The sequence below is a fragment of the Ursus americanus genome, chromosome 21 (genome assembly GCF_024610735.1).
Source record: "Ursus americanus isolate L20-20 chromosome 21, mUrsAme1.1.p, whole genome shotgun sequence".
NCBI lineage: Eukaryota > Metazoa > Chordata > Mammalia > Carnivora > Ursidae > Ursus > Ursus americanus.
In genome coordinates, this window is record NC_142147.1 from 12,727,683 (window position 1) to 12,799,215 (window position 71,533).

The following is a 71,533-nucleotide window of genomic DNA, read 5'->3' on the forward strand; positions in this document are numbered from 1 at the left end:
ACAACACTCCTAAGGAACACAAACACAGAAATTCTTAAGAAAATGTTAGCAATTGAATCCAGCAATAAATAAAAAGGGATAAGACAATATGACCAAGTAGAGCTTATCCCAAAAATGCAAAATTGGTTTCACATTTGAAAATCACTGTAATTCAGCATATTAACAGAATAAAGGAAAACATCATATGTTCACTTCAATGGATTCAGAGAACACATTTGAGGAGATTTAGTACCCATTCGTAATAAAAACTCTCCTCAAACTAAGAATAGAAGGAAACTTTTTAAGGGCATCTATGAAAAAACCTACGGCTAAGATTATACTTAGTGGCAAAAAACTAAACATGTTTCCTGCAAGATCAGGAAGCAAATTCTCACTTTTGTTCAACATCGTCTTGGAGGTTCTAACCTGTGTACTAGGACAAGAAAACAAAATAAAACATGTACGTGCTGGAGAGGAAGAAGTAAAATCATCTTGATTCAGAGCTCTCTTCTGCCACAGAGGGCTAGAAAGCCTCTTCATTAAAAGAAGCCACTTAATTCTCTGTACCCCAGCCTCCTGTCCAGCTAGACCACAGGCACGTTGCTAGAAAGAGCACCTGGCAGCTTTAGACTGACTTTGCACCTGTGGGTTAATAATAGCTGAAGCCGTAAGGCAGATACGGGGGGATTTGTGATATCAGTTCTCTACGTCCATGTTTTTGTGAAGTATTTCCTCATAAATCGACTATTTTTTTTTAAGATTTTATTTATTTATTCGACAGAGATAGAGACAGCCGGCGAGAGAGGGAACACAAGCGGGGGGAGTGGGAGAGGAAGAAGCAGGCTCATAGCAGAAGAGCCTGATGTGGGGCTCGATCCCAGATCGCCGGGATCACGCCCTGAGCCGAAGGCAGACGCTCAACCGCTCTGCCACCCAGGTGCCCCATAAATCGACTATTTTTAACTTGACATCTCTTGATTTCTATTTGGGTGACAACGCATTAGCCTCAAGTGAACACTGGAGGGGTCAGCTGAATTTAAGAGCTAGCCAAACTATTAATTTGCTGTGTGACCTCAGGCAAGTGCATTCCCCTCTCTGGGCTTCAGCATCCCGAGTTAAAATGAGAGGGTGGACCAGATCGCTGGTTTAAAATTTTCAGGTGGAACCTTTTGCTCCCATGAGGCTGTTTTGCAGGCTCTGCTAGTGCAGGTTAAGGAGGGGGTAGGGATCAGACTGGAAGCATGAAAATGCCCCCCCACAAAAACTCCGTGTTTTTTTGCTTTGTCCACTGCATTGGTGCCTCTCAAACTATTGTGTTTTGTTTGTTTTTGCTTGATTTCCTTCTGTCAGATCCTTCACATGGACCACTTTTCATTCCCCCAGTTAATACTAAAGCAGAAAAAGATCCCTGGCGTGGGGGTACATTTTTTCTGCTCTAAAGACTAAGGAAGGGGTGAAGGAAGGAAGGGAGAAACCAGAGGGTGACTCAGATGGAAGAAGAAGTTGTTCACAGAGCAGCAGCCTCCAGAGTGGGAGATGAGGGTCCTTCTGACCGTAGACTGAGAGCAGGGAGAAAGACACTCAGCCCACAGCTACTCTCCAGTATAGACAGCAACTCCCCAGTGTAGACACTCCCTCCCCTAATATGCCCAATATCTGCCAGCCGTGCAGTGTCCTGAACTGAGTGTGGAGAACTCAGAAAGCCACTGTGGACACAGGGACATGAAGTGAAAGCCTCACCCCATACCCAAGTGGCCCATATCTGAACCAGTTGGAGATTTGCCCATGAGCTTGGGCAGAAGTCAAATATGAGTATGATTTAATTTTGAAAGGGTTCCCTGTACCAGATGATCTTGGTATTCTGGGAGATGATCAAATCGAATCCTTAAATGAACTTACCCTTGACAAAGAGGATGTAAAAACAGAGGCATGAGATTCCGTTTCTGACATTTTGATTTGTCAGATTGCACAATTCTTTTTCTCCTCCCCTGTACAACGGTGCGCAAGACAACGTGCAGTTTTTCCTGAAGTGGTTTTCTCTGCATGTTTTTCCTACAGAACAGTCGCCTTATTATACAGGTCTCTGTTCTCACATGTGAACATTTAAGTAAACATTAAATAACCTCAAAAGTTCTTCCCAGCTCTGAAGTTTTGCAAACTCTGAGAATGCTATTACTTTGTCACTTTACTAGAATAGATCTCTAAATTTTAGAATTTATGGATAGATGAGCAGCACGGATGAAATAAAAAAGAAAAATGAAAAACTGAGGAAAACTGGCGGACAGATTAATGCCCTTAATATGTAAAGAGCACCTGCAAATAAATGGGAAAAATACGAACATAATTTAAAAACATTGTCGAAAGACATGAATAGGTGACTAACAAAAGAAGCATGCAAACGGTTTACAGATATGGAAAAATGTTTAGCTTCACTACACATCACAGAAATAATTTTTTTAAGATTTATTTATTTATTTATTTATTTGAAAGAGAGAGAGAGCACAAGTGGGAGGGGCAGAGGGAGAGGAAGAGAGAATCTCAAGCAGACTCCGCACTGAGCGTGGAGCCCTACACAGGGCTCGTCCTCACGACCCTGAGATCACCACCCAAGGCAAAAACCAAGAGTTGGACACTCAACAGACTGCACCACCCAGGCGCCCCAAGAAATAGTGGTTTTTTTAATAATATATTTTTAGCTACTAAAAGGCAGCATATTAGGTGAGTTAAGAGTATAGAATCAGACAAGCCTGGGTTCAAATCAGTGTGCGACTTCAGACATATAATTTAACCTGCATTTTGGTTTTGGTTTCTTTTTAAAATAGACCCAATAATTAAATGTACTTCATCTAGTTGTTAGCTCTTAGTAGTGCCTGACAGTACCAGAAAAATTATAGCTCAAAGAGAAGGATTTTAAAATAATAGTGATAATTCTCAGTATTTGCAAAGGTACTGGGAAATTTGTCAATTTCAAATATCGCGAGGCCACAGAGAAACTTCCCACTGTTCAAAAGCCTGAGGAATGTACACAAACTTTATACCTAACAACGTCATTTGCGAATATGAATCCTAAAATATAACCAGCGATATGAACGAGTCTTACGACATGGATCTCAGTTACAACAGTATTTGTAATGCAGACAATTTGGAAGCAAACTAGATATCCAAACACTATGAAGTTGGTTATGTAAATCATAGTCTCTCCATAACACAAATTTTCTGTGCGACCATTAAAAATCACAGCAAAGAATGTTTCATCCCATGGGAAAATGTTCATAACGTACTAAGTGATAAAGGCAGATTATATATCAGTAAGCCCCGTGTGATCTCGATTTTGTTAAGAAAAAAAGTTGAAAGAGAGAGAGAGAGGGAGGGAGGGAGGGAGGGAGGAAGGAAGGAAGAGGAGAAGGGGGGAGGGGGGAAGGGAGGAAGGGGGGAGGGAAGGAAGGAAGAAGAGAAGGGGGAGGGGGGAAGGGAGGAAGGGGGGAGGGAAGGAAGGAAGGAAGGAAGGAAGGAAGGAAGGAAGGAAGGAAGGAAAGAGGGAGGCAGGGAGGAAGGAAAAGAGCAAAGTACATCCAGAATGTGCCATGCAGGTAAATTTTGGTTATCTGCATGGCATACTTCCCCGGAATTTAATGACTTTAAACAGCATCCAAGTTACGATTGAATGTGGTTTTATTATTGAACGGGGAGATGTTTCTGTTCCATGTGCCATCAGCTGGGGTCCCTCTGCGGCATTCAGCCGGTAGCTGGTGCCCTGGTACAGCCAGACCTGCCCCTCTACGTGTGGTCTCAGGGTTTCTCCACCTATTCTGTCCCCAGCGGGCCAGTCGGACTTTCCACAAAGCAGCTCAAGACTCCGAGAAGGAGGTCGCGCCCGCCGCCAGCCCGCTTGAAGCCTGCACCCAGAGCCGGCCTGGCGTCACCTGCCCTGCGCACCGACGGTCAGTGTCTTCCAGACCAACCCGCGCTCAGCGTGAGGGGAGATGGACCCATCTCTGATGGGCAGAGGAGCCCACACTTTCCAGCCATGCTGAGCGCACCGCGACTGCACGTTCAAACAGCAAAGAAGAGACCGCAGCTGGCGTTCTCCTTGGAGAACGAATCTAGGCTGAGGCTTCCCGCTCCACCTCTTCACCTCGCAGCCGATCGCCACATAAGCTGGTGCTCATCTGGCAGCCGGGGTCTGGTATCGCTATGAAAGGGCTTCCCCGCACGCCTCAGAAGGAGCCCTTGTGTTACACAGCCCCGCGCACCCCTCACGAGGCAGCATGTCCCCAGAGGTCAATGCCAAGTAAGTCTCTGGGTGCGGAGGCCCACCATCCATCCAGCTTTCAGGGGTCGCTTTGATCATACAGAAGAGGTTGCGAACCGCAGTTCTAGCATTTCTAGCGGCCCTCGGGCAGGCTTCCTGGGGCACCGCCCCCCCATCCCCTGAAAGACCCCCAGGTCCTGCCTGGGCCCACCGCATTCCTGCCTGGCAGCGGCTGACCCGGGCTGAGTAATGGTTGTGCTCTGATGTGGAGACGGGGCCTCCCGCCTCCCCCAGAATGTATGCGTGTCCTAAAACCTGGCCCACTCGGCTCACAGCCCTTGACCGCCCCGGGCATTTTCACTTCAGACACCTGATACATGACAGGCCGGCATCGTTCATGAATCACAAGGAAGGAGCGAAGCCCGCTCTCTACTGGATCACTGTTGCTTTCAGCGTTTGCTCCTGATGGTGGATCCATTGTGCCCCGCGACCTAGGATTTGTCTGCCCAATGTGGTGACTTGGGAGCCCAGGCTCTCGTGGAATCCAGCAGAAAATGCAGAAAAGGTGAGGGGGAAAGGCCAGCCACCACCAGGGCTAGCAGCCCTTGAAATCTGGGAACCCTGTAGCGACAGACCAGGCTCCAAGAAAGCCACCCCCACTGAGAGGCTCCTGGGAGGGGTGTGGGATTCTTGGACACCGCCCCGGCCTGTGATTCTCTCCACAAACCTGGAATTGTATGTCTTCATCTGAAAAGCTTGAGATTTTCCCTCCCAGATGTTACACATGAGATGGCAGCGCTGATAGAAACAGACACAGCACGACTTTGATTTTTGCATGTGCCCTGATGCTCTGCTAGAGGGGGTCCTTGGGGATGTGGGTCCTTAAAGAGATATTCACGAGCCCCCCCCCCACCCTCCCAAAAAGAGCCCATGCCCTCCCAACAAACCAGCACGCACAACTGTTCTTAATTCCAGTGAATTGTTTTCTTTTATTATTCGTTTTGGCAGTAAAAAAATACCCCTTGGATATCAAAGAAGGCAGGCCTACTAGAAATTATTATTAGATTAGTAATCATGGTGGTAATAAATTGGACCGAACAAGAGTTGATGGAATGGACCCTCCTGGCCCCAAGCACAGGGCTGTCAGTTCTGCTTAACTCTGTCTTCGTTCTGCCCTGGGTTATAAGTCCTTGTGTGTCTGTCTCTCTCTCTGCTGGAGTTGTCAGCACCTGGAAGGCACAGGCCTCGTCTTGTTCGCTGGTTACTCCCAGCCCTGCACGGCACAAAGCACAGAGAGTGCTTAATCAATGCATCGAGTAAGATATTCAGGAAAGCTTCAATTAGCTAGAAACCTCATTGAACTGAATTTTATAAATTACCCTCTACTCAAAGGAGGACAAGGCGAATGGGAGGAGAAAGCTCAAGGATTAGATGTTTTCTGCTCTGTTCTGGCTTTTGTCTTGAAAGCATCTGTAAGGACTGCCTTCAGATCGGCTCTGGTTCGACTCAGTGTCTACACCCTGTATTTCCCCTCCCCAGGCCTGGAGAGGAAGTCTGAAGAAGGCCTGATCGAAACAAGTCCCTCTTTGTCCCTGAACCATGATGGGGCGGAGACAGGGAAATAGTTTCAGACATTGAACAAATGTTGTCCTGGGGCCCAAACATTCATTCATTCACTCATTCATTCCTTCAACAAGCGGTCTACCATGCGCACTGCTCCAGGCGGTGGGACGTAACCCGGAGCCCCCTGTCCCAGTGAGGGAGCCAAGCAGGCAATAAACAAGGGAACTCAAAACAGGGGTGCTATGTCAAGTGACTCCAAGTGCTGCAAAGAAAAATAAAACAGCTTCAGGGCACAGGGTGGGGAGAGGCATTCCTCAAAGGAAGGAGCTAAGGAAGGCGTTTCTGGGAGGGGGTGCAAGCCACAGATGACAGGAAGAGAGCTCCGGGCCGAGGGGACGGCCAGTGCACCTTGGGGGAGCGCCTGGGACTTTGAAGGAGACCCGTGTGTTAGCCAGGCTGCCCTAAGGACTTGGGATTTTACCCTGGATGAGATGGGTTTTGTGCAGAGACATAATGTGATCTGATTTGCATCTAAAAGCCCGATTCTGGATTCTGCCTGGGTGCTGGACCAAGAGGGCCGGAGTGAGGAGGGAAAAAGGGAAAAGCAGGTAGGAATGCCAGTGCAGGATCCCGGCCGCGTGTGATGGTGAGCTGGAGTCTTGGGGGGGGGGGGGGGGTCATCAGCTTCCAGACAGACTTCCCTGGTACAGCAAGCAGGATTTGTTGGGGTGTGTGTGTGTGTCCGCACATGTGCGTGTGTGCAGGGGGAGAGACAGAGGCGAGGATGATGGCAAAGTTGGAGCCCAAGCACCTGGAGAACCAGTGTGGGACCTGGAGGGGTGGGGTGGGACAGGTGAGTTCACCTGTGAATCGAGGCTCCTTCCCTTATAAAATAATGAGGCTATTTCTGACCTCGAGGGGCTGCCGTGTTGAATCAAGAGCATGGGTGGAGGCAGATTTAAAACCTAGCAGGGCTCTGTAAAGGTATCTTTACCCCTCCTCGAGAATCGGCGGCACATTCTTTCGGGATTTCTTACCTGGTGGACGTTCAGAATCATCGTTTCTCTCAAGAGCACAATCAGAATTACAAGAGGAGCGTTTTCATCACACAGATGCTAGGGTGAGCCTGCACCTGTGAGGGGGTCCTGTGCCGGGGGGGCGGTCGGGCGCAGGTCACAGAGCTCTCCAGATAGGTCTCAGGTGTGCTCCGATGGAGACCTGGAGGTTTGGAGGAACACGGGCAGACATGGGAGGATAAGGGACACATAGGAGAAGCAGCGCCCTGTCTTACAAGGATCTCTGACCTTGGGGGTTGAGACCTGAGCTTAAAGAAATAGAATTAGGTTTATTATTATTAGCATAATATATTAAGATTCACCCTAATTCTCCCTAGAAGAAAATTTGAAGGGAAATGAAGAAATTGAGTCATTGAGTACTTTTATGGTTTCTATATTAAAAGTGATATTAAAGTGATTTTACAAGGCAAAGAATATTGTTTTATAAGTTCACTGTTTTGTATTTTATTATTATAAATACAGTAGACTGTGTATTTGAATCAAGTAGAAAATCGTGATTTCTGGATATTCAGTAATGGTCGGCTAACTCTTCCAAGAGTATAAAATGACACAGTTGTAAAAATCACATGTGTTGGGGCGCCTGGCTGGCTCGGTCAGTAGAGAATATAACTCATGATCTCAGGGCTGTAAGTTCAAACCCCACATTGGGTGCAGAAACAACTTAAAAATAAAATCACTTTGGGGCGCCTGGGTGGCACAGCGGTTAAGCGTCTGCCTTCGGCTCAGGGCGTGATCCCGGCGTTATGGGATCGAGCCCCACGTCAGGCTCCTCCGCTGTGAGCCTGCTTCTTCCTCTCCTACTCCCCCTGCTTGTGTTTGCTCTCTCGCTGGCTGTCTCTATCTCTGTCAAATAAATAAATAAAATCTTTAAAAAAATAAAAAATAAATAAAAATAAATAAATAAAAATAAAATCTCTTTTAAAATTACATGTATGTATATATGTATATACGCACATACACATATGTATTATACATAAATATGTGTGTACATGTATACAGATATCACATGTATATAAGATACATACATACACACAGACATGTAATATACGCAGACACACATCTATCAGTGAATCTGAAAAATAGAAATAATTCAAACTCTAATCAGTCACATGGTCTGTGGTGGGTTTTTTCTTGTTGTTGTTTTGTTTTGTTTTTCATTTATAAAGTAAAAATTTACTGACCACTGACTGTCAAAAGGCAAAGTTACTCTTATCTTTGCTGTGAAGCTCTGAATTACCTAACTCTACCACTAGGGGGTAGCATCTTCCATTACTTTCTTCAACTGTCATTTCCACCTGGATTATGGGTACATTGGACATAGTTTTAAGAGTGTTGAGGAAAGAGGGGGAGATGTGTCTTATATGGCAGTAAGTTCAGTGTGTCTCTTTATCATCCTCACTTGAAAGATGGGGAAACTGATGCTCAGAGAGGTTAAGTGATTTACGGAGGCCACACAGCTGGAACCATGCAGAGCCAATGCTGAAATTCAGTTCTAACTGCAGGAACCAATTTCCTAACCACAATGCTGAATACCTCTCTGTGTCCCACGAAATTATTTCAATCTACTGTCAAAAGAATCCTAAGGGATCGGTGGTCCAACTACTTATGTGATTCTTGAAAAGGTTTTGAAAACTACAAAGTGCTATACAGATATAAGGAGTTTTATTGGTAATAAAATTGTATCCTGTCTGATTCAAATTGCCCTACAACATGACAAACTCCTTGAGAATGGGAAGCCCTGCTTCTTTTTTTTGGGCCCCGCTGCTGGTGCCCAGCACCCACTGGGCGCCCCACACATGCTCACTGAAGTGTTCATCTGCATTTGTCTGCTCTGTGAAATCGGAGAAGGCACAATTAATTTGGCTGCACTCTGTATTATTAATGTTGCTGAGATTGATATCAGTGCTGAATGCCAGAGAAGCATTCCAGCTGCCTGTCTTCTTGAATCGGCACAGCAAGAAAGATGAAACAGTTTCAAGTTTCCCCAGCGAGGCCCTACCTAGCACTGATTCATGACTTCTGTGCGGACTCCATACCAGCGCGTGCAGCCCACGCCAGGCGCCGCTTCTCACCCGTAGCATCTATGGCAACGGCTGACGCTGTGGGGTGTCTCCCGGATGCCAGGCACCATGCTAAGCCTTTGTCGTGCATGGCCTTACTTCGCCTTGCCCACCACCCTATGACACAGGAACTACCAAGTACGATCCTTATGTGATGACTGAGGTTCAGAGAGTTTAGTAACTTGCCCATGGTCAAACGGTTGTATGGCATTAGAGCTGTGTTTCAAAGCCTAAATTATTAATCAGGACACTTACGGACCTCTGAACATCAAAGAGGAGTCCATACGCAATACCTGACCAGTTCGCCAAACTCTGGACACGTGACGAGAAGCCCACGATCCAGAGAAATATATAATCCCTTACAAAAGCCAAGGGAGGGAAAACGGATGCCACAATCAATCAATCTCTCATTCTCTCCATCAGGACACAGACATTTCTTTTGTATGTGGACAATTTGATACATGGAGTCCGGAGCATTCTGCACGTACACCAGGACAGCGAAACGGAAAGGCAGGAAATCACTCCGACTTCAACAAATAACAGATTAAAAAACAAGGGGCGTCATTGGAGTTACTGAGGTTCCAAAGTAACTCAGAACGCGTTTACCGTGGAGCCAGGCCTCCGCACTCTGGGGAAACAATGCCCAGGTAATTATTTTAAATGAGCATTAATTATGTCATTATTAGAAATGGGGAGAAAATGCAATTTCCTTCTGTCACTTCTTGATATCTTAACTAGAAGAATATTTGCCATGCTATTATAACAAGCCACTGTTCGCATAATGGTGCCCTGGCAATAATACAGAGACATGCACATTTTCATATGACTATATCATGCCTAACTAATGAGATTGCTCATTTCATAACTTCAGTTCCATTTTTATTATTTCATAAAACTGGAAGTCCTTATCCATTTTATGAAAAACACCAAACCTTTGTGAAATTCATTAAATAAGCATAAAAAATTCATTAAACAAGTGAATTGCATTCAGGGCTGCTTTGATGCAAATGCCCTTTAAGCAATGTAAAACTCCATATTGATTTAACCTTTCATGTTCTGATATTTCCATGTGGATATAAAAAAAATTCTTTATTCAGGGAATGAAATTAAGTGCTGATCCCTTGATCTCCAGCTGGGCAAGATAGATTGGTCAATTTAAGTAGAGCTGCTGATCAGCAAACAACTGAATTTAAAAGTATTAAGGCATGTCGATATTTTAAGTATTGTCACCTGCACATCAAGCAATGGGGAAAAAAATTATTATTCCAGCGCAATTAAGTTTGTGTTTGCTGTCGAGCTGACCTTGAAAGGCTAGCCCATTGGGCCACGGCTTCGTGCCCTTGGAAGTCGACAAGGGCAACAGTGGCGAGGTGTAAGACACCAACAATAGCCTGAAGAGTTTGAATGGTGTGGTCAGAGCAACCACAAAATAATTAGCCTGGAGGCGAAGTCCCCTTGGGTTGTGTCCCCTCATTAGTGCGGGACAGCCGGTAGAGCAAACATGAGTTCAGAGGAGGAGGAAGGGGTTTGCCCTTCACCCAAGAAATGCTTCTGGGAGCCCTCATTAGGCAAAGAGCGCAACACAGGCTTTAAAGGACTTGAAGGCTCCATGGGCTCCTGGAATGCATCGAGCCACTCATTCATGTATTCACTCAGTCAGTCATTCAAACGATATATATCAGATGTCTACTTTTTGTCAGGTAGATGCTTGGGGCTGGGAGTATAAATTGTGAATGACAGCTGTGGCTCACGGACCGTGAGAGGGGTTTTGCAGTGAAGAAGCTACTCTCGGGGGCGCCTGAGTGGCTCTGTCAGTAAAGCGCCTAACTCTTGATTTCAGCTCAGGTCATGATCTCGGGGTTGTGCGATCGAGTCCCACGTGGGGCTCTGCGTGCCGTGCGGAGTCTGCTTGGGATTCTCCCCCTGTCTCTTCCCTCGCTCATGTTCGCTCTCTCTCTCTCAAAATAAAAATAAATATATCTTAAAAGAAGAAAAAAAAGAAACTGTTCTCTTAAAAAAAAAAAAATCTGGTCCATAGCGTTAGAGGCCTGAATCAAATCTCTGCTCTGTTATTTACCAATCACGTTGTGTGGCTTTGAGCAAGTGATTTGGTCTCTCTGGGCATCAGCTGCCTTGTGTTACTGCTGTTGGACCAACTAAATGGGATATTGCGTATAAAACCCCTCAGCAGAGTGGGTGGCAAGCAGAAGGTGCCTGAGAAGGGGCGCTCATCTTCTTCATCATCACTGTTATTTCAATCTGAACTTCTCATGTTGCAGATCACGTAACCGGGATTTGGAGAACAGGGCTCAACGAAGACTGGGTAGCAGACTGGGACTCAGAGGAGGTTTTCCCATGCCAACAGTGGCCCCGGCAGCCTCCTGAGCTAGAAGCTCCGTAATCAAATGGACTCCTGACTGAAAGTGGCTTTTGCGACTGTACAATCCAGGGCTGGACCTGCTGAGGCTTCAGGTGAGGCATGATCCAGGAGCCCAGGCTTGTCGCCAGGATCCAGCTTCTTTTTCTTGACTTCCCTGCTCCATTTGCTTGGTGAGGACTCCAACCCCAGGAAAGCATTTCCTCTCCCAGTCCCAAGATGGCTTTCAGGAGCTTGGACAGCTTCCTGCTTGTTCATGCCCCCGAGGAGAAGAAAAGAATCTTTGTCTCAGCACTGCCAGGCGAAACCTGAAAACCAGTATGATCAGACCAGCTGAAGCCACACAGTCATTCCCACATGAATACCTGGAGCCAGTCAATGGAAAGGGCCGATTGGCTTAGCCTGGTCTCGCTCACATTCCACCTTGGGCTAGGGGTGCCAACAGCCTGCCTGGAATCAGAAATCAGGGGCCAATGGGAATGTGGGAGGACGGTAGGAAAATGCTGGAGATATCACCACAAACATCCTCACACAAACCCAAAGGCCGCACGCCACTGCAGGGTGAGGGTTCTACCGTATCTAACTAGTATTCATAAAAACAGTGACGTGAGAAAGAGTGAAGGCTGCATTCTTACCCACACACTGGAGTGTGAGCTTCAGGATGGCGGAGATCACATCGCCAGCCTGTCTCCCCAAGGCATGGCACTGTGCGTGGGGGGCCCTTGAGTCACGGTCATGAGCATCAGATGACTTGGCAGGAGTCCGAAGCCCAGCCCTACCACTTACATATGTGAACGCTCATGTGAGAGGGGAAGAAGTCAGGATCTATCCACAGAGTGTTATGAGCATCGGTGCAGGAGTATCTGTAAGGCACGTAAAAGAAATCTGGATAGGAAGCCTTAGAATAATCTTATGTATTATTATTATTATTATTATTATTATTATTATTATTATTACTAGATACTGCCAGGCCCCCATCTGTACCTTCAGTGGCGTTTGACATTGCATGCGCTCATACAAGGTCACCGCGCCCAGCGTACCCTGCACCTGTCCTGACCCACACCTCTGTCGCTGCTGTACCTCTTTTCCTTGAGACCTACAGCAAAGCCACCTTCTCTGTGGACCGTTTCCTAACCCCCCTCCGCTTTACATTCCCCCAGATCCTTCTCTCCCCTCTGTTTAGGAGCCCTTGACCCACTGTGTTGCTGTTTGCCTCTTACTTTGCTAGAGGCACTCAGAGAACGTTTGGGACCGTGAGCTCCGTAGATTAGCCCAACTGCGGTACTTCGGTCAAACACGTGGGGCAGTGGGGAGGGGACTCAGGGCTGGAATCAGGGCGCCAATGTATCTAAATGTGTCGGGCTCCCTTGGTGGCAAAGGTTAACACCCCAGCTCGAACTCGTTAGCAGTGTACAGAAAGAAAACATTAATGGTATGGTGGTCACAATGGGAGGCTCAAGTTCTTGATGGAAAGACGCTCCCAGATTCAGAGACTATTAAGATTTTGTAATACCAGGGGGCGCCTGGGTGGCACAGCGGTTAAGCGTCTCCCTTTGGCTCAGGGCGTGATCCCGGCGTTATGGGATCGAGCCCCACATCAGGCTTCTCCGTTGTGAGCCTGCTTCTTCCTCTCCCACTCCCCTGCTTGTGTTCCCTCTCTCGCTGGCTGTCTCTGTCTCTGTCAAATAAATAAATAAAATCTTAAAAAAAAAAAAGATTTTGTAATACCAAAGGACTCGGGAATGTATAGCCGAGCTATGCCAAGCAGAAGAGAACACGGCATGCGCTCCCTGGCGCCCCCATGGTCCCCGGCCGTGCAGGAAACCACCGGCACAGAGGGAGGGCCGACCAGGTGTAGGGAGCTCCGTTTGCCATTTCCACAAGGAGTGAACTGGGGTCAAGGTGAGTCCGCTTCTGGTCCTCACCGCCCCTGACCCTTCTGCAGCCTCTTGCCCGTTCCCTGCTAACTCACAGCATCACATTCCTGAATTGAGACACAGAGTGAAAGGAAGGCTGATTTCCCAGGCCCAGGTCCTAGAACTGGGCTCTTCCCAAGCGCTTACTGAAATAGCTCTCGGAGACAGGAACTGTTACCTTCTATATTCGATCGATGAAGGAACTAAGCCATAAAGAGCAATGAAGTGACTTGTTCTAGGTCAAGAGTTAGTGACCCTGCTTACAGGATTCCGGACCCCAAGCCCTCCACCTCCAACCGACGGTGCCCAGGTAAGGTTGCCCGCAATTGAAGGAAGGGTAAAAGAGCTGGACACGCCAGGGACGGGGTTATAGCAGGACCTCGTGCGCAGCCAGGCAAGGCTGAACAACGGGATCCAGGGGTTCACTCTGCCCTCAGACTTACCTCCAGCAGGTAGAATTCACTCTGTCACGGCAAAGAGAATCCCCCTGGGGACGGACTGTGGCTGAGTCACAGCTTCTGCATTTCGCATCAGTGGTGTCCAGTGCCGGTACCCCGAGGGCAGAGGGGTGGCGCTCCGAAAGAACTGCGCTGCTTGGGCCACGTGGCTGAAGTGGGTGGAAGAGCTCTGGGGAGGCCCTGAGCCGATAGGACTATAGATGACCAAACCGTAGCCGAGGTCCCGGTTCCTCTAAACGCACAGTAAGCTGAAAGATGAAATAGACATGGCGAGCATCCAATGCTTAAAAAAAAAAAATGATGAGGTGCAAATAGTCACCAAGGCCATTTGTCATCTTTAAATCTGCTTAACAATAAGTATTCCTGCTCACTGCCAGGAAGAATAAAGCAAGAGATGGGAAAGACAGAACCGCATGGATATATATATATATATATATATGAGATATATATGATATATGATATATACGATATATATGCATATGTATATGTGATATATATGCATAGCTTCTGCAGCTGGGAAAACATGTTGCAGGCAAGGCAAGGCCAAGGAAGCAGGTTGTCTGCTTGGAATCTTGGTAACTATAGCACGCAAAGCCCCTGCTGGCATTACTCGTCCCTCTCTGCCCTGAGTGAGCTGTGTGGCTTTGGACAAGTCGCTCCCCCTCTCTGAGCCTTCACTTCTTCCTCTGTGACTGGGGGCAAGGGCAGCTAATAAGCAGTGGTTTTTAAATGATGTTCTGCTGAGCCCTTAGGCACCCTTCAGACGCCCTTGTAGGAGGAGGGTAGGGCGCTCAGTGGGTGGGATCCCGAGCCACCCTCCCCCAACCCGATCCCCACCTTAACCAGAGCATTCTGCTTTTATCTCTTTCATAATCAGAGTTCTACATAATATGTTGAGGGAAGAAACAGCTCTGAGACTAAAAGGAAAATGAAAACCACTCTGCCGACCGAGCTCGGAGGCCTTCCAGCTCTCACATCCCAGCAGCCCAGGGAGATAATTGTGTCGGTTTCCAAGACCTTCGGCCTCTTGCAAATGATTTGGGCACCAAAGGGAAACCACACCCAGACACCCGTCTGCATGCTGCCTGCTGGGGGTACCAGATGGCTGGCCCCTCCACGTCCCCCCGCCCCCGCCATGACGACAAAAGCTCCCCCTCCAGAGTGTGAAACCCATCACAAAGGGCTTTCTTCCTGGGTAGGATCTCCCCCGACACTGCCTCCTTCCTGCCCTTACTGCTCACGGTCCCCTGAGAGTGGGGAGCCTTGCTGGTAAGACGGGGAGTCCTCCCTCTTGGCTAAATGGTTTCATGGGTAGTCTCTTGGTGTCATGAAATTGAAACAGAGCTTGTAGAGGCCTGGGTAAAACTCTATTCATTTGAGCTCCTAACAACTGCTGAAAAACACTATCTTTTCCATTCTGCTGATAAATTATGCCTTTCGTTTCGGACATCTGATTGTAAAGGCCCTTGGCAGGACTTGAAGGCATTTCACTTAAAACCATTATTAGATTTTCGTTTAGCTCTCCCTTGACGCCCCCCCCTCCAAAAAAAAGGCCTTCAGGTACCTCTGAGATATTTAAGTACACGTTTTCTTAAGAGACCACCCATACCAAAGGCAAATACTTTAAAAGTTGCTTTGTAATATTAAAAATGAGAGAGAGAGAGAGAGGGAGAACGCGCGTGAGAGAGAACCGGGTAGGTTTTCCATGATTACTAATTTAGCAGACTCTCTGTTATGTTTTATTGATAGTTCTAAACATAAATTTGCCTTTGGTATACTTTGCTGCTGATGCCTAAAATAAGACATGTAAGAACACATAATCCTATGCCTACGGCTTTTCAGAAAAATGTACAAAGGCTCTTTGTGGCAACCCAAGCAAGAGACATTTAAATGGAGAGGTGTAGGGCTTAGACGGCACTTCACATTTGGGCAGAAAGAGAAGTCGCTGGTTCCTCCCGGGTGTGTCTCTCGAAATCCCAGCATTCATGCAGTTTTAAAGACAACATTTCTTCTGGTTTATTCTCGAATTAGGAATCCTGATCTCGCTCCCATGTTATGTGCAATTGAAGAATCGTGTACATGTGAGGCCCCAAGTTCACGGGAGAAAAGGAATACATATGGCACCCCTTAAGGGGGGGGGGTATTTATGGCTCCAGCCTGCCAAGGATAGCAGCATCATGTGTACGATGGGACGCCTTTACACGCTCAGAGAAACACAAAACTGTGTGCACAAAGCCCATAAAAAGCAATCCCTTTAAAGGATTTGCTGTCAGGTGGGTTTTTCCCCCCTCCCTTCCTCTTTAAAACATGAGGTGCCAAGGGATAATCAAATGTATATATTTTAGCTTCCAAATACTAATGGGCTTGAACAAAGGGTGAAAGACGGGAGAGCCGAAGCACAGGGAGGGTCGTGATGTCATCGGAGGCACTATTTATAAATAAGGGATCTCGATAAAATAGTTTATCCATGAGGAAGGCCACTGTGAGCGACTTGACAGCATCTGTAACCAGAGATGTCGACACCACAGCCCCGTTCTCATGCTGGGGGGTAACACTGTGTTTTCACGAGTGACGTGGTCACGTTCAAACCGGTGGGTTTTCTGCGGCTTGTCAATTGCTGGAGAGCCAGGCAGTCGGGACGGCCTCAGTCTGTGGTCCGTCGGGGCCCTTCCGAAGGGCAAATGGCCTATTCCCCTGACCCCGTTCTGCAGGCGCAAGACAGGGCACGAGCAGACAGAGCCAAAGCCATCTCTCAGTCTTATTTTAAAGGAGACAAACTATGTAATCGCGCGCTCTAGGCAAACACGCTCTCAGAGACAGATCAGCTTCACTCCCTGGTATCCTGGAGCACAAAGCATTTTAATAAAAAAAAGATTTTGGCTGCTGCACGGGTCTGAATCACGGGCCTCTTGCATGGTTCTATGTCCTCAAAGAGAGGCAGCCAGTAGCATAGCTGAGGTTCAGTGGAGCTCCCGGGCCTCTCCTCCAAGCTTCCCCCCCCCACACCCCCCACCTCCAAAACTCTACCTCAGGCCCTAGGAGGCCAACTGGAGAGCCAAGAGGAGGCCTCCTTTCTGTTTCCCTTGCAGCCATGCCTTGCCTTCCCCAGGCAGGCGAGCCCTGGAGCTTCCCCCCTAAATGGCTGGCCCAGGCTCTAGCCGCAGCCTGGTCCAGCCCCCCACCCCAACATGTGGGCAGCAGGCTCCTATTTCCAGCACTAGGCTTTTCTGCGCTGGGAGTTGTGAGCTCTTGTCAGCACCTTTTCTCGGAGCTTCTTTAAGCGGCTCGCAGGCTGAGAGGGAGGGCCGGAGTTCCAAGGGCACTGCTCATTGCAATCAGTGCATGCAAGGTGTGGGTCCCAGGACGACGGTGAGATCAGACCACGAGGTCCAAAGGGAGAAGACAAAGAGAGTCCACACATAGGTCCCTTGGTTCCTTCACTTGTTTATAAAAGTACCTCTATGTGTCACACCGCATCCTACACGATGGGGTGTCATAACATCGAATGAACGTGATTCCTAGTTTCGTGGGAAACACCTAATGCAACCAGAACATAATAAACTAACAATCGAGCTAGGAGATAAAGAGGGGCTTTGGGATTTTTTTTTTTTTTTTTTTTTTTTTAGGTGGACCGTTCTTGTGGTGCAAATCGACCCAGTGCTCTTTGCAAGGAAATCTGGATAAGTCACAGGAATGCAGGGGGTCCCTCTGAGAAAGGTCAAGGAAAAAATGTGGAAAATGATACATTGAAGAGTAAGTCCTTCGGGGGCGCCTGGCTGGCTCCATCGGAAGAGCATGTGACTTGTTGATGTCGGGGTCGTGAGTTCAAGCCCCACGTTGGGTGTAGAGATCACTACAAATAAATAAATAAATATATGAACTGGGAAAAAAAAAAAAAGAATAAGTTCTTTTAACCGAAGGGCCCTTTGTTTGCTGGACACTGTGATGATTTGGAAGTTTGGGGCTACCTAGTTCATTCCACCGGTCAGGACATTAAGAAGGAGGGAGGGGGAGGAAGGAAGACAGAACAAGAAGATAGGCTGGAGTCTGGTCACTTCTGAGACCCATGAATACATTATGTGAGTTCATAATGTTAACAATTAGTAACATTTTTGCTGATCCTTGCAATCACCTTGGAAGCAGACCCAGGACGAGGGTGAGCAGAGCGAGGTCGCTAGGGGGCCACATGTAAGGAGGTGCTCACTCTCAGGGTCCTGCAAGGGCAGTCAGCGCCTGATGGTGGGTTCCCCCTTAAATTCTGTGCAAAAGGCAGCTCATTCACCTTACCCTAGTCCCAGCCCTGCCAGGGAGCTTTTAAAAATACTGATTCCCGGGCCTCACCCAAAAGGTTCTGATTTCAATTGGTCTAGCGATGGGCCTTGGCACTGAGATATTTTAAAGCGCCCCAAATGATTATAACATGCAGCCAGTTTTGAGACCCGCTGATATTAGGAGTGAGTCGGACAGTTAGGTAGTCAGGGCCAGGGTCCCCAACAAGAGAACATGGAGTCAGGACAGCTAGAATAAAACAGCACTGACATCCTGTTTTGCAGCTTAGACAGGACCGCCCTGACATCACAGCCTTTGCAGAAATAACTTCTGCAAAACGTCCTAAAATAAGGCAGTTAACCACAACGCATTTGTCACTATCACGGGCAAGGGGCGGTTAAGACATAAGCCCCCAGATGTCAGCAAAAACAAAGACCATCAGCACGTGGACATGAACTTAGTAGGTAGACAGATACAGGACCAAAGCCCAGAGGGGCACAACTCTGCCCACCCTGATGGCTTAAGATAGTTCTGCAACAGAGCTCATAAAACCCCCTAAACTTAGAAACTCTGGGGCAACCCTCTCGGGCCCCCCTCCCTCTCCGAGAGCTTTGCACTTTTGCTCAATAGCCTTTGCTTTGCTGCCACCACCCCACTCTTCGCCTGGTCTACCTCGTCATTCTTTGAACAGCGTGACCAAGAACCGTGGGCACTAAGGGGACAAAAACCCTGTAAGAGCAGTTCTCCCCACGCAGGGCACCGTGAGCAGAACTGTTAGTGATCAAATATTAACACTTCAGCCAGCCATCGATGGTCAGATTCTCTGAATATGCTTGGCTCTGTCCTGGGCAGCTGTGCCAACTTCAGATTTCCCTCTTCTGCTGATGCAGGGCCGCTCCTGATCAGAATGGCCATTGCGAGGACTCGCAGACCCTAGCTCACTGAATCCTGGGGACAACCCTGAAAAGGAGGTATTACCACCTTCATTTTATGAAGAGGAAACCAAGGCCCAGGGAGGTTAAGCCCCTTGTCCGAGATGCACGCAGAAAGGAAGTAGGGTGTAGTATTTCACCCTGAGTTTGCCTTTTTTCAAAGCACGTGCTCTTCACCTCCCACCAAACTATACAGACTCTCTCCTAGGCGAGTGGCCACCTGTAATCAATGACAAACATGGCTCTGTATCCGTGATCTGGGAGTGATTTTACTTACAAAGTTCCCTTGTCCTTGACCTAGGAGAAAATCAAGCCACTGTCTGGCTTTTTACCTCTAGTCATTGGAATTAGCAGGTGTCCAGTTCTATAGTCCAAGTCTGACTAAGGTTGGATTTCCAGCTTGCTTCTGGCTCCAGGACGGGGTCCCGTGTGTCCCTGCCCAGGCCTCCAGCTGATGGCAAGTAAGGCAAGTGGGGTGCTAGGTCCATGTTAATTCTCCACGCTCCAAAGCACTCAGCCAACGGCAGCTGCCATGCAGAAACACGTAAGTCACTACTTACACGAGTCCTTGGAATGACAGGCCCCTTGGACTAACGGTCACAGGACATGCTGGGGAGGTGCCCTGAAAGGCTAATGCTTGGTTTCCTGAAAGGCACAGAGAATGAAGGGGCTGGAGCAAAGGCAACCCCAGATAGGGTGTCTTTCAAAGTCAACACCATCACAGAAAGAGCAGCACCCCAAGACCTCAGTACACTTGAGTTGAAAATGGGATGGACTGAGGTTGGAATCGTCACAGTTTGTATTCTGCACAGTGTCGGCACGTAGCCACGGAAATATCCATTCCTTCTGTCTCTGCGGGCAGCATCGCTCTTGTGCTCGAGATCTTTATTGGGCCCCCCACTGTCTACTAAGCCAAGTAAAGTTCAGGTCCTTCACTTACGGGCTACATGAACTTGGGCAAGGCTTCCACGTCCTGTAACCACCGCTTCATCGTTGATAATATGGGGCTAATAATCATAGCAAGTACTTGTGGCGGATGGATTACAATGTGATTTTGCAGGGGCTTCCTTTTAGAGATGAAACCTATTTCCCCACCCCTTGAATCTGGGCCAGCCAAATAAAATAGCGACTGTGTCCCAACTCCAAACCTAAGCCTCAGAGGATTTGCATTCTCCTGTTGGTACCTCAGCTCCTGCCACTTGCATGGGAACGAGCCCAAACTAGCCTGCTGAAGGGATAGGAAAGCATTCAACAGAACCTGTCCAGCTTAGGCCTTCTTACATCAGATCTGCGAACCTCTCTAGACCCCTGGTGAAAAATAAATGATTGTTATTTTAAGCGACCACGTTTTGGAATAGTTTGTTACACAGTGATAACTAACTGATACACTATCTCATCAAATTTTTATGGTTATTAAGTGAGAGAACGTATCCAAAGTGTTTAGAACAGTGTAAGTGCTCAATAAATACCAATTAGTATTAGTAATCATACTAACCGTAGTAGCACCAGCTGAAGAAAATACTCTAAACTCTCGCAATGCTCAGTGTATCCTGTTTATCTTACAGTACGCTATACCTGAATTTGAGTCCTACACTGACATATGCTCCATACATACTTTGCACATCTCACAACCTTAATTTCATTATACCCTTCCCCTTACCTAGAATGTTCTTTAGTGTATTTATACCCCAAAATCATCTCTGGCCTTGAATCCTTAGCTGAAACTTCTACTTCTCCAAAAAAACCTTTGACGATGACCATTGATAGAACCGATTTCTCATGCTTTAGTGTATCCTTAGCACCTTGATGATGTATCATGAGATCATACTTTGCCTTGTTTCAGAGTTATGTCTGTCTGTCCTGCATGACTTTCAGGTTTCTGGAAGCAAACCTGGGGACATGTTCACCTCTGCTCTTCCCCAGTGGACCTAAATCAGGAACAGTGACAATAAAAATGTGGGGTGCCAGTTGGCTCTAACCAGTTGGTAGTCTTCAGGGAGCGCTAAGTTGAAAATTGTGTCCACCTCAATCAGGTCTTTACCTACAAGAAGTGGGAAAGGGGCAACATCGGAACAGGCACTCAGATGTTTGCTAATTATGTTCAGTTTTAAAACTCCCTAGCTGAGGGAAGGAAAAATAAAAGAAGATGAAATCAGAGACGGAGATAAACTATAAGAGACTCTTAATCATAGGGAACAAACTGAGGGTTGCTGGAGGGGTGGGGGCTGGGGGGTGGGCATGAAGGAGGGCACGTGATGTGATGAGCACTGGGTGTTACATACAACCAATGAATGAGTGAACTCTACCTCTGAAACTAATAATACACTATATGTTAATTAATTTAATTTAAATAAAATAAAATAAAATTTTTTAAAATTTTAAGAAAAAAAAGTCTGTATTTGAAACAAACAAAAATGATACCACACTACATTCCTCTCGTATGTCTAATCGTTAGCTCGTCCGACTCTCAGGACAACCCGGTTTTATTATTCTCTGCTTTACAGCAGAGGTTAAACGGCTCGGCTGAAGTCACTCAGCCAGAGGCAGAACCTGAACTCGAATGTGGATCGCCTGCCTTTTCACACAGGCTTTTACTGTGGGATACGAATCGTCCTAACTGACATCATAGCCCCGAGTTTATATTTTCACGCACCACGGAAATTCACTTCAATTATGTAAATTGGAATATTTATTTAAAATACGGAAAAGTACAACATAGCCACATGCACGCATGCACACGTGTGTGCATGCACACAACAGAGGGACATAAAAAAATCAAAGAACTTGCTTTTAGTTCTTTCCTCCCATAATTTCCTGCCATAATTCTCCATGTGGGCAAGGGGGCGTGGGCCATTGCTGTTGCTGTAATGGCATCAGAAGGCCACAATTTAGTGACGGATTTACTCAGTGCAAAATGAAGATCATATTTCTCATAGAGCAGTCTTGGCTGGGGAATAAAGGTGTCCTGGTAAATCCAATTTTCTGGTTAATAAAAAGTGACTACCTGGAATATTATACAGTCGTGAGGAGCAATGCATTAGAAGTACTTACAAGAACATCAACAGGTCACCAAAACAGAATGCTTCATGAGAAAAGAAGGGAAGAAGACCAAACCTTCAGTACAGTCCAACTCACGTAAATTAAACACACATACTCAGAACCACATTAGACCATGGACGGAGAGCACCCATGTGCTTATCAGGGGAAGGGGAGTGGAAATGGAAATCAACAAAAAAGAAGGAATGGGGTGCCTGGGTGGCTCAGTGGGTTGAGCATCGGATTCTGGGTTTTGGCTCAGGTCATGATCTCAGGGTCCTGGGATCGAGCCCCGCATCGGGCTCCCTGCTCAGTGGGGAGCCTGCTTCTCCCTCTTCCTCTGTGCTCTCACTCTCTCTCTCACACTCACTCTCTCTCAAGTAAATACATAAAATCTTTAAAAATAAATAAATAAGTAAAAAGAAGGGGCTTCACTCAAACAGTGATGATAATTGGCTAAGAATTGAAAACTGTGAGTAGCATAAATCCACGACAGAGGTCCAAAATTTATGAATTAAAAACAAATTAATTAAATTAAAATTTCTGTATAAACTAAAAGTGGATTTAAAATACACAAGTACCTTAACTGCCCTCATAAGTATTTCCCCCAAATGTACTTTATTGTGGAAAATCATTTTCTCTTCCTGCCATTCCAAAAATATATACAGGGGTGCCTGGGTGGCGCAGTCGTTAAGTGGCTGCCTTCGGCTCAGGGCGCAATCCCGGTGTTCTGGGATCAAGCCCCACATCAGGCTCCTCTGCTATGAGCCTGCTTCTTCCTCTCCCACTCCCCCTGCTTGTGTTCCCTCTTTCGCTGGCTGTCTCTCTCTGTCAAATAAATAAATAAAATCCTTAAAAATATATATATACAAAACATGTTTTGTGGTCAAGGTGTTGGGAATACAGAATAATGTACTCAAGGAATTGCTAATATTTCTTGTACTCAAGGAATTGCTGATATTTATTGAACACCTATTAAATGCTAAGCTCTGCCCAAGATGTGTTATATATAATATTATTAATTCTCGTAACATAATAGCAATTATGTTCCCCTTTTTAAAGATAAGGAAGCTAAGGCTCACAGGTCAAGAATTGTACCCAAAAGCATGGCTAGGAAGTGACAGCGCTGGAATCCAGACTCATCCCTTTGTCCTCAAAGCCCAAGCTCTTTCCATGGTATCACGCTACGTAGCTGGTATTGGGGCAAAGTAAGGGTAGAGATATAAGACATCCCTTCTTGTCTCCCAGTAGCTCAGTATAATTACGATCAACACAATATGGGCTGTGAGCTCCTTGAGGGCACACATCTCTTCTCCTTCACCCCTACAGTGGCAGTGTTCAGCCCCATGCCAGACTTCACATTCTTGTCAGATGAGAAAAGTAACTAACAGCACTAAGAATAGAAGTGTGCTTTGCTGGCTGTACTCTCTACTGAATCACTTTCCAAAGAAAGCACATTTTATTGTATTTATCCTTTTACATATAGACCAGGAAGTTGTATAGATAACCATAGATACAACCACTTAATTGGTATCTTATAATACGAGTAACCACGTGCCGGCATGGGCCAGAGAAGGTTCTTACCCACTGCCCAGAGTTGGAGATTGTGTGGGTTCTTCTACTGAAACAGAAGGATTTGAATCCAGTTACCACATCCAGCTTGCGAATCGCCATCCTCGCCCCATCACCATCATACCATGACATCATCATCCTCATCATCAAACATAGTCCGTGTGCCAAAGCCTGAGCTAGCATTTCACGTGAGTCCTCTCACGGAACAAACTTCTAAGTTAATGCTAATATTCATCCTATTTTATAGATGAACATTAAGATCCAGAGAAGTTACTTGCCCAAGATCGCATAGATAGCAAGCAACAGAATAGTATGTTAGTCGGGATAGGTTAGAATGTGCTTCGATGACAAACATCTCCCAAATCTCAACGGCCAAACTTTCACGAAGTTTGCTACAGGGCTGAGAATCCCAAAACCAACCAACCTTCATGCAGGGACTCCAGCATCCAGTGGCTTTCCCAGGTCAGTGTGAGTTCTGCACATTTGCAGAGGCAAGGGGAGAGAAAAAGGAGCATCTCCGTACAGAGACTTCTCATTGCCTCAGCTCACAAACGACTCACAGCACTCATCTTTCTGCAGCCCGAACTAGTAACATGGCCCTGTCCGACTGCAAGGAGGCTTGGAAGTGTTCTTTCTGGCCGGCATGCCCAGGAAGGAAAGGAGAAGTGTATACAGGTGAGCACTGGAACCATCTACCACGGATAGGGACTCTAAAGGCCTCTCAGTCCCTGGGTAGACCTGAATCTACCACGGACGTTATTTTGGCTTCTTGAAGACTTCTGTGGGAGGAAGGGGCAATCATCATGCACCGTGCCCTGACCCAGTGCTCAGATCCTTACGAGACCACTCGCATGCATTATCTTTTACCTCGCATAATAACACCACGAGATCGGCATTATCTCCATTTTATAGATGAGGTCACTAAGACTCAGAGGCTACGTGACTTTCCCAAGCCAGAGCTGGGAACCACAGCAATGGTTTTCTACCTCCCAAACCAAACTCCATCCGGCCACATCACCAGACCGTTGCGTTCACTCATCTGTTACTTTACAAAATCCGTTCAAACGTGTTCTGGATTTTGCATTCACGATATCCTCTGAGGTTGGTGAGGAACCCCTCCATTTCACAGGTGAGGATGCTGGAACTCAGCAAGTCTACGTACATCCTTCAAAAGGTCATGGAGCCAAGTCCATCCAGGGGCAGAGAGGAAACACCCTCTAGACGAAGAGTTCCAAGCCTAGGGAGAAACGAAAGGTAGAAGGCCCCCCAATCTCATCTTGGCAGCCCAATCCCGGGAGGGAGAGAAGGCAGGAGAAATTCCAACCCCTGCAGAGTTCATGCTCTTAAACACTTATAAAAGCTTTAAGATCCAGACAAAATCCAGACCTAAGTGCAAAGGTTACCGGAGTTAGGATTTTATTGCCAGATGTAAATCCATCTTCTCTAAGACCTGCTCCAGGTCCCTTGTGCCTCACTTGAAATATTTCATGTGTGCTGAATGGATTTGTTGGCTCCCTGTTGCCTTCGTAAATTATGAAGTCCAAGTTTCTTAGGGCCTGGATCCAGCAGGGGTGGCTCTAACTGCCCCACTCCAAGCACTGAATGGAGGACGGCTTTGCTTCATTCGTGGGGGTTGCCCTGATTTACTCTTTGATCCACCATTTTGGACTGAAGGGGGGAGAGGTACTACTTGGCTCACAATAGGTCCCCCCAACCCAGAGCTGACCGGTCCAGCCACAGAGATACTGGACCAGAAACGGACTGGACCAATTAGATTCTCTCTCTCTCTCTCCTTTTCTTTCATTATAAGAATATGACACTTATTAAAAAGAGCATAGATGTTGGAGGCCAAGACTCCTTAATGGCAGCCCCCTGGAGAGAAATTTCCACAAGTCCTCTTGCTCTTAATCTCTAGATGTGACTCCCCAAGGTTGGATGTCTGAGCCACCCTTATATCCTACTGTTCTTTTACCTTTTGTCCCCCCAACTGAGCCAGGGTCCATCTGTTGCAGCAACCAGAAGAATTTGGTGAATACGTTTTAACCCACCCACCCTCAAGACAGAGACACATCATCTTCAGCCTTCCCGTCACCCACGACCTACTGTTCTGTATTTCTTTCCAAAACTCAGCAATTTCACCTACTTTCTTTTGGAGCTCCCATGGAATGGTACAGGTGGGTGGGGAAGGCAGAGAAGCTGAGAGTACATGCCTGGGCGAGAGAGTTCTAGAAGACTCGACATCCATCAGCATCACTACTCAGGACAGCACTAGAACCCAGAGTCACCAACCATAGAATCAGTGAGACCTAACCTCCTTCCCAACCTGCCCCTTGACCACCATCTCTGATGCCGTCCCATTCATTCTTCCCTTCCATCCTACTATTATGATCCCCAAATAGCTCCCTGCATGGCTCCACCTACGCCATTTCCTCTCTCACCTGGAACCCCCCCTTCTTTCATTAGAAACCCAGCTTGTCTGTCACAGCTTGATCTTCTGCACACACAGCTATAAGGCAATTAGTTAAGATTAGTTACCCCCGTTGCCCATGATGCTTATGCTCCCTCATTGCACTTAACAGGTGTTGTATTATTATTATTTGATTTAGTTCATATCTGTGCCCCCCATTGGATTACTTGTTATTTAAATACCTCCTCCCACATAGGACTAATGCTGCCAAATTAGCCCTCAGGCGCCTCTGTACAAAGCAGACTTTGGGGTTTGTTTCCTTTTTTTTTTTTTTTTTTTTTTTTTTTGAAGTCCTTCCTGAAGACATGCAGCCTCACGGGAGAAAAGTCTACAAAGATCGAGTTCTTAAATGTTGAAGTAGAATGTATCATAAATGCTGCCCCGTGGGCTTGCGTGAGCCTGCACAGAACTGAAGGGGAAAGTGGACAGTCGGGGGAGGGGGCAGGTGAGTGAGCAGGAGACAGCGAGCTGTGTAAAGCGAAAGCTAGCAGAGAAGAAAAGAAGGCCAATCTCAGCAGAGTCTCCTTTGCTGTTAGCCAGCTCTGTGTGCTCGCAGATCTTTTTAGAACACGGTCCTCTGCCAAGAGTGCTCGTCAAAATGTCCCCTGGATATTCAGAGGAAAAAAATACTGATCTCCTCCTCATGGAGAAATCCTACCCAGGTGTCAAAAAAGGAGGAATATCTATGGGCATGTTGGAAAGATGTACAGTAGATCAGGAAGTGAACACATGATATCATTCATCGTCTAGAAGGTACCTAACACTTCTGGGTGGTTACAACGTACCAGGGTTTACATAGCAATGTCTTAAGTCATCCGAGGTCTATGTGGCAGGCTTCTTTTTTTTTTTTTTTAAAGATTTTTATTTATTCATTTGACAGAGAGAGAGACAGCCAGCGAGAGAGGGAACACAAGCAGGGGGAGTGGGAGAGGAAGAAGCAGGCTCATAGCGGAGAAGCCTGATGTGGGGCTCGATCCCAGAACTCCAGGATCACACCCTGAGCCGAAGGCAGACGCTTAACCGCTGTGCCACCCAGGCGCCCCATATGTGGCAGGCTTCTTATCCCCATTTTACTGATGGGGAAATTGAAACACAGGAACTAAGAAACTTGTTCAAGATATCATGGCTGGCAAGGGGTGGAGCCACTCTGGGGCAGCCTATAGATCTCTCTATCTATCTATATAGATTAGATAGATAGATAGATAGATAGATAGATAGATAGATAGATAGATAGATATCTTGCTATACTACCTGGTCTGCTAACATCCGTGCTCTCAACCACCATGCTATCTTGTCATTAATTACGTGTGTATGTTTGTGAAAGAGAGAGACTTTTTATATAGCTTATGCTTATATGGCTTGTATTAACATAGAACATTCTGGAAGGCAGCCAAGAAACTGTTAGGAGTCCACGCCTCTGGAGAGTGGGAATGAAATAATCAGATGACTTATGTGTCTCTTGCAACACCCCCCCACACACACACTGTCTTAGGAATTCATTCAGCTGTAAGTAATAGAAAACTCAATTAACGGAGACCCAAACAAAACCAGTTTATTTGTCTGACATAAACTAGGAGTCCAACTGGTGGTTTATTGGCTCCCCGATACCAGAGCTATTTTGTGCGATTATCTTGGCTTCACGCTCGTGGAAACTGCTCTTCCTTGCTTTATCTATTTATTTACTTACTTACTCGTATCTTCACCACACATTTCGGTATTTTAGCTGCATCCCTTGTTCATTGTCTGTCTTCTGCTCTAGGATATCAGCTCTATGAGGATGGGGATTTTGTTTGGTTTACAGCTGTATCCCAGCACTTTAGAATCCTACCTGATACAGAGTAAATACTCAATAAACACATGTTGAACCAATGAATGGATGAATATTGCTGCTTCAACCATCACGTCCATGTTCACAGACTCAAAAGATGGGGAGGGGGGGACACCACTGCCTCTGACCTCTTTTATCACGAAAATAAATGCTTTCCCAGAATCCTCCATGCAGATTTCCTCTACGCCTTATTAGCCAGAATTGGCTTGCATGGCATGCTCCTCTCCCCCAGCAAGATGCTCTAAAGCCAGGAGCAAGTGGCCATGTCTCCAGATGGCGACCCCAGACCACACCAGGATGTGCTTAGCCAGGAAGAAGCAACGAGTGGCTATCAGACAATCATTTCACCCACAGGGAGTTTGGCTTTTTCCCAGGTGCATGTTTTACTTTTATTTTATATTTTTTTCTTGAATACAAATGTCCAGGCCCCACTGCAGGCTTGCTCAGAATCTCAGGGGGTGAGGCTGGACATGTGTACCTGGACAGGTGCCCAAAAGACTTTGATGTGCCATTGTGATAAAAACAAAAACAAACAAACAAACAAACAAACAAACCTTTCCAGAGAGGTATAAGGTAACAGGGAGATTTTAGAGTCCTGGAAAAGGAAGTGTGACCTGATTCCCATAAGATGTAAGCCTGAGAGTCCTTTATAGTTCACTGAGCTCAAGATTTCCATTTTTCAGATGAGTAAACTGAGGCTTCCAGAGGCAGAAAGACTGGTCCAGAGCCTCCCGGAGAATCAGTGGGAGTTCCAGGCCGGGTGCCAGCATCATCTCTCAAACCAGTGTCTTGCTCTCTTCAGCTCTTGGCCATCTTATTCTCCATATCAGGTATTTAAACCCAGGGGCAGGACCCTCCCATTACTCATGTTTAACTTTTACAGAGAAACAACCAAGTATCAATTTTGCCTTCCTCCGTTAACTGTGTAATCTAGAGTAATAAATTAGTCCCAAAGCAAAAAGATGTCCTTAATCCCCAGGCTGCTTTTCCATTCCCTGTGGTGTTTATAATGTAAAAGGAGTTTTAGTGGCTAACATCCACTCTCAGCCTTCCCCTTTCTATATGTATAAATTTATATTTCATAATTATAGTTGCAGGTTTCCCCTTTGCTCTGCCCCTGCCCTTGAGCTGGAGAGTGGCACAGGAAATGGTTTACGTTCTCTGGTCTACCCTGACAGTCTAATCCTGCTCGTGTATTTCATGCTGTCTCCGTCAAGTCCATTTTCTCTCCACCACAACACAGACACTGTGTCTAAGGCCCCCATCTCCACAGACTCAAAGCAGTGTGGGCCCGGAGCAGACCAAGGCGTCCCTCTGAAAGATCTTACAAGCCAGCTTGGGGACAGACAGTTTCTCAAATGCAGGCGAGGAGACCCACACCAAGGTCCTGTTGATGGATTTATTATCGAATCCAATCACAAAACCAAAATGAAAGAGCAATGTGTGACCATCCCAGAGACAGGAATACCTGCTGGCTACACCTCTCAGAGCCTGTACGGAACTCCAAGGTCAGACTCGGGGCTTTCTTGCCAAAGGTGCTGGAGCCCATAAGCGGACCACGCAGCAGTCCAAAGACCCCGGGGTTCCTGGGTTGCCTCAAATGCTAATCAGTTATGTCACCTGAGCCAATGGCTTAATCCCTCTGAAACCCAGTTGCTCATCTGTGGGAAGAGGGTAAGAAAACATACCTATTCCACCCCCCAGAGTGTCTGAGAAAATGGGAGAGAGCAAGTTATGACCGTACACTGCATTAGCCAGTAATGTGGGTAGATTTGAAGCAACTGAATCACGGATTCCTAAAGTTGCAGCCAGCTGTATTCCATTCCATTTCCATCAACCAATATTTATAAGATGCATTTTCCCAATCGTTCAGACATTCTATATGGCTCCAGTCATCAGTCAAAGGCAAAGGTGAAAAATATCAGCTGAGAATTCTAGGTGTTCATGTCCAAAAGACCAAAACGTCTATCTGGCTGCCCTGATTTTTTTTTTTTCATTTCTATCCAGATATGTGGTATTGTGTAGACATCAGAGAGTAAGAGCAGCAAACCACATGTGAGACAAGAGCCACGGCAGCTCAGATCAATGACATGTTAGATGAGGTGGTTATTTCTTGAAACTGCATCCCGACAATTAAGCATCTACTCTCAGACTCACTGTTCGCCCATGACTTTGCCCCCAGCAGCCTGAGTCCAGACCCCAGATTTTCAATACTAGCTCTCTGACACCAGGCAAGGGAAGCTCTCTTAGGCTTCGACGTCTATAAAATGCAACAAATAATATCTAATTTCAGACAGACATGATAGCTAAACTGTCAGTCCCACGGGGTCAGAGATTTTCCTTGCCTTGCTGACCACTAAATCCACATTTCTCTAGCAATGCATCATGTCCGGATGTCTTGAAAATACTTAACTCCTTAGAAAGTCACCTGCATGAAGGCAGGAAAATCTTTTGTTCAGTGCCAACCTGGTCTCCTAGAACTATGCCCAGCATTTAGTAGCCACTCGATACATAGCTGTTTAAGAAATGGTATGTGTTGTTCTTCCTAGATGGAACAGAGTCGTGCTAATTGAACAGAAGGGCCAGCAGCCTCGGATTTTCTTCTGTCCTCACTGGCACCTTGTACTGTGTGTGCACAGAAGAGTTCCACAGGCCACTGAGATGATTCTCTTATTTTGGGGTCAAGGCTATTTGCGTCGCCCCCCCCCCATACTACATGAGGACCGTGGATGATCAGGGGTCTCCAGACGGCTTAGAGACACCACAGTCTGTCAATAACAACTCATGCAATGGCGGAGGGGGGGACGCAAATAGCCTGGACCCCAAAACAAGAGAATCATCTCAGTGGCCTGTGGAGCTCTTCCTGCAGACAGAATTTCAACAGAACATTGCAATAGAGAAAATTCACTGCAAAATTCCACAACTTCTGTCACTATGAAAAATGTCATGGAAGGAGATTTTTCTTAGAAAACAGCAACATGCAGAAGTAATCAGGGCTGGAAGCCTTGAAGATGGATGAAGAAAACAAGAGGAACGGATCCAATAGCTCTGGTTTTATGAATAGACTATTCCGCCCCCTCCCCACTCATTTGTAAGACCCTCGTGAGATCTTTTTTTTACAGCAGGTTATGAATCATCTTCATGATATCTTTAAATGGATGATCAATACTATATTTTCCCATAAAATGTTTGGTTTGAAATCCGATTTTAAGTGCATTAGAGTTTTTGTGCCCCGAATCGGTGAACGCCATAATAAATTGTCATCAAATATGAAAGAAATACAGCATAGATTAATTGCCGTATTTATTTATGAGTCTATAAAATACCTTGTGAGAGTCCTGGCACATTTTTGGGATACCAATTTGAACCTTCAGGAAAGTTAAAAGCATTAAAAGAGACTGCAAGGAGATTTATGATCAGAATGTTTTTAATTGCAGACCCAAGCAGACAGGCAGGTATTAGAATGGCTATGCCCTTAATGGGCATGTCTCGTGTGTTCCTCTTTTTTTTTCCCCTTTAAAAATGATATACTTCCCATATTTTTATTGATTTGTGAAGATCTGCCATAAATCACCATGGCCAGCACGTGACATCACAAATGGTCCCAGCTTCCCTAAAGTAGTGGGCCCCAGGTGGCACAAAAAAAGGCGGCTCCTGGCCAGTTCTAATGCTCGGCTTGAAAAGTAGGAGAAACCACAGGGAAAGAGGAAACGGGAACGTACTCACAGGACAAACATGTAGATGGCTCGAAGCTGCATATACTTTCACTGAAGCCTCCACGTCGACAGCAATGCAATCCTTCCCGGGGAGGAATAACAAAGTATCATCCTTATACACTGCCCGTTAAGAATGTTCGAGTCAGAGAGCTGTATGCAAGACTTCACAGTCCCTGGCTGTCCTCAGGGCCAGCATCCCGGCAGCTACCTTCCCCGTTTGTCCAAGCCATGCGTCTGTCCCCTCACTGTTCACTCAAGGCCACCCCTAGGCCCTGTCACAGAGAGGGACAGGACATAGCATCTTATTCTAGCAGATCCTTGCAGGTTGTCCTTTTTTTCTATGTGCATTTGTTTCTTCCACCCTAGACTTTGTCTTCAAAAGCTGTTCTCTGGTTTTCAAATCCATACATCTGTTGTTTACTTTCCATTTTAATTCCATGAAAACAGGAGATGCCTTAAGCTTATCATTAGAAAGATGTTACCCTCCACGGGATAAAAATAATCAAGACTTTCTATATACAAAAACCGCTTCGCAAGCAAGAACTTAATGCACCAAACACCCAGTCTACTGACACAACAACAAAGCTTTAAAAAAAAATAGATCTCTACTGACAATAGTCACTAACTAAATTCCGTTCCTTGTTTTTTTAAACCAGTGTAGATAGATAGCCTTAAACTTGGCTGGAGTTTTTAGGGGTTTTTTTTTTTTTTCTTGTTCTTGTTGCTATTTTTGTTTCGTGTGTGTGTGTGTGTGTGTTTTATATGTATACTTCTCAGTCACAGCTGGGTCTGCTTGCTGATTTCTATTTTAATGGATGATCCACATCAAATTGCTAAAACCCCCAAATTATTATGTAAGTGCTTTCATAATACAGGCTGATAGAAAAGCATGTCATAGAGGTCCGGAACTGGGGCGCTTCCAGCGGCACCTCTTTAGACATTTTCTCTGCTAAACGTTTTCACTGTGTCATCGCAGGGCACTACGTGTGAATTCTCCGAGTCCAGCTGAGTTAACCACATCTCCTGGCCGGGTCTGGCTTGATGTGTGTTTGAAATACTCTTGCGGAAAGACCCAACGTCCAGCGGTCCAGATTCTGGTCCCTCCTCTGTCAGCTACTGGGTGATGTGATCTTGGATTCGCTTCTCACGTCTCCAACTTCCTTATCTTGAGCCTTAAAACAGATAAAGCAGAGGTGTTTCGGATAGCTCCCCGAGCACACTAGGAACGCAAAGGAATTTTATTATTGACAAGCTATGATTTTTAATGCTACGCTCAGGTTTGTACCTGCTTTGCCGAGACACCAAGACCTCCGCATTAGATCTCGTTGTTTTACCTTGTTCAGAAATTCACTCTATTTGCCACCTTCCTGACAAATGACACTGACACCCTCAGCTGGGAATGATTGCCTTTTTATTTTTTGCTCCTGATGCCCAGCCTGCTGTTGCCAGTATGCACTCAGGCCAGGCAGGGACTCACTGCCTTTCACAATCAGAGGCCACGCACACTACTTCCGTCAGAACAATTAGTGTTCATTTCGGCTTTACTCGGGGAGACCTGCAGTGACTGATCAGTATAAATTATAAATGCGTCTGTCCAGATGCACTTGTCCATTCACGCATAGATTTGAGGAAATTTCATTCTTCCCAGTTCAAAAACAGCCACTAAGAAAAAAAAAATCCATACTTAAAAAAATATAATTTAGCGCGTTTTCATCTATGTTACCATGCCCATAGACTCGCACATTCCATCTGTGGTTTGAGGCAATGGAACTTGATTTGGGGCGTTTCTGGGTTGTTATTCACCCCTGCCCCCTGTAAAATCTGCTGTCTTTATAAAACATCAGGAAATGAGGGTTATTTAACCCAAAATAATACAATAGGATTCCTGTGTGTGTGTGTGTGTGTGCTGGATCCAAGTTTATTGTCAGAGACACATCCTTTTTTTTTTTTTTAAGTTTTTATTTTAATTCCAATGAGTTCACATACAGTGTGCTATTAGTTTCAGGTGTACGGTCTAGAGAGTTCGCCCTTCCATACATCACCAGTGCTCAACACCCCGTCACCTATTCCCCCCGCCCACCCACCCCCTCTGGTAACCAGCAGTTTGTTCTCTATCATTCAGAGTCTCTTTCTTGCTCAAAGACACATCCTTTACTCTGCCTGCTCAAGACCTTCAGTGAATTAAATTGAGGCGACATGAACTTCAAATACACAATGCGGATAAGTACCCTCCATGCTCCAAATAGGCTTCTGACTATTTACTTTATTCATAATTGTTTTCATGAAACATCAAGGCACGCGCATAATGCAACAAGAGATCTGTACCATTCGTATGAGACACTTTGGGTGGAATGACTCCCTCAAATATAACTGGGAGGGTCTGCACGTCCTAAGTCTGTCTCCTCACTTCAGTACAACTGCAGGCGGATACACACACAATTGGGCATTTTTCCCAAAACTAAATTAATCAAGGCTAAACAAAGCAATGAAAAGCCAGAGCACTCAGCTGCCAAAGTGAGTGCCTGTCCACAGCCAGGAGGATGAGAACAGATGCCATGGCCCCTTCCTCGAACCAGACTTTCCAAGAAAGACTTGTCTTTACCTGAGGTCTCTGGCAGACAAAGGTCCATATTGGTTTAACTCACTGGCTCCATTTTGTGACGAGGCTCTGAAAATAATGAGAAGAGGACACACTTCATTCTAACTGTTTTTAGGGAACCCCATTTCACGCTCCAGGTGGTCACAATCAAACCCCAGGGGCACCAGCTAAGTTTGCTAGAGTCTCCCCGAGAAAGAAAGAAGAAATCAAGGTCTCCCACGCCTGGAAGTTGCAGCCTTCCTCCCCAAGACACTCTGATACTGGAAAGTAACTTTGAAGACAATAGAAAGCTGCCTTCACATGAAACCTGCTCTTTCATTTGTTTTCCTTTTCTACATAAGAAGAAAAACACCCAGGAACCATCATAGCCCTTCCCAATTTACTTCTCTACTGCTTCTCCTCTCTCTCTCTTTTTGTTTTCCCTCTTGAAAAATCTTGTTGCTTTTTCTCTAATCCTAGAGAGCAAAGACAAGAGGTAGGCCTGGAGGCCCTGCACACAGCATTGATACCGCGGAGGTCTTATAAATCAGCAAAAAATCAATACATTTTATATGGTAGCTTCTCCTTTGCAACCAGATCGCCAGGGGACATAACTAATGCTTTTTTCTTCACCACCATCCCATTTTTCTGTCATAAAAAAAAAAATCTGCTTAGGAACGAATGGGCAATCAAAGTTGCTGAGTAAGTATTTCAACTATCTAATTTTATTACTTTACAATTGACATACCTTCCCTGTGGAAATGTTTGCAATTAATTAATTAGCAGTAATCTTCCCCAAGGGACTAATTTAATGAATTCTCTCCAATTCTTACTTAAAAAAAAAAAATAGCTTAGATGTATCCAAGCTGTAAATGTGTGGATGTCTCCAAAGTGCATTTTGAAAAATCAAGGGATCTATCTATTAAGGGGCCTTTTTATCACTAAATCAATCCGGCGATAACGATAATTCTTTTTCTAACTGGGAGTTTCCCGGGTTGAAGGCAAGGTTTCTCCAAGGTAAGGACACTCAGCAGCAGCAGCCAGGAAACCTCGCTGGGTTCGTTAGTATTTGGAATGAAGCTTGTCCTCCTATCGATAATCTCAGGCTGAGGATGCTGTTTGCAACGTCTGCAGAGCCTGGCGCGTTCTGCAACGTTGGTACTGGGGTGGGGCGGGGGTAGCCAACGTTTTTCCAAAAGAGGTAGTTGGCTTCGGGGCCTCTGCAAGGTTCCAGAAGAAAACTCAAGGCCAGGAATCCTGGGCCAGGGCCCTAGACTGTGCCTGGTCGCTGGGCTTCCTCCTCGCCTCGCCAAAACTCAGGGCCGAGACCCCGGTCGTTCCTGACCTCTGGGCCACACGCTCTCGCGCTTCAGCTAGAAAATACAACAACGGGGCCCTTGAACCAATCCCCCCAGATTCCTGCGGGAAGGTGCAGCGAGGACCTGGGAGCGCGTTTTGTAAATTCTAAAGTGCCCTGACCCTGTGAGTGAAAGGGGAGACTTTCTGAGGTTTCTGGCCTGCCAACCCTAAAGCCTGAGTTCCACTCGGATATCGGCAGCAACCCCCGAAGACCTCCTCCCATTAGACTGGACGCCCCCTTTCACCACCCCCAAGCCCCCGACCCCAACATCGCGGGTTTGCGGCCCTTGAGGCTCGGGGCCTGGGGAATCGAGCCTTCGGGTGCGCAGAATTTACAAGGCTCACAAACTAGCCGCCGGGGGTCCGGGACCAGGCCTAGAGGACGCAGCCCCCCTCCCGGCACAGACGAGCTCCTCCGCCCCTCAGGGCCCCTTTGAGGACCCCTGGGATGGAGGGGGGTGGTCAGATCGCCGGGCCCGACCCCGCGGCGTGGCGGCGGAGCGCGGGGCAGGGGACGCGGTCCCCGCGCGCTGAAGCGCGGCTCGCCAGCGCCACCCCCAGCGGAGCACAGAGGCTGCAGCTCGGCCCCGGCGCCTTCCTGTGGCTCCCCGGCTCGCGCGTGGACACAGCGGTCGGTGCGCAGGAAGCGGCCAAGCCTCGCCTACGGAGGAGAGGCCTAGGGGTGTTCGTCTGGCGCCTGCAGATGCCAAGGGTCAGACTGAGCGCGTTTCCAGGCGGAGTCCGAGGGGAACTGAACCTTGGCCTCGAGGGGGCGCTATTCGGCCTGTTCGAGGGCCAGAAGGCTGCCGAGAAGCCCCAGCGTCGAGGCCCTGGCAAAGACCCGGGCTCGGAGAGCCTGGATCTAGCTAGAGTCCTGGGGAGGCTGGGGTGGAGAACCAGATTTCGGAGGACAAAGACGGGCGGGCCAGTGGGACCCACCGACGCTGCCCGGGCTCGGCCCCAACGAGTGCGGGGCCTGTAGCGAGAGCAAACTTTTCCGCAGCGGAGGGGCGGGGGAGCCGGGCTGGAAGCTTCTCCCCGGAGTCACTGCTCTCCTCCACCTGCCCGTGTTCAACCTCCGCCCAGCCTGCGCCCACCCCTGTTCCCTCCCCTCCCCCTTGCGCCTCTGTTCACTTAGACTCCTCATCTCTCTCCTCTCCCCTCCTCCTTCTCCCTCTTGCCTTTCTCCCCCACTTTTCTCCTCTTTTTTCTCTTATCTCCTTTTGTATTCTCTCCCCCCCTCGCGGCCCGGCTCGCTTCTCTCCTCCTTCCGGCCGCAGGGGAGGAGGTAAACGAGCTGCGCCCGGGGCCTGCGCGGCACAGAGGGAGGCGTTTCTCCTACTTCTCCCGGGTAATTTGGAGAGACTGTATGTGCGCGCGCGCGCGTGAGCTTAAAGCGAAAAGGGGTAGGATCCAGCGCCCAGCAGAGAGGGTCGGGGTCTTTGACGTTCCTCACCAGCTGCACAAACCTCCCGGAACAAGTGTGAGTGTGGGTGAGAGTGCGCGCGCGCGCACGGGCTGGCTTCGCTTGGCACGCTTGGTGGCCCGGGGCCCCAGGGCCCGGGGGCCCGCCTGGCGGCCCGGGATTACCGTGACGTCACATTGAGCCTCTGGCCACCTTGGACTGGGACACCTCGGGAGCCGCACAGCCCCGCGCCGCGCCTCACCTTCCCTCGCCACCGCGCGTCTTGGGCAACCCATATCCTCTCCCTTTCCTTGCCCATCCATGGGCCCTTCTGTCTTCCGGACCACGCGGGCCGGAGGGGCGCCTTCTGGAGCGCAGGGCTCGGCAGCCGGACTGCCCTCGGCTCTGCCTCCAGTCGTGCCAAGCGGGCGGAGGAGCCGGCGCTGGGCACCCGCAGCCGCGTAAGGAACCGAGGCGGCGCGCAGCTGGAGGCGCAGAATTGCGGGGCTGAGGCGGGAACTCGCAAGAGAAGAAGGAAGCGGTCCAGGGACAGCCACCATGTCCTTCCCGCACTTTGGACACCCGTACAGCGGCGCTTCCCAGGTAAGAAGTGCCTCCATGGGGGATGGGGGCAGACTGGGGGAGGGGGTGCCCAGTGCACGCGCCCACCGCTGAGCGCCCTCCTTTCGCAAGAGACTCCGGGGGAAGCCAGACTGAGCAGATACGATGTACCACAGACCCCTCCGACACCCCCAATCTCTGGCAGAGAACGTTCCACTCCCCCACTGCAAGCTGGAAAATCGTGTGACCCGAAACTTGGGCACCGACCACGCGCTCTCTCGGCGAGGTGGGTGGGATCTCGAGATCTTCCACACAGGCCGCCTCATCGTACATATATTCGCGGTGACCCCGAGATCCCACCTCATCTTTTTTCAGTTGTTTGCTTGTAGACTTCTGTTCTTATCCTCTCTCCCTTCTCTGAGTGGGTCCAGGCTCTCTGCTTCCAGTTCCTTCGATTTTTTAGATTAGGGTGGGTGTCATGCAGTGACAAGGGTTTCCTGGGAAAATTCTGGGGACACCCACCGCTGTTCTTCTGCTTCTGCCCAGATTCTGGGGTCTGGTTCCAACTTGACCTCTGACCCGCCTTGTGATCTTGGACAAGTCTCCCTGGTCCTCATTCCCTATCTATAAAATGGGAGCAGGAGTAAGACGTGATGCTGGTCTCTAAGGCTAACTTCTAGCTCTGCCTTTGTAGGATCCCTATGATGGGGGCGGGAGGAGGGGTCCGCGAGGGAACCAGCGGAGCTGGGCTCCTGTAATTCGCGTTTCGGAACATTTCCGACGCCTGCACCCCTGGGACTCTGGAGCCTCAGCCACGTTTTAGGAGTATCTATAAGGGCAGTTTGGATAAATTGTGTCTTCAGATAATTCCCATCCGAGCAGAACGCTCCGCACACGGGGGCACGTAGTTAATGTGGAATGGCGGAGTCATCGGGCAGTGCACCTCTCTCGCCCCCATAGTTTCTGGTGTCTGCAAGTTCCAGTGCCACTTGCTGCGAATCCGCCCCGCTCTCCGTCCCAGATGTGGCCTCAGGCTCCACCCCGGCGGCCGCCCTCTGCTGCGCATCCTACGATGGTCGGCTGCTGGGCAGTGCGAGGCCGGAGCTCGGCGCGGCCTTGGGCATCTATGGAGCCCCATACGCCGCCGCCGCCGCCGCCCCGAGCTACCCAGGCTACCTGCCCTACAGCCCAGAGCCGCCCGCGCTGTACGGGGCGCTGGTGAGTACACCGCTCAAGCCTGGGTCTGGGGACCAGGACCCATCCGGCCTGGGGGCATGAACTGCAGCAAAAGGGGAAACTCAGTGTGACATTTCCAGGGAAAATCTAGGAAGGAGGCAAAAGTCCGAGGGAAGGAAATGGGTAGGATTGTATATAGCAGTGCGGGAGGGGAGGGGAGGGCGGGGGTGGGGGGACCACATCTTTACAGCATTTTACACTTTGCAGAACACCATTCTGATTAAAAACCATCTGTGCTTCTATTCATTCTGTGAGGTAGGCAGGTCTCAGTTTACGGATGAGGACGTTGAGATGCAGAAGGCTTCAAACACCTTGCCCAAAGTCCCAAAGATACAAAGGGCCAAGGAATAGTTCTGGAAGGAGAGTAAGGCAGGGAAGTTCCCCAGCTGGCAGGGAGGGGGTTGGGGAGGAGTCACGAGTGGTAACAGTACTAGTAAGAGCTAATATTTACCTACTGCCTTGTCTGCACCAGGAATTCTGCCAAGTGCTCTTGTTCAATACCTTACAGGTACTATTGTTATTTCCAGTTACCACGGGGAAACTGAGGCATAGAGCGGGTAAACAACTGCACCCAAGATCACATAGCCAATGCGAGTGGTGGTACTGGGATTTGAACCAGGTTTTTACTCCAGGGTTCACACTCTTAGCACTCTACCACCCAGCCTCTTCCCCAAACGTTGTCCTGAATTCTCTCTTCCCACACCGCCCCCGCCAGAATCCGCAGTATGAATTTAAAGAGGCTGCAGGGAATTTCACACCTGGCCTGGCACAACCAGGAGCCTATTATCCCTATGAGCCGACTCTGGGGCAGTACCAGTATGACCGGTAAGGCACGGGGTGCATGGGTAGCTGGCCTTGCAAACCCTTCCCCCCTCCTCTGCCACAGGGCCCACCTGGGAAGAGCCTGGGAAGGAGGGGGCGTGCATGAGGAGGGAGGAAAGCTGAACCTCATTTCCAGGCCTCAGACTGTCTCCTGCCTGCAGCCCCAGGTTCTCAGACTCAGAACTGTGAGCCAGGTTCTCCCCCCCAGGTACGGAGCAGTGGAGTTGAGTGGCACGGGCCGCCGGAAGAACGCCACCAGGGAGACCACGAGCACGCTGAAGGCCTGGCTCAACGAGCACCGCAAGAACCCCTACCCCACCAAGGGCGAGAAGATCATGCTGGCCATTATCACCAAGATGACCCTCACCCAGGTGTCCACCTGGTTCGCCAACGCACGCCGGCGCCTCAAGAAGGAGAACAAGATGACGTGGGCGCCCAAGAGCAAAGGCGGGGAAGAGAGGAAGGCAGAGAGTGGAGCAGAGGAGTCCCTGGGCTGCCTGAACAGTGACACCAAAGGTACCCAAAATGCTCACCACCCCGCCTTAGGGTTTTTCCAGCCATCTATCAGGCCCACTGCACTTTTGCAGCCGCCTTGTGGAATAACTTTTAGGGCAGCACTCCTTTACTTACCCTTGCACTTGTGCCCCCCCCCAAGACTTCTGGGCCTTTGCCTGGGCAGTTCCCTCTGCTTGGAATTCCCTATGAGACTGGCTTCTTCTGACTTGTGAAGTGTGGGCTGGAAACAGCCTCTCCTGGCCACCCACGGCTTCTGGCCTCCCAGGCTAATTTAGCTCCCCAGTCGTTTCTATCACATCAGCCTATTGTATTTTGTTTGCCATACTTATCACTGGAGAGCTGTCTACCCCTTGGGGAACAGCAGCTCCACTAAAAACTGTCTTATTCGCTGCTGTATTCCCTAAATTCCTAACACCTAAATGCCTAATGAAGTCTGGCACATAGATGGCACTCAGTAAATATTTGCTGTATTAAGTAATACACACCAGCTACCTGTGGGTGTTGAAATTGGGCGCGGGGTTGGGGGGGGAGTCCTCTTGGGTGTCTGCTTGTTTTATGGTGGAGAAACTGAGATCCACGTCTCAGGCAGTGAAAAGTGGTGGTCTCCTTCCACCTGAAAGGAGGAGTCTTCCAAGGAGTGGGAGCAGGGCTAGGGCCTCCATTCTTTCCCAGGGGGCAAGCCCGAGCCCTGGGGCAACTGTAAGAGCCGGTTTGGCCAGCCTGGTGAATAATGCCAAGAATGCCCAAAGTGCAGAGCGATCTTGCTAAAAGCTTCGCGGGGATGGGCACTCCCGCGGATTTCCCTTGGGGCCTGGGGCTTTTCTCACTCGCTCCTGATTTCCTGCAGATGGTACTTCAAGCCAGGAGGCTCGAGGGCTCCGGCTGAGTGACCTGGAAGACCTGGAGGAAGAGGAGGAGGAGGAGGCCGAAGAAGAGGAGGCAGTGGCCACAGCTACGGACAGGCTGGTTGAGTTCCAGAAAGACTCGCAGTCGCTGCCCGCGCCCTGCGCCGCCGCTCGGGAGGCCCGGCTGGAGCGCAGGGAGTGCGGCCCGGAGGCGCGCCCCTTTGCATTCCCGGAGCCCCCGGGATCCGGAGAAGCTGACTTCCTGCGGGCCGAGCCCGGGGGCCCCAGGTTGACCATGCACTACGCCTGCAGCGAGAAACCACGCATCTGGTCTCTGGCGCACACTGCGGCCGCCGGCGCGGTCGAAGGTGCAACGCCAACCCCTCCCAAGCCGCGAAGTCCCGAGTGCCGTCTGATACTGGGACAGCCTGCAGGCGCGGGCGGCCGACCCGCCGTCCCCAGAGACTCCGTTTGCGAAGAGTCTTCCCGCGTAGCCAAAGCCTTTGGAAACCGCCCGTTTGCCCCGCAGGGGCTGCTGATGAACTGTGCGCCGTGCCCGCGGCGGAGGGAGCCCGCAGTGCACTGCCAGTACCCATCTGGAGCAGAAGGTAGTGGGTCCCCAGCGGCGCTGGGTGTGTCAGCCCCAAAGACACCTGCCCGCCGTGCTGCCCAGCCAGCGCACGGCCTCTCTGCCTCTCGGGCATGCCTGTATTCAGATCCGGAGCGGGACTGTCCCACAGCACTCCTTGAAACAGCAGCTTAGAAATAAAAGTACTGGTCCCCCCCTCCTTTTAAAACCAAATAATAGTCAGAGGCTCAGGGTGAGACAGTAACTTACCTAGGATCGCTTAGAAAGTCATGGAAAAGATGGACAACCTGGCTCTCTGCCCTGGTGGCCTGTGTTCTGCCGAATGGGCCAGGTGGGCACCATCGTGACCTTCTGGCTCAGACACCCGTGTCCCCTGCCTGCCCTTCAGAGGAGGTCAGCTGGCCCCTGCCGTGCTTCTACCAAGAGTTTTGCTGGGGCTGGGCAGGAACCAGGGCTTTCCAAGAAGTCTGAGGGGAACCGCCAGATGCATGCAATTGGGTTAAGGCCAGTGCTTAAGTCCAGCTGGTAGCCGGCCCAAGCCCCACTAAAACCCCTGGGGAGTGTAGCCCAGGCCTGGTGCTGTCCCGGAGAGCACGCACCCCCCAGAGCTCACCTCCAGTAGGGGGTCACTGCCAATCAGAGTCTCCTGCCCCTGGCTGTGCCTGGCGAAAGGGAATTGCACCCCACAAAGGGACATCCCCCAAGCAGCAGGCAGCCTCCAGCAATTACTGTCAGATTCTGCTCTTTGTAGTAATTTCTCTCAGGATTATCCACTGGCTGAGAAAATTGGGTTACGCTGCTATTTGAATTTACACATAACAGGGTCCCAAAGTTCCTTCTGGCAAGCAAATTGCCTCTAGACCTTGGATTCCCTTCGGATGAGACACCAGCGACCTCCGATTTCCTAGAAATCGCCACCAAGCGGCCCTTCGGGTTTTAATCAACCTTTCCTCTCTCAGCAGGTTAGCGCAATGACTGCGATTTGCGGAAGGATCTTGGAAAGAAGCCCTACTTTTCGAACTCACTTCCATGCTCAGAGGCTGGGAGACCTGGCCAGGGACTGGGGGGCTCTCACTTCGCCTAAGAGGCAGACAAACACACAGACGCCCTTCTTCCGGCTCTTCTTGCACGCAGAGCTGGGAGTGGCGGGCAGACGTGCACCGCGTCAGACCGGCTGGAGGAGGGGGCGGCTGGGCACCTTGGGGAAGGCCAAGTGGGAAGGCCGGACAAGTATGCCTTGTGCACCCACCCAGTATACCAAGTCTCCCTCCCTCCTCTTGATACAGGGTCTGAAGCAACTCCTTTTGCTCAACCCCACCCCGCCCCCTTTCACTGTGCAACTTCAATCAAGGACCTGGCCCCTAAGGACCACCTGCGTCTTCTCCTCCTCCCCATTCCTTGTGTCCTCAAAAATAATCAAACCAAACCCCACCTGTGTGGCGTGTCTGTGCCAGGGGCGCTGGGAGAGGCCGGGGTGGAGGGGAGGATGCAATGCGGCCTGGGATTCTGGGGAACGGGGCGACGGGAGCTGCAAAACCTCGGACCAGAGCAGGGAGAGGAACTGGCGAGGTTTTGGCCCGGGCCACGGCTCCTAGCGCGCAGCCCACCTGAAGCTGCCGGGTACCTAACTCGACCAGCGGCTTGACACCCCCCGGAGTCCTGTGCGTTGGAGGAGGGGGGCGCAAACGGGGGAGGTCAGAGATGGGGGAGCAGTCGGGATATTTGGAAGCTGTACTTGTTTCCGGGCTCCTGCTTGGGTTTTAGTTTATTGGGAGGACGGGCTATGGGGATAATCCTGGCCTTCCCTTGGCACCCAGCTGCGATCGCCAAGCTCCTCCCGTCGGACAAAACGGCAAAGAGTGGCAGCTTGCTGGGTCCCTGGGAGGCAAGAGGGGGCATTCTTTCCATTTAATCAAGTGTCAGCAATCACTTCCGGTACAGGCCAACCAATGGGAGCTGACAGGCTGGGAAGGGGACTCCACCCCCTCCCCCGGGCGAGCAGCGTCTGGAGCCCGGCTGGGGGAGGGGGGAGGCAAGATGACAGCTCCCGGCCTGAGTTCGCATCGCATCTCGCATCTCGGCTTGAGCCAGCGAGGGACCTGGCCGCTGCTCCTGGGGAAAGAGGGAGGTGAACCTGGGGCGGGGTTCTAGTGGGGAAGGACAGCCGGGGTGTGCGCCCAACGACCAGATCCTGGGGGAGCTGCGTCTCCACCGCTGGACTCCAGCCTGGGCCCACGCAGGCCGGGTGACGGCTTCCAAACCAGGGCCTGGCACTGACGTCTGGGGCAGGAAGGGCCCGAGTCCTCATCTCCTCAGGGGAGATTGTAAGACCCCCTTGGAGGCTGCGGAGAAAGAGCGGTTGGAAAGACTGTGGGGAACAGACGGCCCATGGTGTCTTCTTTTTTTATAGAGTGACGGGAGGGAGTTGGAGGGGGCTTTAGAGATCACGAATTACAAATTACAAACCTCTTCCTCAGATAAGCAAAATGAGGCCCAATGGAAGGGCAGGGGACTGGCTCAGGGTCACACAGGATCTGTGGTGGAGAGCGACCCCAGCTCTCCACTCAGGGTCCAATGCCCCTTTCCAGTTCACGCTCCTTCCCCTCGCTTCCCCTGGGTGATCCCTTCCCTGCTTTTGCTTTGCTTCTGGGCAACAGCTGCTCCTACCCGCAGCTCCCGGGGGACCTCCAGTCGCCCTCACTGACCCACGGCTTAGGGTCCGGGAAATTAAACTGCGAAAAGATAAACATTATTTCCAGTCGGCTTTGTGGGATTAATGCTTGTAATAAAAAGCATTAGCTGGAGGTTTCTTTCAAGGCGCTCTCGACCCCACCCCCTCTTGGGGGGCCAGGTAGACCCCTCCAGAGGCGGTGGAGTCCGCAGAAGCGACTTCAGAAGGCCTCCGGGAGTGAGGGAGTGGGGCTCCAGCTAGCCATTATGTGGAAGGGAGACGAACCCTTAACACCACACTGAGTCCGCACCTGGAGACAGACGCTGAAGGCTAGAGAGCAGAGATGGCACAAAGCCCCAGGTCGTGCGGCTGATCCTGGGGGAGAAGAGAGCTCTGACCTACACGGCCTCCAGCCACCGGCCTCTTATAGAACGGTGAGTCCTGGGAAAGGAGGCCCACTTGGATCTGTCTGCCTTTCCACCCAGGACCTCAGGAGGTTGTCTCCCCAGCCCCTGTCTATGAGGCCTAGCTGCTCCCCATGTCTCCCAACCCCAAGCAGGAGCGTGCAGCCCAGGGTGGTCCCAGGATCTAGGCCTAGATCTTGGCGGGAGACAGTGGGTATAGAAAGGGCAGAAAAGAGTGGCTGGAATCCCGGAAGAGAGCTTGAGCTTCTCGGTGCCGTGGCTGCTTTGCTGTGGCCGTGGACAAGCCCCTTCTCTTCTCAGTTTCCCCAGCTGTAAGTTACGGGGATGGGCTAGTTCTCCATCCTGATGCGGAGTCTGCTCCAGAGCTGGTGGTGAGCTCCAGCAATAAGGGTGAAGGCCTGAGAAAGGTACGTCTGAGCCTGCGATTATCCCAGCCTTGGGCCCCCAGTGGCAATCTGTTCCCACCATCTCTGCCCCCACTGACAGCCTCCTGCAAATCTCCCAGTATAATCTCCCGCAATCATATTTTGAATACTGTTTTGATTAAACACCAGAGCAGGGGAGGGGGGGAGGACACAGCTCCCCCCCTCCCCTGCTGAGCCTGCTGGTGCCCACAGACAGCTGGCATGTGAGCTCTGCAAAGGAGGGGGGGCAGGAAACAAAGAAAGATGACGTTCTCGGGTTTGAAACTTCCTTGATGGTTACAGTGCCCCTTCCCCGGGCTGGAGAGCATCCCAGTAGGAGGCTGGGTTGAGAGGAGAGGCTGAACCAAGGGAGGCCTCTTCCTTTATTAGTCCCTCTCCACTGGGAGTCACGTACATGGCCCCAGACTCACTCGATAATCTCTACGATTACTTTTGGTTCTAAGATCCTATGACCTTGCTAATGATAATAAGAGCATCTGGACCCCTTACCCTGTGTCAGACTCAGTGCCGTGTCCTTTAAACGCTCTCACTCATTTATATGTCACAACAGTGCTGGAGAGCGTTATATTATACTTCCTCGTATGCCCATCTAACGAATGAGGAAAGAAGCTCAGACAGGTGCAGTAACTCCACGTCAGCTACTCAGCTAACGATGCAAAGTCAAACTCCGCATACGACTTATTCTTAATTGCTAAGCTCTACTGCGAATCCATTCTATTTTTTATTATTTTTTTTAAAAGTAGGTTCCACGCCCAGTGTGGGGCTCGAACTTACGACCCTGAGATCAAGAGTCCTATGCTTTCTCAACTGAGCCAGCCAGGTGCCCCTGCATTCTATGATTTCCAGATTCTTTATTCCATTATGAATAAGAGCCTATGTTTCTGGGATTCTAAATGTCTGTAAGTCTGTGATCTCCTGCCACGGGAACTCCAGGTTGACCTCCTTCCTTCTCAGGAATGTCCGATGGTGCCTCCTGGATACACCCCCATATACTGGCTGAGAGCATCCCTCACCTTTCCCCCTGCCCACGTTTCCCTGGAACACACCAGCTCAGTGTTTGGCAAAATGTAGCCCATGGATCTCTAGCAGGAGAATCAGCCCACAACTGAAGAATCACACCTGGAGATCTGCCTTTGTAACAAGCACCCTGTGTGGCCTGATGGGTCTCTAACCTGAGTAGCAGTGGCTGAACCTCCAGTGGCCGAGCCCTAAGCTCGGCATGAGGGCTCAGGGTACCTGCTGCTGGCCCAAAAGTAAATCACATCCCAATAACAAGTGCAAACATTTCCTCCCAGATTTAATCTGGATTCACATTCAGTCTCCTCATCTGGTTGGGCTCCCCCTGCAGCCCCCCCTCCCCCAGGCCGGCACCGTCCCAAAGCTCAAGGCTTATAGTGATGGAAGGGGGAAGAGGCCATTTAGGAGAATAAGTCACCTTTCCCAGCTGTCTGAACACACACCGGGATTTCAGAGGGGAAACATCTTAGGAATCACTTGTACTCAGCGTGTAAGAGAACTCTGTCCCCAAACATGAACATGTCGTCAAGAATCCCTATATATTTGGGAAAAGCCAACACCAAGGAGGAAAGACTGTATCGTAAGCAAGTAAAAGAACCAACAGAGGGGGTAGGCCTCTTGTTGTTTTCTGACATAGCCCCTTGCAGACTTGGCACTAGAAGGTTCTTCCTTTTTTGAACCAATTTGTTTCCCCGTGTAACTTCCGAAATATGTGTCCTAAACCAACAAGTCTTGCTCTTCTTCATGACTCATTCTTTCTCCTACCTTCTATGCCTCCTCTTTTCTTCTCCCAGTCATATGGCAGAGAACCCCTCTATCAGTGTGATTTTCTTCTCTGAACGTTAAGTTGGAGATGGGAGAGATACAGTGACCTGAGTCCTTGGACAAGTGACCAAATGTCTCTGAGACTCAGCTTTCTCCTGGTATGTCAGGATCATCATAAACCATGTAACTCCTTCACAGTTCGTCTAGTTCCCTCACTTAGTTGCTGTGGGAGCAAAGATTTGGAACAGTGTTACTTTTTGGTTGGTGGCAAACCAATTCCCTGATTTCTGCCAGGAGCTGGAGAGGTGTGAAAGGCAAGCTAGCGCCATGTTGGAAACATTTCAGTGTTTCCTCCTGTGTTTCTCCTTTACTCCCTCACCACCACTCTCTTTACTTCTGACACTTCTGGTCACCAATTGTGTGTGAGGTTTCTCCACACCAAGCAATATTCTGTGACACCAGCTGGGTGTCCCACAGTTTAACTCAATTCTGACACTGTCCATTTACCTCAAGATAGCATCAGGGGCTGCAGGTTAAGGGCTCCGTCCTACAAGACTGCCCTCATTTCAGATTCCAGTCACAAGTAGTGGGTCCCCGGGGCGCCTGGGTGGCACAGCGGTTAAGCGTCTGCCTTCAGCTCAGGGCGTGATCCCGGCGTTCTGGGATCGAGCCCCGCATCAGGCTCCTCTGCTATGAGCCTGCTTCTTCCTCTCCCACTCCCCCTGCTTGTGTTCCCTCTCTCGCTGGCTGTCTCTATCTCTGTCAGGTAAATAAATAAAATCTTAAAAAAAAAAAAAAAACAGGTAGTGGGTCCCCTAGTTACCCACAACATCTGACGACTGAGCTACTGATCAGAGGTTCCCACAAACCCATCCTCAGTTTCCGTTAATAGAACTCATAGAAACACTGATGTTTACCAGTTTATTAAAGGATATGACAAAGAAGACAGATGAACAGCCAGATGAAGAGGTAATGGGGAGAGATCTAGGAGAGTCCAGAGCACAGGAGCTGCTGTCCCCTTGAAGGTAGGGTGTGTCACCCTGCCTGTACCCAGATGTGTTCACCTGCCTGGAAGCTCGCCAAACCCCATCCTTTGGGGATGTTTATGGAAGCTTCATCACAAAGGCATGATAGATAATTACCACCATTTTTAGCCCCTCTCCAGTCTCTGGAGATTGGAAGGTGTGGCTGAAAATTCCAAGCTTCTAATTACAACCAGTCCCCATCTAGGAGCCCACCAAGAATCGCCTCATTAGAGTAAAAAACACTCCTATCACCCAGGAAATTCCCAAGGGATTTAGGAACTCTGTGTCAGGAACTGAGGTCAAAGACTAAATATTAGAACAAAAGATATCCCTCGTGTTCTTATCACTTAGGAAATTACATGGGTTTTAAGAGATCTGTTCCAGGAAACAGGGGCAGAGATCTACATATATGTATGTATGTATGTAAATATATGTAGATACAGAGAGTTAGATAGCCTATTATCCCATGTATATATTATCTGTTATCTTTGTGTAATCAGAAGATTGAAAGAGAGTTGAAAAGCAGATAATTTGGGTCCCTCTGAGATACAGGGTTATTTCATGCTGTGACCAGCATTGATGGTACACTGAGGGTTCACATTCTACTCGTTGGTGAATTAATCTGGGTTCAGGTAAAGGGTGACTATTACTTAGGAGATCGTCAGAGACCGATGCCTTCCCTTGTTGCCTGGGACAGTCTCCAAATTCTGACTTAGCTTTATTTAAAGTCGTAGAGAACTTGCCCTAGGACAATGTGGCCAACAATGATGGTGATGATGAGTCCGGAGCCATAGTTCTCAACCTTTGTGGTTCATAAAATAAGCCAGAGAGGTTTTCTGTTTTGTTTCCCTTTTTCATACCAATGCCTGGGCTGTGCCCCCAGGCCAATAAAATCCAACACAACAGCAGTGAGTGATTTTTCTAGTGGATCTGCCTCTTGGGCAGGGTTCTGTGAGAATGGTTCATTTCTGGTTCATGCGGTATTAGAAGAGGCAGCTTGGCTGGAGCTCAAGTAGCCACTTCCAAGGAGGCCCTGGGGCTCCACGCCCTGCGGAGCTTTCTACTGTCTCTAAGGGCTGCTTGAGGTGCCTCACATCATGGCGGCCAGGCTCCAGGAGCAAGTATCCCAAGAGGTCTGGGTGGAAGTCACGAGGTTTCTTATGACCTATCCCAGAGGTCACTGTCACCATATTCTGTTGGTCAAGCAAGTCACTAAAGCTTGTCCAGAGTCAAGAGGAGGGGAAATTAACTCTACCACTCAACAGGAAGTGCAGCAAAGAATTGACAGCCATCTTTACTGGAATTGGGATCCTCGGCGAAGATACAGTTTCAAATGCACTTCCAGACTTCACTCTCGCACCCGACGTGAGGATTTGGGGCTCTGTCTTAGCATGGGCTGCCATAACAAAGTACCATAGACCAGATTCCTTAAATAACAGACATATATTTTTCACCATTCTGGATGCTGGCAAGTCCAAGATCAAAGCCTGGCTGATTCAGTTCTGGTGAGAGCTCTCTTCCTGGCAGGCAGCTCTAGCTCTGCTTTCTCACCGTGTCCTCGTACAGTGGAGATGGACAGTGTGTGGTGTACCTGTCTCTTCTGATAAGCGCACTAGCCCTATTGGATTGGGGCCCTATCTGTATGATCTCACTTAACCCTAACACCTCCTCCAGGCTCTGCCTCCAAATACAGTCCCACTGGGGCCAAGGATGTCATTATATAAATTCCCGAGGGAACGAACATTTAGCTCGTAACAGACTCTAAGGCAGAAACCAAGATGGACAAGCCAGTTAGGGAGCAGGTGACTGGGAGGAGGCTGCTGCCTCTCTGGTGGACCGTCTGGGCTGTCCCCTGGCCAAGAGGTTCTGGCTGAGACAGGCATCCTGCTGTCCATCCACATCCCCCATCAGCATTTGGCCTGGCAATCAGCATTGGTACATTGATGGCGAAGAAGAGGGCAATGCCATATATGTTCGAAGCTTTGTTACATGCCTGGTACTCCATATAATTGTATAACAAGTCTTCATAAGTGAAGACTAAGTCTTCAGTAAACCAAGTCCCTTGTTCAAGGCCGGACACCTTGCAAGTGGCAGAATTGTGTTCAAATCTAGGTCCGTGTGACCTCAAAGCCCATGCTATCTCCCAAGCAAAGGCAGAAGGAGGCTGAGAGCATCTCATCTAAGATCATACTGTATTAGCAAGGTGGTAAGAGCACAGCCTCTGAAACCAGACTGCCTGGGTTTGAATCCCAGCTCTGCCATTTACTAGCTGTGTTGATGTCGGCAGGTGGCATCACCTGCCTGGTTCTCAGTTCACTCGGTTCTAAAATGGGAGTGAGAATAGTGGCTGCTTCACCCAATGGTGATGAGGATTAAGTAGTTGCCAGGTAAGCATTAGAGTTGTGCCTGGTCCCCGGGAAGCATTATCTCAAATGCCAGCCGCAACCTCTCACACCACCATCCCCCAGCACCGCCCCCACCCCCTCCCCACTCTGCCTGGAGTCACCGCTCTGTCCCCACTCCCAGCAGCCCCGCCTGCCTCCCTTGTCCTGCCATGTAAGTGTCACAGCTCACGCGTGTCCCTCTTACCCAGAGCAAAGACATGGGGTCATTCACTCGGCTGTCCATTTAGGGAGAAACCTCACCAAGTGGATTTTATGAATTGCTCACACTTCCCCTTATCAAGATTAATGGTGCCATTGCCCACGGTCAGTCCTTCTGTGGTCACAGCTAATGACTTCAACCCTCAACACGTTTCCTCTGCATTTGCTTCAGAAAATCATTCTGAACAGCAAGACTGCTTTAATAGGCACTCGGTACTAATGATGCCTTTTAAGTGCATAAAGAGAATCTCTAAGTACCAAAAGGGAGGCCCATTGACTGGTGACAACAGCTATTGACATTGACATTCGAGGCAAGGTCACAAAGCTGCGGACCGCAGGGACGGTTACTGGGCCTAACGGCGGGGAATTTTTTTTTTTTTTTTTCCGTACATTGGAAAATTCCTCATTCTGCCCTATGGCTCCTTAAACACACTCCCTACCAGCGCCATTTACCAGAACCTGTTTTGTACGTTTCAGAGCTTACGTGCCTCTGCTAGTTTTCATCCTACCTGCAAGATTCAGGCCAGATCCGAACTTGTCCTGTTTTTAATGGGTAGCTTTCTTTAAATAGACTCACTTTTCTATTTTTAAATAAATGTGTTTGAAAGGAAACATGGTATTACTAACTACTCTCTATTTCTACCCTTCCCTCACTGCGAGGTCACCATCGCTCGGGAACGCGATTAAGAACGTGGACGTCAGCCCAGCAAGCTGGGTTCCTATTCCGGTCCCACCGCTCCGTAGCCCGGTGATAGTGCACGAGTTCTGGGAACTCCCTGCGCTTCGGCTTCTTCACCAATAAAATTGGATAAAACTAGAACTTAGCTCATCGGGTGATGGTGAGGACAAAGTCAGTTGATGAATGTTAAGTGTTTAGCTCAGGGGCTGGCACGCGTGCTCCATAAATGTTGGCTGTGACTCTATTCACTTCTTCCCCTACAGGCAATCTTCCCGGGAAGTGTCAAACAGCCTCAGCTTGCCAGTCGTGTCTCTGCTGGGATCATGACAGACTACAGTCCCGAGTGTCCACTGTGAGGTCCCAATTCTCTCAGCAAAGAGCCACTCTCCCAAGATGGAACCTGGGCATAAGATGTTACTCTCTAACCAAAGCTTTGTTTCACTACCACACTTTTCTTCTCCTTGGGAGCTGACCTCCTTCCTTACCTAGGAGTGTATCCCTTTATATTACCAGCTGTTGTCTGCATACAAGCTCCCATCTCCCAGGGAACCAGATCTAGTGCATGGTGTCCGCCATCTTGTCTAGGCCTCAGTCATTCCTCTCATTATTTCACAGCAGGACTCCGATCTTCCAGTTCTGAAATGCATTGGTTCTTGGTCTCACTTTCTGTGAAATTCATTGTTAGTGGTGGTAGTTGGTGTGAGGCTGGGGCACAGCTGCCCTCAGAAAGGGGGTTCCTGAGGACGGGTTGCAGCCAGGAGAGGCATTGCAGAAGGGTCATCTATACACCCTTAGAGAACAAGAAGAGAGGGGAAGGAGTGTGTGGGAGGGAAGGAAAGGGGAGCCTGGATTGGAGAGAGACAGTGGAATGAGGACACCAAGATGAACGGGCATCGAAGACATCAGCTCAGAGTGTGACGAGCAAGTTGTAGGGTGAGCTAGCTTGAGACATTCAGAGAATTAAGTCTCTTGGCGCTGGACCTCAGTGGACTTTCCCTAGTGGGCAGCATGCTGCATATTGAGCAGAGAGAAGGGAGTCTGGCATTATTACATTTGTTACAAATGGAATTCTCAAACACACATCCAAGCTGAAGCCTAGATACTTCAGATCAGGGGTGGAGGCAGCGGCACTTTGACTGTGGACAGGGGAGGCAGCCCGGGATGGGCGGGGAGGCTCGGCGTGTATGGTTCCTCACACACTCCCCACGGCTCCCTCTCTGCTACTGTTCGGCCCCATCCCATAACTGTGACATTTGACATATGACACCCGTGAGTTTCACTTGACCCCTTTGTCGGGTGCCATTAAATGGCCTGAAGTTAAAATGTTAATTATCATTAATCATTTTTTATGAAATGGCTTTGCCAAGCCATAAATTCAGCAGAGAGAGGCCTCTCGTGGAGCTGGCAGTTTATGGAATACTGACCGTCAGAGAAGGCTGCTGAATATGTGGAGGTTTCTAGAAGCCTCCGTTGTAAGAGAAAATTGAATGCCCACAGGTGGGATGTGATGATAGTGGCCAGGCATAAGAAAGAAAGAAAGATATAGCAGCACGAAATCCACCGGGAAGGAGACATTGAACGTGACCAGGGCAGGGAAGAGCTCAGGGACTGATTAGAGGCAGATGCCCAAAAAACCCAATGTGGGAAAATGAATGGATAAGGGCGGAGAGAGGCAGGCCAGAAAAGGAAGAGAGGAAAGGAGCAAGGGAAGGGGCCGTTTTGCAGAAAGTCAGAGAAAAGAGCCCTAGATTCTGCCCTGGATTCAAGATCCTGGGCCCCTCAGTATTTATGCATGGGCTTATTTATTTTGGGCTAGATACGCTGGAGTGAGATTTATCTGTCTCATTCTTACTCCAGAAAAGCCTGCCCTTGGTTAAGGATACGGTGCTGCGTACTTGACCATTTGTTGGGAGGGTAGATCTCATGTGAGGTGTTCTTACCACAAAACAAAACAAAAATGAAACAAACCAAAAAAGGGACACGGGAAAACTTAGGGAGGTGATGGATACGTCTTTTACCTTGACTATGAACATGGCTTCGCTCCCATAGACATATGTCCAAACTCGTCAAGTTGTATCCGTTTCGTATGTGCAGTTTTTGTATACCAATTATGCCTCACTAAAGCTGTTAAAAATAAGGTTTTTGTAAGTACAAACATGTATGAAAAATAGGATACAATGGTTATCTCTGAAAGAGGAGATTACGGTGTTTCAACCTTTCTTGTGCTTGCATTCATGTGTTCTGCAAGACTGTGCTTTATAATGAAAAATGCTAATAAATCCGTGCGTGTGTGTGTGTGTGTACATACACAAATGTGAGGGATGAGAGATGGGAAAAAAGAACTGTTGAGCTCACTGAGGCTCTCCTGTTGAGGAGGATGAGAGGAAAGGACCTATTGCTTGGGTCCATGACCTTGGGTTCAGGAAGTCTCCAAGAGAAGAAGCCCATAAGGGCCCACCGCACTGACTGTCAGGCTCCTTAACTGAGGGTCCTGCTGGGTGACCAGATGCCAAGGTGGCCTCAAGACGTTCTAGAATAATCCCTGAGCGAGGACAGTCAAAACTAAGAACTTTTTCCCTGGACCGATGGGAGGATTTCAGGGGCTCGCCAAACCCCCTAAAACTGTTTCTAGAAGTACGTGTACACATGATGTGTTCTGGGGAGATAGCATCTTTACTGGTCATCAGATTCCTAAAGAGGGTCCAGTGACCTCCTAAGGGGTCCTCTTCTCTAGACTAGAAGGTGCATATTACTATTAGTAAAAATTTTTCAAAGGTGCACCCCAAATAGGCGTGGTTTGTTGTTGTTGTTCTTAAACTATATGCACCCACCATGGTAGAAATATATACAACATGAATATAGAAAAAGTATTTATTTTAAAAAGAAAGTATGTGGACACTCTAACATTTTCATCCCGTATCCCAAAGGATCATCTCCAACTCCCCTGAAAAGCACTGGGCACCCTTTGGAGAAAGCCAGCTCTAGAATCAACAAGGAACTCCCCAGCCAAACTAAGTCCCCTCTGGGCTGCCAAGTTCCACCAGCGGGCACTAAGAACTCCGGGGTCAAATCTGACATCTGTGAAAACACTCCGCAGCATTGTGAAGACATACATGCACGCCCCCTTGGCATCGTTCTTTCTAGCACCTGCCGCTTCCTGGCGGAAGTCCTCACATCTCCAAAGTTACACCACAGTCTTGGCTTTCAGTTCCAACAGGAGTGGTTTTACTTGTAGGGTTTGGCCTAATCAAATAGTTGGGATCACAGTGTGAATGACCACCCAGAGCACATTTCCCTCAGCCCCACCCTGGAATGACTGTGGCTCTCACCTTCTCGGCATATGTCAGGTCCCTGTTAATTTCAGACCATCCGAGGGGCACCAACGACTCAGCCCCTTCATCACTATTAAATCATCCATCGTTACTAAATGGTTACGTGCAGAAAAGTGACTGCATGGTATTGGTTTGGACCCGCCTCTGTTTAGGGACCTCTCTGGACTGAATGCTGTGTGGTTTCATTTTTCCTAGGATTCTGCTGCCCACACCCCTTAGGGAGCAAGAGAGAAGTAAAACCCAGCTGGCTTGCATTTATTTGTCTCTCTATTTGTTTTGTGAGTGTCCAATGCAAATTTAAATTACCTCGTATAGGCATGTCCTTTATAACTGACAAATCTCTTTCAAATTCATGGTCTCCATTGGTTCCCTCTCCAATTACAGGACGTAGGTAGATGTGGCAGATACTGGGGTGCACATCCAGATCCCCGTCATGACTGAGGCACTCCTTCTTCTGGCCACTAGCAGCGTTGGCTGATGTCAAGGTCAGACGTCAAGGTCAAACGCAACCCTCCATCCAAACACTGGTCTATTAGGGACAGTTACAAAGGCTTGGCCACCTTGCCCCAGTTGGGAACAACTCTAGAAGTCCATTCCAGCTCCCCACGGAATCAGGTCTTCGTTTCAACCATATCACAATCCAACTTCTCCCTCTGCCCGATCCTGCTTCCTTCCCTTCTCACCTGTCAAGAACACTCCCCAATCAACCCCAGAGTCTCAGAGACTGCTTCCTGGGGAACCCACTCTAAACAGTTCACTCTTTCTACAGGCCAGGAAACTGAGGCCCAAGGAAGGGAAGTGCTTTACTCGAGTCTTCACCGATGGTGGAATCGGGAGTCAGGACTTTCAGGCTTCTTGACTCATGCCCTTCTAGAAGAATGGAGAGTGAATGTTTCTGGCTGGTGCATGGCGAGACTCCACCTGCAGCCTTGGGATTCCAGAAAAGCATCCACCATTGTTCACATAGCACCCTGAGCCCTTCTCAGATAGGGCTCTCTCTCACTCCATCTTTCTTTGAAAAAAAATAATTGCACGAGTGATATACGAAGGCACTCTTCTTTTTTAAAAAGTAGAAACACTTCAATTAACACTAAAATCCCAATGTTGGTTTGGGTAAGGCTAGTTCCCAGCACAGATAAACACTAAAATCTCAGTGGCTTAACAGAGGAGAAGTCTGTTTCTTGCTTTCGTGAAATCCGATCCAGGGTTCCTCATCTGAGGGCAGCTGTCTCCCAGGCAGAGAGGTCCAGGAACTTAGCTTCTTCCATCTGAGGCTCCGCCATCTTGAAATGTAGCTTCCGGGTTGCAGAGGAAGGAAAAGGCCTGTTGGAAGGTGGTAATGCATACTTGGCCCGCTTTGCAATGGCTGTATTTTCATCACATAACCACCCTTAACTGCAAAGGAAGCTGGGAAATACCATGTAGCTGGGTTATCAGAAAGAAGAGGAAATGAGTTTGACCATGTGCCAGCCAGTCTTTGCCACAATCCCCTTTGACCATACGCCCTCCCCCCAGAGAATATCGGTCTCTTCTACCCCAGAGGTAGGCACTTCTGTCAGTTTGGCGTGGTGCCTTCTAAGCCTTTTCTTTGCATGACATAAATATGTGTAAGCCCATGCAGACATGTGGAGATAGCGTTGGCATTTGTGTGTTTCTCTCATAAATGGTATCAACCTTCTGGGAGAGCTATGCCCATTCATGAGTAGAAATGTAGCCCATTCTTCTTAATTGATCACCAGTGATCCAAAGTGTGAATTCCTCAAGGTGCCTTTAGCCCATTCTCCAACTGATGAACATTTGTATCCTTGTGTCCAACCCCCTCCCAACCAAATTAAAGCTTTATAAACACCGATGAATTAAACATATTACGCGCGTCTCCCTGGGAACACAGGCAAGTGTGTCTATTTGGGTGGGATCTAGAAAGTAGGATAGCTGGGTCATGGGGATGTGTTTTAACATTTTAACATATGAAATTGTCCCCTAAAGTGACCTACTCAGCTATGTCCCCTCTGGACGTATCCCAGCTATATCCCAGACTCCGAAAAGAGTATTGACAGATGTTTAAGAGTTGGCCAGGCTATTGCCACCACCAGGCTCAGATGCCCCCAATATTTTAAAAATATCTTTCTAAAACCCCACCACACCCTTACATTTCACATCTAACATTTGTGCCTGCATTCGGATTGTGTCATGCTGAGAGCATTTCCTCAGCCGGCTTTCTCCTTAAGAGCTGCAGAGGCCAACTAATTCGAAGCACAGTCTTAAAATATTTGGCCTTTTTTGGTAGGGCTTGGGGCTGGGGGCCCCGTACCATTACAAACAGGAATCACGGGCAAAAATTAGCAACTACAAAAGGTGGGGTAACCCAGAAAATATCCGGAGAAGCCACCCTGATTGAATATGGGAGCGCATGGAAGCGATCCAATTTCAGGGAGTAGAAGTGCAACCACTGAAAGCAGGTGAAAGGATCAGTTTCCTCAACAAGGGACATGGGGAGGGCCTCTATATAAGACCATACAGATGCTTGGAGAAAGGTAATTCCTGGAAAAAGCTGCTCGGGAGGTGATCAGCGACAATTCATTGGGGGTAAGCAACAGAAGCCTGCAATGGTTCACTTGAGCAAAATAGGGAATTGATTGGAAGGTTCTGGAAGGAGTCAGAGGATGAGTTGCAGAACTGGGCTTGGAAAAGCCACCCAGCAGAGCAGCTCGGGAAGTCTGAGCAATAGGAGTTGCCCATCAGCCCCTTCGATTAGGCTGCTAAAGGAATGAATGAGTTTCTGGGGTGCAGTAACACTGCTGTTGGTTGAAGTCCCAGAGAGACAACACCCCTCTTGGACTCGCTTGAGCCACGTGTTCCTCTGCACCATGGTTGTCCTGGCTGAGGGAAGGCAGGGTGCCTTGATTATGATGTCCCACTCCCTCTCCAGTGGGACAAAGGTAACCTCTCAAAGGGAAATTGGGGTGCTGCCCCAGCCATCAGGAAGCAGAGGGCCCCTTGAAGGGGTGGCTGCAGAGAGTTTAACAGAGCACTGTTTACAGAGGTGCTGAGTAAGGGAGCTGACGAGGGGTGGTGTTGCACCCAGAGACCAACAACCATGGGGAGCCCTTACCACCCTAGCTGGAAGTCGCCAACCAGGGAGTTATTAGCAGAACAAGAGAGATCTGTGGGAGAAGGGCTGCCAGCAGGAGCTGGGGTGGGAGGTCGAGGAGCAAAGAAGCCACTGCTAAGGAGTGAGTCAACAGAAGATGTACAGAGAGCCTACCCCCCCCCAGGGCCCCTGGGCTCCTGCTAATAATAATGCTAATGTTCTTCGGTGGAAAGCCTTCTAGAGATCAAGGGAGCTTGGTGATGCAGAGTGTAGGCAAAGAACTGTGACTCCAGGGACGCAGAGCAGGGCAAAGAACGGGAGCGTGAGTGTGGAGGGGTCCACTGGGCAGTACCCAACACAGGTGTTATTTTCAGAAGAAGCCCGGACAGGTGCCAGCCAGCCCGAATACTGCACAGACCCACAGCTGGAGGTCCTGACGAGGCCAGAAGACCACCACCAAGCAAGGGACAGGAGTCAGGAGAACAGGGCCCACAGCTTCCCAGCCTGGAGGTCAAGAAAAACACCACCAGAAAAGAAATCACAGGCCGTATGAGACGAGAATTTCAAGTGCCTGGAAATAGATGACTTTGCTGCTTCTTTTTAAAAGCCCGGCTTCATTAAGGTGATTGTAGCCAATACATCGAGGTGCCTTTTTTTCCCCCAATGGAGAAAATGACACCAGGGAGTAAAGACGTTTGAGGCAGTCCCAAGAGTCTCCAGCGGGGTCTCTGTGACAGAGAATTAGCTGTTGATCTTTGTCAATATGCCGAATATGGAAGACGAGAACGCAAAGGTGCAGACCATTTTATCGAGGCCACCCGATCTCTAAAGAATAAGAGCTAATTAGAATCCTAGCACAGTCACAGCCATAAAAGCCAGGCTCTTAGCTGAGATTGAGGGAAAGTACCACTTTAGCAATTACACTTCCTTTCCTTGTCAAAGGAAGGGATCTCTGCCCAAAGACTCAGTCCTTGGCAAGTACGGGCAAAATTACGGAAACGGAATCCAGACTGATGGGTCGGGTGAAAAAACACATTGCGTTTTCCAGCCCACGTTACCCTCGTGTCTGGTGAATGCTCTGCGGTTTGCAACATGTTTTCATGGATGTTTTTTCATTGACCCTCCCAACGGGTCCACCTGAACGAAGATTCGTATCTCCCTTCCACAGCTGCAAGAACTAAAATTAAGGAGGTTCACGTAGCCGGTATCATAGGCTGGGTTGCCCCCGGAAGCTAACTCTAAAGCAAGAGTTGAATACAAGAGATTCGTTTGGAAGATGATTCCAGAAAACATCCTTGCGGGAATGGGGAAGTGTGACAGAGAAGTCAAGGAAGCCAACTCAGGGTGTGTTGACAGATGAGGGACCTCTGCGGGCAACCGGGTCATTTTCCCACCAGGAACCACTGGGAAAGGATGGGAGGTATGCCTTAGAGTTGTCCCACTCAAGGGGGAGGGAGCCGGGGTATAAGTGTCCCATCTCCCATTTGTCCTTCATGTCCAATTTGCACCCAGGGGTACAAGTCCCCCGCAAACAAGGTCTTGCCAACTTGCAGCCAAGAGAAAGCCCTCAGCCACTCACAGTAGAACACGGCAACAGCGTGCCCACAGAAGGGTGAAGGCCAAGGGGATAGGGGCTGGGCATTCTGCTGGTAGTCACTGCGGGCTGCCAGGTGACAGCATGTCCAGCCCCTTCTGTCCTCGCCGGCCTCTCAGCAAGAAGGCTTTCTTAGCTTCCTCTGCCGTGGCAGCTGGCTTTGTGGTAGCCAGTGAGATGTCACAGAACACCACCCCCCCAAGGGCTTCTGGAAAAGGTTTGTTTCCTGATAAAAGGAAAGCGATACATAAGGGGACCCTTCACCTCCTGGCCTCCTTACCTTTCTTGCCTTTGGACAGGTCACTGGAGGTCATGCGGCATGGGGCCATGGCACCAACTATCACCACAATTGCCACCCTGACGTCCTTACTATTCTAAACTGATCCTGAAACGGAGCCCTCCAGACTGAGGGTAATGTCAGCAATGACTCGTGCTGCGGTTTAAGCCACGATCGGTTGGGTTTTCTGTAACTTGCAGCTAAATGCATTCTTAACCAGCCCCAAAGGGGATTTTGTCTCTGAATACAGTCCGCACCATTGTGCATGTGACTTTTCCTCAGCCTGCTAAGTGACGTAAAATAGACACGCAGTCTTTGCCTTCCATTTTTTAACAGTCAAAATAAGGGTGGTGGTTTAGGCAGACAGAAGCACATCAAAATATTTTTCATTGTATAACTAAAATAATTAAAATAGAAAGCAAGTGGTTGTTTTAATAAATTAATTTCTTGAGGTTTTTTTTCTCTCAAAGTTCTTTTCAGGATATGATAGAATTCCTCTCCCCCAACTCACTCCTTCTCCAAATCAAGTCCAAGGTGAATAGAAAACAGACAGAAGCACAAACAAAGCCTCACGGATGAACAGCAAAGAGTTGGTTACTTAAGGAACATAGGGGCAAGCCTTGAAACGAAAGGGGACTGGCAGACGGAGCAGGGAGACTTGGGTTTGGCTAGAAGCTCAGCCCCCTACAGACATCGGGCCCTTGGATAAGTCATTGTTGAGTTCTCTCCCCATGAAATCAAAGGCTTATAAGGAGCACCTCTAAGGCATTGGGATTCCAGTGTATTTCCCTGATTTACCTTTATTTTCAGGCTCGATTTTTATAGATCTATTTTCCTCAAAACTGAGCCCTTCCGCAATTAGAAGTTGCAACCAAAGGCATCACGTGCCACTTCTAAAGCTTTATTCCAAATATTTGTTGGGGAAAAGGTTCTAGAGTTAAAAAAAAAAAAAATGAATCCACCACGCCAGAAATGCCATCCATATATCTTAATGTCTTTGGGTGCTACAAAAGCAAGCAGCATGTTAATATGACATTTACAAATCACCCCCAACCACTCTCTAATTAACTTATTGTGTGCCTTCTCTAAACTAACATACACGGTATTAGAGGAGAAACACTTATTTGTTCTGTTGCTAAGGAACCAATATAATTTGCATAGTGAAAAAAAGATCATTAGTATATTTAAGCTGAAATTCTATCTATTTATAACAGCCAGATTTAAAACATGAGATCAAAGTCTCAGCATTATTTTTTTTTTCCTCCATTCTTAAGCAAGCAGCCCAAAGCAGCAGCATGGTTGTACCCTAATACATAATATTAGCAAGAAGTTCTGGAGCCTTGGCTGCTAATAACCGCTCCATAGTTGCTCATAGGGACGAGCCTGAGGAAGGTCAGAATTGTACCGTACAGGTGGGCAGGTGGCTTCATTTTGACATGACGTGTTGCACGACTCAACACATACTGGATTCCAAATGAGATCAGGTTGGCTGATTTCTTCTCTGGCTCTCGATTTAAATGGCTGTATTTTCTCCCTCACTTTTCTTTTTTTTTTTTTTTTAATTTTATTTATTTGAGAGAGAGACAGCCAGCGAGAGAAGGAACACAGGCAGAGGGAGTGGGAGAGGGAGAAGCAGGCTCCCAGCAGAGGAGCCTGATGTGGGGCTCGATCCCAGAATGCCAGGATCACGCCCTGAGCCGGAGGCAGACGCTTAACGACTGAGCCACCCAGGCGCCCCCCTCACTTTTCTTAACTAATTCCTTCATTTATAGTTCTCGGGAGATGATGGAAAGAGCTCTGGACTTAGAGTCAGGAAACTTCGGGTTTGAATCTTAGGACGCTGCCCCTGTGTTTGCTGGGTGACCGTGGGCACGTGTCATCACTTCTCTGAGTTTGACAGGGTTTTCTCCCCATAGAGGGGGCCTGGCATTACTAGCATCACTATGAGGAATAAAAGAGAAAATGGGTCAGGATGAGCTGTCCAAAGAAGGAGATGATTGTTTCCAGCGTTACTGTCATACATTGACAAAACCGCCATATGTAAAAGCTACGATGTGACCATTTGATACACACACAATGTATGAAATGCATTCTCCCCACTGACTTAATTAACACATCCGTCAAGTGGGTGTTATTAACTTCAGATTTCATAGGCATTTTTTAGAGCAACTTGACACGAGGTTATCAAAATTCATATGGAAAAACGGTCTTACAGCCAGGAAAATTCTGAAAATAAAAATAGCAGAGGGAAGAAGCGTGACTAGGTATCAAAACATAGTTAAAAGCTGCAATAATTCAAACAGTGTGGTCCTGGTGCAGAGTCACATGGGCAGGTGAAAGAGAATTAAAAGAAGTCGTGCCACAGGCACTGGGCTGGCTCAGTTGGTGAAGCATGCAACTCTTGATCTCAGGGCCATGAGTTCAAGCCCCATGCTGGATATGGAGCCTACTTTTTTAAAAAAAGTAAAAAAGTCACCAAAAGACGTCAGGCCATATATATGGGGATCTTATACGTAATAAAAGTGCCATTTCAAACTGATGGAGAAACTATGGCTTGTTCAATAAACAGCACTGAGAAACTGGCTAAGTATTTGGAAAAAAAGAAATTAATCATGAATGCACTTTTTACAACTATTACAGCTGTCTCAAATATTTGGCTATAAAATGTGAAACCATGAAAGAACTGAAAGTGGGGGGCCTGGGTAGCTCAGTTGGTCAAGCGTCCAACTCTTGGTTTTGGCTCAGGTCACGATCTTGGGGTCCTGGGATGGAGCCCCACAACGGCTGCAAGCTCAGCGGGGAGTCTGAGATTCTCTCGCTCCCGTTGCCCCTGCCTCTGCTCGTGCATGCTCTCTCTCCCTCTCTCAAATAAGTAGATAAATCTTTTTAAAAAAAGAAAAAGAACTGAAAGGGAGCCTAAATAATTTTGTTTTACCAAAAGGGCAATAGAAGTCTATCCTATCTGTGGCACGCCACCCAGAAATGATTAAACATAAGATGGGTACATTCAACTACGTAAAAATATCTTGTGTGGCAAAACAAGAAGACAAACTGTGAAAATATGAAGAAAGGAGTCAAAAACAGAAATACTTCGTGTTTTTGAAAAGAAATGCTAATGGAGACTAAAGCTATGAATAGCTGGTTGAACTCACTGGCCATTTAGAAAATGTAAACAATAAAGGACCACGTTTCCCTCGCTGCGTTGGCAAAAACGAAAGGTTGGCTCATCGCTAGGCCTCCTCACATTCAGTTTGTTGTGACCTGATATTTGGAGTAACCGGTTACAGCTATCACACTCTGAGCTAGTCGTTTCCATTCCAGGAATTTTTTTCTCATGCATAAACTCAGACAACTGTGCAAGTATGTTTATATGAATATATTGCAACATTTAGCAGCAAAAAAGTGGAAATAACCTACATAGAAGGGAAGCTATTTAAGTGTATTTTAGTACACTTATAAATTGGAATAGTAGTTGACAAAAATAAAGGGAGAAAATGATCTGATAGAGAAAGATGACACACACCGCCTCCTGTATAATGTTCAACGTGTATTCACTAACGGAATGCTCGCAAAGCCCTAGGAGACGCGTACTTTCACTCTGTTCCCATTTTACAGATTAGGACACTGAGTCACAGGGGAGTATCTTGTCCAAGGTTAGACTGCTGGTAAGTTGCTGAACCAAGACAGTCTGGCTCCAGAATGATCCTCTAAACACCAGGTTGCACTGCTCTCTCCGCAGAGCCTGACGACATCACTAAAAGAACAACAACAACAAAAAACCCCAAAAAGCAACTTACTGACCAACCCATAGAAAGTTGGAGTGGGGCGAGAAAGAAATGTGGCATCCGCATAGAAAGGTCTGGAAGATATAGGAAACCACAGCTGGGGAGTGGAGGAAGAAAGAGACGATTCTACTCGTCACTTTCCATCAATCTTGTTTTCGAATTTCTCAAGTCAAGAGCATGAATTACTGTATTTGTTTAAATGGTGGTTATGAACTTCCCCAGGGTGAGTGGGCCATGCACCTCTATCTCTACTCTCCCTTCTCGCAACCTGCTCACCTCCCTCTTTCTTGTCTTGGCACCTGTTGATCTCCACCTTCTTTCCAGCAAATAGGGAACATCATTTGCTTCTGCTGGAGAACCACCTGCCACCCAGCAAAGCGTCCAACGATGCCAGATGCAGTTGAGTCAGAAGACAGTTTCTCAATGGCAATGCTCTCCATGCCGGGCTCTTCCTCACTGAGGTTTATCTCCTGCATGCAACTGGGTGCGCCTGAGTGCTCCTCAAAGACTGAGCTGTGTGACTTCTCCACCTGGCTCTCCAATCTGTCAACCGACTGACCTGACTAAGAGCTCTGGGGGTCACCTAGAGTGAGGGGCTCCGAAGGACAGCTCTAGGCAGTGGTGCGTGGGTTTCATGACTGGTTGGCTCTCCAGAACAGAGAAAAAGAGGGAGCCCTGACTTCTAGCTTTGGCCGATTTCTGTGGTGTAAATACTGTCATGACCTATTTCGCGTCCCCAGTATGCCTTCACTGAGCGAGAAAGTGGGAAGAGACGCACAGTGGGAACAGGTGGATGGCATGTCCACCGTATGCACACAATAGATGTAAATAATCTCAAGACCATCAGCATAGTTCAAATAACTAAGGAGTGATGAGTTTTAAGTATATATTACCTTTGTTTTTCATAGGATTTACTTACCGCAAGGTTATACAGTTGAATTTTTAGTAATAGTTGTGTTTCACAACCAACTCACAACATTCCTGTAACTTCGGCCATTAGCATTTGTGAGCATTGCAAGGTGGCTCGGGCTGGTATGAAAGCTTCGGTCTGCTGGTGTGGGAGCAAGTTTACTGAGTGTGAACAAAGATTATTTCACTTTTGAGTTATTTCCTTTTGGATTTTCCATGTATTTACAATCAGATTAGACCACAGCTATTGTGGCCTAAGGCAAAATGAGCCATAAGTTCCAAGTTTCCTTTCCCTTCTCAGCTCCATTGTCACCTCCTCCAGGAAGCTTTCCTGACCCACATGCTCATAGTACCACCTCATCTTCATGGCACTCGTCCGTGTCCCAATATAGCGCTGATAATATTAGTATGTTATGGAGTTTCTACATATTGGTATAATATATATTATCCTATGTACCCATTATTTATGTGATTCATTCATTATCTTCCCCTCACGCCCAACTAGACTGTAAACACGTAAGGTCAGAATATTTCGTTTGGTTCGGCTTTGTTTTCAGTGGGATTAGGGAAGGCTCAGGAAATTTTGTCCCCAGCTCCTACCCCAGTTTCCTGACACGGAGAAGGGACCCAAAGAACATTTGCTGAATGTTCTCAGAAAAATACATCAGCATTGACACACTAGGAAGGGTTTCAGAACTGGGCATGATGCACGTTAGAAGTGCTTCGAGTGGGGCGCCTGGGTGGCACAGCGGTTAAGCGTCTGCCTTTGGCTCAGGGCGTGATCCCAGTGTTATGGGATCGAACCCCACATCAGTCTCCTCTGCTATGAGCCTGCTTCTTCCTCTCCCACTCCCCCTGCTTGTGTTCCCTCTCTCGCTGGCTGTCTCTATCTCTGTCGAATAAATAGATAAATAAATAAATCTTTAAAAAAAAATAGCAAAAAAACTATTTAAAAAAAAGTGCTTCGAGTTCTTGTTTGTTTTTGTTTTATTGGCTTTATTTGTTTGTTTGTGTTATTTTGTTGATTTAATTCACAGTCGTCAGAGATCACAGGGCTTTCAAGGGGACCATGTCCACCTACCACCCATTTCAGAGCCTGGAAAACAGAGACCTAAGCCAGGAATACTTTTCTCGAAGATGCCATTTAGCAGGTGTGCCCAGATCTCCCGAGTCTCCGTCTGGCGCTGTTCCATCACAGCACGTTGTCTCCAACAAGTTATTTACCCTAGTCCTGGCCATATGATGAGAATTACAAAAATAAAGGCAACAGTAACAGCCCCTCCTCCCATAGGACACTCGGGCTAAGGAATATTCTGAAACTTTGATAGATTTGAGTAGAACTTTAATGATTCCCAATGGCAACTGTTCTAAGGTCTGATTTTGGATTTTTTTTTTTTACATGTGTTCCCTAAAATGCCCAATCACAGTGCATGACTGACCTCTTCTTTCCTAGGGTTGAAAAGAGAGAGATCATGCTTTTTTCCCCAGGACATGAAGACTGGGCTGGGCTTGGCTACCCTCACCTTTTAAAGGCATGGCTGAATTTAGGCGTAGGAGAGAGCAAGGGGGAAGGATGTAGAGGTCTGTGTCTGCCGGGCAGACCCTGTGTGTGGTGTCTTAAAATGAGACAGTGGATTAAAACGAGACAGTACAGTTCTAGTATCAGGAGACTCACATAGGTGTGTGTTAAAATCCAAATCCCTGGGCTCCGCCCAAGAACTATGAATCTTGATGGACGGGGAGAGTCCTGGGACTCAACGTTTCTTCACGACCACATGGGTTCTTATTATCAGGTACATCTGGGAGAGAGACGTTGTCAGAGTGACCAAAGGTGTGGACTTGGGGGTTGCCGGTGCTGGATTTTACTGGGCGGCTAACCCTGGGAGAGTGGCTTACCTTCTCTGGGTCTCAGCTTCCTTATCTCCGCAATGGGTATAATAATAGCTACATGATAGAGCTTCGAGACTCTGTGTCTGCTCTAGGTTTTGAGAAAAGAATCTTAAAAAGAGCTCTCTAGTGAGTTCCTTAGACGGCTAAATGGGTGTTGCTGCTGAGACATGAGTGTTATTAGGATCCGTAAAGACGCAGGAAAATCGGAGAGGGTCCTATCACTCGGCCCGTGGGATGGAACGAAGCACTGGTTTTTCACAGTTACCACAAAGCATGCTGTCCTGTTGGTGGGGCTGAAGAGCGAGTGTGGTCAGAGGGGCCAGGGCAGGAGCGCCGGGCAGGAGTCTGCACATCTGCGTGAATTTAGAACCAACACTCAGTAGGAAGAGTAAGTTTAAAAAACAGAAATCTCACTGGCGCCCAGGTGGCTCAGTCAGTTAAGCGTCTGCATTCCGCTCAGGTCATGATCCCAGGGTCCTGGGACCTGCTCAGTGAGGTGTCTGCTTCTCCCTCTGCCCCGCCCACCCCCCTTGTGCTTTCTTGCACGTGCGCGCGCGCTCTCTCTCTCAAATAAATACATAAAATCTTTTTAAAAAATCTCTGAGCCTCAGTCCCATTGTATATATCATGGGGGATGATGAAGTGTGCTGTATCTGGGCTGCTAGGAAGCTGCCGTGGTCAAACGAGACAATCTATTGTGGTGTGATTTTTCTCTTGAAATAAGAGGCTGGTTTTAGAATAAATGCTCATTAAACAAAATCAGTAAGCTCTTCAAAGCAGTTTTTTAAAAACCCTTACTAGAATCTATACAATCCAAGACAACCAACGAGATGTGGGGTTTTCCTAGCTTTTTGACATTCATGACTTGGGGTTGGGTTTTTTGGGGGGGATGCATTTTCAGGTCGTGATCACAGGATATATACAGTTTTGCATCTTATTTTCTATTTAATACTATCACATAAGAATGTTTGCGTTGTTGAAATGGCTGCATGAAACCATCACTTACTTCAAGAATCCCCTATGGTTGGACCTTAGCGCTGTTATGAACCTTGCACCATTATAAAAAAAATCACTGTCATGAACATCTTTGTGTTTTAATATTTTAAAATATATTTTTACAATTTTTTTTCTTTTTAAGTCATTCCCAGGGAATTTGGAATTACCGAGTCAATGGCACACAACTCCAATTTGTAAAATGCTTTTTAAGCGCATAAAACGTAACGCAAATGTAGGGACTGGTTTCAGCTCACGTTTACCAAGTTCTGCCTGTTTCAGGCACGGGCCAGTACTAAGTGCCCAGGGAATGACTCACAGAGCAGCCAGGAATCCTTGCGTCAATCCTAAGGACACTAATACGTTAATAGGGATAACAGAGATGAAATCAGCAGAAACCCAGCCCTCAAGGAGCTCGCCCTACAGAAAAGAGAACATCATCTCCATAAATTACATCACCAGATCAAACCTCTGCTAAACCATTTTCCAAGCTGTGCTGCCTGGGGCAAGATGCTTTCCTTCTCTGGGCCTCTACTCCTACCTCAAAATGAGAGCCTCTATCCAGTTGATCTTTTAGATCTTTCTAGCTCTGGATATTCGGATCCTGCCCTAGTTGTGGTCCGCGTCTGCTGGCAGGGATTCCAAATAACTCGATGCTGCATAGACGGAGGGCTTGCAACTGGAGCGTGGGTGCAATGGTGCTCACGGTGCAGTGGGCAGAACAGGCAGGATGACCGAGCTGCTGCAGACCTGGGACCAGCTGCCATACCCTGGTGGGGAAGGCGAGGTTTGTCTGGCAAGGACACGCTTGATCTTCAGAGTCTGGGTGCAAGGCCTTTCTCTGGCAAAGCAGGGCTCAGTACTTGGTGTTTCTTTTTTCATGAACATGTTACTCTCTTTTCCAGCTTTGGACAGAGTGAATCCTACCAAGGCGAAATCAACGAGGAAAGAAAAAGGAAAAAACTAAAAGGCAGCCCAAAGAGTGGGAGAAGATATTTGCAAATGACGCTACAGATAAAAGACTGGTATCCAAGATCTACAAAGAACTTCTCAAACTCAATTCACGAGAAACAAATAAACAAATCATAAAATGGGCAGAAGATATGAACAGACACTTTTCCAATGAAGACATACAAATGGCCAACAGACACATGAAAAAAGGTTCAAAATCATTAGCCATCAGAGAAATTCAAATCAAAACCACACTAAGATACCACCTTATGCCAATTAGAATGGCAAAAATTGACAAGGCAAGAAACGACAATTGTTGGAGAGGATGTGGAGAAAGGAGATCCCTCCTACACTGTTGGTGGGAATGCAAGTTGGTACAGCCACTCTGGAAAACAGTGTGGAGGTCCCTTAAAAAGTGAAAAATTGAGCTACCCTATGACCCAGCCATTGCACTACTGGGTATTTACCCCAAAGATACAGACGTAGTGAAGAGAGGAGCCACATGCACCCCAATGTTCATAGCAGCATTGTCCATAATAGCTAAATTGTGGAAGGAACCGAGATGCCCTTCAACAGATGACTGGATTAAGAAGATGTGGTCCATATATACAATGGAATATTACTCAGCTATCAGAAAGAACGAGTTCTCAACATTTGCTGCAACACGGACGGCACTGGAGGAGATAATGCTAAGTGAAATAAGTCAAGCAGAGAAAGACAATTATCATATGATTTCTCTCATTTATGGAATATAAGAACTAGGAAGATCGGTAGGGGAAGAAAGGGATAAAGAAGGGGGGGGTAATCAGAAGGGGGAATGAAGCATGAGAGACTATGGACTCTGAGAAACAAACTGAGGGCTTCAGAGGGGAGGGGGGTGGGGGAATGGGATAGGCCGGTGATGGTTAGCAAGGAGGGCACGTATTGCATGGTGCACTGGTGTTATACACAACTAATGAATCATCGAGCCTTACATCAGAAACCAGGGATGGGGGCGCCTGGGTGGCACAGCGGTTAAGCGTCTGCCTTCGGCTCAGGGCGTGATCCCAGCGTTATGGGATTGAGCCCCACATCAGGCTCCTCTGCTGGGAGCCTGCCTTCTTCCTCTCCCACTCCCCCTGCTTGTGTTCCCTCTCTCGCTGGCTGTCTCTATCTCTGTCGAATAAATAAATAAAATCTTTAAAAAAAAAAAAAAGAAACCAGGGATGTACTGTATGGTGACTAACAGAATATAATAAAAAAAACATAAAAAAAAAAAGAAAAGAAAAGAAAAAGGAAACCCCATCAAAGCCTAAAATGAAAACCTTTCCATGTCTTGAGCGTCTCATATTTGAAATGACACGATGTACGTGATCTCACTAATACTTTTGCTTTTAACGCACTTTAAGGCGGTGCAAATCGATCTCCGAAATCACTAGCTTAAATGTAAGCCTGTGTTCATTGGTAATATCTAATTTCAGTTACAATGAAGGGACGGATCCAAAATATCTCTATAGGAACTTCTTTAAACATTTTTATTGTGCTGCTCTTTTAACTCAAATAAGATATCTTGTTCTCTGAGGAGGTCAAGAACTCCCTGGTTTACTTGAAAAAAAGCACTAGGAAAAGCTCACTGATTCTGACCCCATTGATTCTGCAGAGTGAGAGGTGTGCCAGGCACACGGGAGTGGGGAGATCTGGGTCTGCTCTGCCCTTTGCCACTCATTCATTTTTTGACCTGGAAAAGGCATTTTTCTCTCCTTGGACTTTTCTCTCCTTGGAGTTTCTTCATGATAGAAACCAACAGAGCTGCATTAAATACTTCGGAACTCTAACTTTCCACCTTTCTGTGGCTCAATACTCTTGCCTCCTAATGGGGGTTGGACTGAGAGACTTCCTGTACTTAAAAAGATGAACGAGTAACCATAAAATTCTAACAAGGAACAACAGAGGGATCTACTCTTGTCCTTAAAAAGAGGAAGGAGATTTTGCGGCATTGGTCTGATTTGTCACCCCTCCCTATGTCCACGCCCTTCATCATGTATTGGTTGTCTATTTCCCTGCCCTGTGACTTTGGGTTCAGCCCTGTGACTTGCTTTGGCCAATGAATGTCCTTAGCCACGGTGTGACTAGAGGCTTGAAATGGGCTTGCATGCTTGCGCTTGCCAAGAGAGCCTTGCACTTTTGCTTCGCTGCCATCGTTCTGAAATCAGACCCTAGTGAGCCTGCTGGTCCCAGGGAAAGGATGAGAGACATGTGGAGCAGAGCCGGCTCGGCAGAATCTCTCCAGCAGACTCAGAGGTGCACGAGCAATGATAAATGGTGGTTGTTTCGAGTCACTGAGTTCTAGCCTGGCTTGTTACACAGCATCGTTGGGGCAATAACTAACCAATACAAAAGGTCAGATGTTTTTCTAGAAGGGAGCACATATTTGCCTACAAGCCAAATACCAAATATAAAAAAGCGTTATTTATTGTAAAACGTAGACGCTAGGACTTCCTAAGCTGTACGCAGCCTACATCAGGCTGTCACTTATGTGACTTTGGGCCCGTTAACTTCTCAGTGTCTACATCTGTAATGTGGGATGCCGGTGTAATTAGATTTCGTGTGAGGGTTCAGTGTGAGGACCCATGAGAAGTATTTAGCGCCATGCCGGCACTTGACGAGCACTCAGTAAATAGTAGTCGTGAATTAACTTTTCTAAATTCCTATGGAACTTAGGTGTATACCACAGATTTCAGTACATATCTGGAGAAATAATATAGATGTAGAGATCAGTTCTGATGGGGAGGTATTTTTTCACCCAGCAGACGTAAGCATCTGGAGGGTAAGACTGGTCATGGGTTCCAGCCCAGAGAAATGGAGCCACTGTGGGCACTTTGGGTCAAATAGGTTGGTCCTTCTTCACTGCTCTTTACAGCCTTCTGATCATCAAAGAGATATTCTCCACCAGCACCAGCACCAGCACGTTGTAATACCTTTCTGATGCAGGAGCATCTCCCTTTTAATGAAGAAAGAGAAGTTTCGAGGCTCAGGGAATCCCAGGCCAGCAACAATTATTTTAATGGTTGCTTTGTATAGGGGGTAAGTGATATCATTGGTTTTTTGTGGGTTTTTTTCCCCCACTTATGGAAGTCATATAATCTTTCCTTTTAAAACAAATGTATTTAATTTAAAAAGTAAGTCTGTAAGGGCGCCTGGGTGGCTCAGTCGGTTAAACATCTGCCTTTGGCTCAGGTCATGATCCCCGGGTCCTGGGATCAAGTCCCACATCGGGCTCCCCGCTTAGCGGGGAGTCTGCTTCTCCCTCCCCTTCTGCCCCTTCCCCCTGCTCACGCTCGCTTCTTCTCTCTCTCAAATAAATAAAATATTTTTTAAATTATTAAAATAAATAAATAAATAAATAAAAAGTAAGTCTGTTTAAACAGAGAAACAGGTAAATGGCAGTGCAAGAAGTACTTGGATGTACCAAAAAAATCATACATGCGTGATATTTGGAGATCACTGAGTTAATGAACAAATACTTAACTGATTAAAGGAGAAGATCTGTTGACAGGGGGAAATCAGAAATGACATCTGCTCTGCTAAAGCATTTCACTAATTCTGACTTGACTTCTCTACTGAATAGCTCTATTTTCCCATCCCTGAATTTAGCCCAAAGAACTAAGTTTTGGGTGTTGCTGGTCTACAAGCATAAGAAACACTTCTCG

The 71,533-nt window shown here is 48.0% G+C and overlaps 1 protein-coding gene across 3 annotated transcripts; it reads left to right on the plus strand.

Moving 5' to 3' along the window:
* Window positions 1-36,243: 36,243 nt before the first annotated feature.
* Window positions 36,244-42,833, plus strand: IRX6 (iroquois homeobox 6). Of its 3 annotated transcripts, XM_045806724.2 has the most exons (6): window positions 36,244-37,446; window positions 38,365-38,622; window positions 39,356-39,465; window positions 39,671-39,978; window positions 40,826-41,431; window positions 42,372-42,833. In XM_045806724.2, the coding sequence occupies exons 1-6, from the start codon at window positions 37,402-37,404 to the stop codon at window positions 42,377-42,379; spliced, it is 1,335 nt and encodes a 444-aa protein (XP_045662680.2). In that variant the 5' UTR covers window positions 36,244-37,401; the 3' UTR covers window positions 42,380-42,833. The 3 variants fall into 3 exon arrangements, with proteins under 3 accessions (XP_045662680.2, XP_087726557.1, XP_087726558.1); XM_087870431.1 differs by lacking the exons at window positions 36,244-37,446; window positions 38,365-38,622 and having other exon boundaries at window positions 38,822-39,465; XM_087870432.1 differs by lacking the exons at window positions 36,244-37,446; window positions 38,365-38,622 and having other exon boundaries at window positions 38,822-39,465; window positions 42,375-42,833.
* The last annotated feature ends 28,700 nt before the right edge of the window (window positions 42,834-71,533 follow it).

Bases quoted from the DNA above. Each gene is read 5' to 3' on its own strand.
- IRX6 (XM_087870431.1), top strand. From the start codon at position 38,918: ATGAGGACGTTGAGATGCAGAAGGCTTCAAACACCTTGCCCAAAGTCC. The intron at 39,466-39,670 runs GTAAGGCACGGG...TCTCCCCCCCAG, and splicing joins GGGCAGTACCAGTATGACCG to GTACGGAGCAGTGGAGTTGA. The intron at 39,979-40,825 runs GTACCCAAAATG...GATTTCCTGCAG, and splicing joins CCTGAACAGTGACACCAAAG to ATGGTACTTCAAGCCAGGAG.